This window comes from Quercus lobata, chromosome 8 (genome assembly GCF_001633185.2).
Source record: "Quercus lobata isolate SW786 chromosome 8, ValleyOak3.0 Primary Assembly, whole genome shotgun sequence".
In the NCBI taxonomy this organism is placed as follows: domain Eukaryota; kingdom Viridiplantae; phylum Streptophyta; class Magnoliopsida; order Fagales; family Fagaceae; genus Quercus; species Quercus lobata.
The window spans coordinates 59,555,512-59,626,110 of NC_044911.1; the positions used below are offsets into that span (position 1 = coordinate 59,555,512).

The 70,599-nt window shown below is 34.3% G+C and overlaps 6 protein-coding genes, 1 long non-coding RNA gene and 1 other non-coding gene across 18 annotated transcripts in view; 3 read left to right on the forward strand and 5 right to left on the reverse strand.

Moving 5' to 3' along the window:
* Positions 1-13,506: 13,506 nt before the first annotated feature.
* Positions 13,507-16,214, forward strand: LOC115958511 (expansin-A4-like). The gene is made up of 3 exons (XM_031076924.1): positions 13,507-13,779; positions 14,137-14,455; positions 15,591-16,214. Exons 1-3 carry the CDS (start codon positions 13,629-13,631, stop codon positions 15,898-15,900), a joined length of 780 nt encoding a protein of 259 aa, XP_030932784.1. The 5' UTR covers positions 13,507-13,628; the 3' UTR covers positions 15,901-16,214.
* Positions 16,215-24,782: 8,568 nt separating this feature from the next.
* On the reverse strand, positions 24,783-24,929 carry LOC115958716. Its single transcript, XR_004084638.1, has one exon. It is a non-coding gene; the product is annotated as a small nucleolar RNA snoR143 (small nucleolar RNA).
* A 2,467-nt stretch (positions 24,930-27,396) lies between these two features.
* On the reverse strand, positions 27,397-30,795 carry LOC115955036 (factor of DNA methylation 1-like). Of its 2 annotated transcripts, none has more exons than XM_031073066.1 (4): positions 30,573-30,795; positions 30,186-30,398; positions 28,169-28,428; positions 27,397-27,752 (listed from the first exon to the last, which is right to left on the reverse strand). In XM_031073066.1, exons 1-3 carry the CDS (start codon positions 30,771-30,773, stop codon positions 28,192-28,194), a joined length of 651 nt encoding a protein of 216 aa, XP_030928926.1. In that variant the 5' UTR covers positions 30,774-30,795; the 3' UTR covers positions 27,397-27,752; positions 28,169-28,191. The 2 variants fall into 2 exon arrangements, with proteins under 2 accessions (XP_030928926.1, XP_030928925.1); XM_031073065.1 differs by having other exon boundaries at positions 28,177-28,428; positions 30,573-30,794.
* A 773-nt stretch (positions 30,796-31,568) lies between these two features.
* On the reverse strand, positions 31,569-33,324 carry LOC115955037. 2 transcript variants are annotated; one of them, XR_004084012.1, is made up of 2 exons: positions 32,999-33,324; positions 31,569-31,859 (listed from the first exon to the last, which is right to left on the reverse strand). It is a non-coding gene; the product is annotated as an uncharacterized LOC115955037 (long non-coding RNA). The 2 variants fall into 2 exon arrangements; XR_004084011.1 differs by having other exon boundaries at positions 32,490-33,324.
* Positions 33,325-36,177: 2,853 nt separating this feature from the next.
* LOC115955034 (factor of DNA methylation 1-like) lies at positions 36,178-41,334 on the reverse strand. Of its 4 annotated transcripts, none has more exons than XM_031073062.1 (6): positions 41,160-41,334; positions 39,334-39,520; positions 38,396-38,555; positions 37,738-37,920; positions 37,352-37,561; positions 36,178-36,828 (listed from the first exon to the last, which is right to left on the reverse strand). In XM_031073062.1, the coding sequence occupies exons 3-6, from the start codon at positions 38,534-38,536 to the stop codon at positions 36,493-36,495; spliced, it is 870 nt and encodes a 289-aa protein (XP_030928922.1). In that variant the 5' UTR covers positions 38,537-38,555; positions 39,334-39,520; positions 41,160-41,334; the 3' UTR covers positions 36,178-36,492. The 4 variants fall into 4 exon arrangements, with proteins under 4 accessions (XP_030928922.1, XP_030928921.1, XP_030928924.1 ...); XM_031073061.1 differs by having other exon boundaries at positions 41,040-41,334; XM_031073064.1 differs by having other exon boundaries at positions 38,292-38,498; positions 41,040-41,333.
* A 1,663-nt stretch (positions 41,335-42,997) lies between these two features.
* Positions 42,998-49,454, reverse strand: LOC115955033 (protein INVOLVED IN DE NOVO 2). Of its 2 annotated transcripts, none has more exons than XM_031073059.1 (8): positions 49,118-49,453; positions 47,261-48,189; positions 46,881-47,062; positions 46,262-46,351; positions 45,871-46,158; positions 45,421-45,630; positions 44,105-44,343; positions 42,998-43,416 (listed from the first exon to the last, which is right to left on the reverse strand). In XM_031073059.1, the coding sequence occupies exons 2-7, from the start codon at positions 48,159-48,161 to the stop codon at positions 44,107-44,109; spliced, it is 1,908 nt and encodes a 635-aa protein (XP_030928919.1). In that variant the 5' UTR covers positions 48,162-48,189; positions 49,118-49,453; the 3' UTR covers positions 42,998-43,416; positions 44,105-44,106. The 2 variants fall into 2 exon arrangements, with proteins under 2 accessions (XP_030928919.1, XP_030928920.1); XM_031073060.1 differs by having other exon boundaries at positions 43,097-43,416; positions 44,099-44,343; positions 49,118-49,454.
* A 15,619-nt stretch (positions 49,455-65,073) lies between these two features.
* On the forward strand, positions 65,074-66,940 carry LOC115957935. Of its 4 annotated transcripts, none has more exons than XM_031076286.1 (3): positions 65,074-65,246; positions 65,468-65,572; positions 65,830-66,940. In XM_031076286.1, the coding sequence occupies exon 3, from the start codon at positions 65,885-65,887 to the stop codon at positions 66,638-66,640; it is 756 nt and encodes a 251-aa protein (XP_030932146.1). In that variant the 5' UTR covers positions 65,074-65,246; positions 65,468-65,572; positions 65,830-65,884; the 3' UTR covers positions 66,641-66,940. The 4 variants fall into 4 exon arrangements, with proteins under 4 accessions (XP_030932146.1, XP_030932145.1, XP_030932144.1 ...); XM_031076285.1 differs by having other exon boundaries at positions 65,474-65,572; XM_031076284.1 differs by lacking the exon at positions 65,074-65,246 and adding an exon at positions 65,251-65,329 and having other exon boundaries at positions 65,474-65,572.
* Positions 66,941-69,552: 2,612 nt separating this feature from the next.
* Positions 69,553-70,599, forward strand: part of LOC115955337 (AP3-complex subunit beta-A) — a 9,441-nt gene continuing 8,394 nt past the window's right edge. The window contains exons 1-4 of one of the 2 annotated variants that reach the window (XM_031073434.1): positions 69,553-69,812; positions 69,897-69,973; positions 70,061-70,310; positions 70,499-70,599. The exon at positions 70,499-70,599 is cut by the window's right edge and continues 562 nt beyond it. In XM_031073434.1, the coding sequence (XP_030929294.1) occupies positions 69,597-69,812; positions 69,897-69,973; positions 70,061-70,310; positions 70,499-70,599 (644 nt within the window). In that variant the 5' untranslated portion in view covers positions 69,553-69,596. The remainder of the gene's footprint in view (positions 69,813-69,896; positions 69,974-70,060; positions 70,311-70,498) is intronic. The other variant, XM_031073435.1, reaches the window with a different exon arrangement.

Below are 70,599 nucleotides of genomic sequence, written 5' to 3' on the forward strand. Positions count from 1 at the left end.
TGATAGACCTATCTATTGCAACAAAATAAGTAATAAGTTTTTTTTTTTTTTTTTTTTTTTTTTTAATAATCCAATCCCTTACACATTAATTGGCTGACAGAAGAATCACGTCATGGGAGTCATAGACATGGTCCTCTTGTGCTACGAAATTGTGCAACATGTGCCTAAGAACTAAGAAGTAAGATTTAAACTATGGTAGACCTACATTGAGTGCAATTATTATCATTTGGACAGGACCCATCTCATAAAAAATTATTTGGTCACATGGGGTCACCAAGCTTTTGGGCCTTCATTAATTGCAGTCTTTAACTTAAAAAACGAATATAAAATATTCATGAAGAAGAATAGTTTTTTAGGTAGAGGTTCAACTCATCGGTTTGTAATTCTCCTTTTGACCTCATATATTATATTTCCAAACAAATGGAGTTTAATGAAAGTAACTGCATCATCCAAAGCAGACCTGACTTGCTCACTATCTGATCCAATTAGCAGAACCATTAAATTATTAATGGCTCAAAGAGGATAAGTAGAAATCTCATTTCAAAAATGATCCTTTTGATTTTTCTTGCAATGGGGGTGTCCATTTCATAATTTAGAATTTATTTTCTGGATCAAATAATGTAGAGTTTTACATACTTAAAATTTTAAATGATGTGATAATATAGAGATCGAGAATATATCATTTTCCCATTTAATTACTATTACTCGAGAAAATGCTTTCATGAAGTGTACCTACATGTTAATATTATTCCCCCAACCAACCTCTTCAGTAACAAAAGAACCCTGTCTCCTTTAATTTTGATCACATAAATGATTTCATTGGTCCCTTATTTATTCATTATACGGGTTGGTAGTTAAATTGGTTGATGTGGTAGTTAGTCTTCATCAAGCTTAAAGTAACTGAAGCAGTGAGAATCAACAAGCTATTGTGAAGCACATGGGGACCCTTTGAATTTAAATGGGTCATACAAAGAAAAACTTGTTCTTTGTTGAACAAAATGAAAGGAAAAGTTGAGCAATAGAGGCACTATTTGTGGTTTGAATGTTAAGAGGAAGAGAGTTCAAGATTTGATTCTAGATTCTAAATTTGCTTGCTTGAGAAACTTGGAACCTTTTCTTTTTGGCATGGGGATCGCGTAAAACTCAATAGAAACTATAAACAGACAAAGGGTTTCACGTAAAGAGAGGACATAAATGTAGGAAATGGTCCCTAGGTCTAGAAAAGAAGAGGCAAGTTTTCAATGGAAGCGTGCATGAAGGAATATATTAACTAGTAATTCAATCAATTTTTCTCTTCTAATTATAATAATATCATAATTTAGGGATGCTTTTATGTGCCCATTGTGGCTAGTTTAGTGATTAATTTGTTTGGCTTATATTCCTTAAATTCTCGATTTTGTGGGAAGTGTAATTTACTCTCGAATGAAAGCATGCATGAGGAATTGTTTTTTCGGAATAAATGACAACAAATTCTCTCTCCTATCGATCTTTCTTTTGATTATCATAATGTTCTAAGTGCCCTTTGTGGCACATTGATTGATTTTTAAGTTTGTTTGCCATGAGTTTCATAAAGTCCAAACATTTGGAGGGATATAATAGACCAAGCATTTTTGGATGTCCCATGAAAATCCAAAGTAAATTCCATTTCTTTTATATATTTTTTGATTAACGGTAAAAATTTTATAACCCCCCAAAAAAAAAAAAAAAAAAAATGCAAACATCCTAAGGAGTAAGGACCAACATCCATTTCTCTTAAATAAGACTTCAATATTAAGAGAATTGCATTTTGATGGCTTCCAATCACAAAACAAATTTTCAGATTTGGATTTATTTTTGAGGTGCTATTCCTATTGAATCCAAAATAAGCTCCATCCTCTTCCAAATGTTTGAAATTTAATCAAAATAGAAAGATTAATAGAGGAGCAGGCTGAGGAAGTTGTTAATCGTACTAATATACTAGTTCAATGAGATGGAAAAAATTGTTGTATGCAATTATATCATATATATATATATATATATGTATGGAATTCTTCCTAATTTACAATTAATTCATACTTTTCTTATTGAAAAAAAAAAGGCATACTTATCTTGAAAATCTAGCTAGTAATCTATACTTGTCTTAATTATCACTTAAAAAAGAGAGTTATTCTCTATTAATTTATCTTAAGCTTATTCGGTACAGCAAAATTTGCACATATATTAATATATATTCTTCTTTCTCCCTAAGACGAAAGGAAATGTTCTTTTTTCTTCTTTTTAATGTATTAAGTTTCTCCTCATTCAAAGTTTTATTTATAGTGTATTAAGGTTTTCGTCATTCAAGTTTTCTTTTTAGTGACATTAATTGTCATAATATAATGTGGAGGTCCTATATTTTTTTGAGTTTTTAAAGTTTTTTAAATATATGATTATTCTCTTAGATATGGTACACTACCCTTTTTATCACATATGCAGAATTATCACAAAAATTAAAGAATCCCTTGAGAATGATTTTAAGGCGTGGATTTGAGGTTTAGGAACCCATGATATCCCTTATGGATATCATGAGACTTTAAATTCAAGTTGTTCAAGGCTTCAACATTTTGTTTTTCTCCTCTTTTAAACATTCAAGGGCTAAAGGTGATATTCATTAGTAAAAATAATCATCATCAGTGGCTCAGTTACACTAACAAGCTTTTCAGCCTCTGAATTGTACACTTGAACCCAGCCTAGTGTGGCAAAACCCTCGATTATTGACGTAAAAACTTAAAATTTTTTTTTTCCCGAAAAATATGAACTCGAAAATGACCATTTTTCTAGACTCAGTGACATCTACTATCGATCCCAAATTGCATTTGCCTACAGACCCTACACCCTCGAGCATATAGGGATGCACATACCTACGTGCATGATAGAGATAACTAATCAAATATAATTACATTTCTCATTCAGCTTTACTCAACAATTGAGAATATAAGTGGCAGGTGAAATAGAAAGCTTCCACAGTTATATAAAGTAAATAATGTTGACAGCCCAACTTTAAAGAATATCAATCATGTTATTCTGCATGCTAGTAACTACCAACTACAAGGTACAAGGTTAATTTCCTCTTATGATTTTCTTTTCTTTAAAGAATTCTAAATTGGCAATCTTTCTTGGCTTTGATTTTTGGGAAAAAATTAACATACGTTCTAAGGGTATTAATTTAAAAAATATTTTTAGAAAATTTTTATAGAAAAATAAAAACCCAATTGAATTTTTTTTACAACTTTTTATATTTCTCAATTCCCATGAAAGTGGTATTATAAGTTTCTTAAAATTGTCTATTAATAAATTTCTTAAGGACACCCATTAATAGTGTGGGGCCCAATAATTTAAGGGCCAGGCCCAGTTGCTCCTGGAAAATTCGAAAACCCAATTTGAGGAGAGCTGTGGCCCAAGCTCTACAATACAGAGCACAAAACAGTTTTGGGAGGCAGCCGAGGACAGTTCAGTCCTCGGCAGATCCAGAATCCCATCGGAATAAATGGGTAAAACTGGTATAGGGACGAATTTGTAAGGAGATCCAAAATATCTCGGGGAAGTTATCCTTACTACCCTTCCAGATAAGACCCAGCACCTGATAGAGCCGTACTCTGCAGCCTTATCAATCATCCCCAACAATTCTGGGATTAGACTAATGGGACAAATATCAGTCTTGTAAAGATTGACCCTACATGTGGACGAAGGACAATTAATGCAGACGAGTATAAAGGAAGAAAGTAAGTAAATCTAAAAGAGGAGTCTCATCCCACCTCCGAAAAAGAAAGACTACATGGGGGAGAACATCTCAACAACACCGGACTTCATTGAAGAAAGTCCGTCGTTGGGTAACCGGGATAAGGCCTCAATGGTCCTCGGATCAACTCCGAGGAATCCCATCCCATAGGGTGCGACGCCTTAGGGCTTAAATGTTCAAGCCCAACTCCTTTTTTCTACATGAATTCCTCTAAAACCATGATCGGGTATCGCCCCTTGACCAGCGGCTAGTTTTTTAAGCCCACTCTCTACAAATCATATTGTGAGGGATCTTTCGTGTGTGAGCCCAAAAATGTTAATGGGCCGCAAATGAATCGTGTCCTTACAATTGGCGCCATCTGTGGGAAAGCTTGCGCGCTGGCGCAGGTGGCGGTGGAATCAACTCATTAGGCAAGCAAAAATTTCTGGGATCTCCTCCGTTTCCGGCAACATATAGTTGTTGCTCCGACGTAAACTTCTGCTAGGAGTTACGCCTCGCAGTGCTAAGGGCGCGGGCGTCTCTAGGGGCTTCCAGCCTCAGGCCAACTTTCCCCGCCCTGGTGTAGGGGCTCGTGGTCGAAAAATAAAACAAAAAAAAATCTTATAAGTTTTGGACAGAACCAAGGCCTTGCATGGTCCACGGACTCAAGCCTATGGGGAAACCAAGTACATAAAAAGATCATAAGTTTTGGACAGAACCAAGGCCTTGCATGGTCCTCGGACTCAAGCCTATGGGGAAACCAAGTACATAAAAAGATCATAAGTTTTGGACAGAACCAAGGCCTTGCATGGTCCTCGGACTCAAGCCTATGGGGCCCAAGTACATAAAGTCATACTCAAGTTTTCATAAGACTGCCCAAGGATCATAAGTTTTGGACTTGCATGGTCCTCGGACTCAAGCCTATGGGGAAACCAAGTACATAAAAAGATCATAAGTTTTGGACAGAACCAAGGCCTTGCATGGTCCTCGGACTCAAGCCTATGGGGAAACCAAGTACATAAAAGATCATAAGTTTTGGACAGAACCAAGGCCTTGCATGGTCCTCGGACTCAAGCCTATGGGGAAACCAAGTACATAAAAAGATCATAAGTTTTGGACAGAACCAAGGCCTTGCATGGTCCTCGGACTCAAGCCTATGGGGAAACCAAGTACATAAAAAATCATAAGTTTTGGACAGAACCAAGGCCTTGCATGGTCCTCGGACTCAAGCCTATGGGGAAACCAAGTACATAAAAAGATCATAAGTTTTGGACAGAACCAAGGCCTTGCATGGTCCTCGGACTCAAGCCTATGGGGAAACCAAGTACATAAAAAGATCATAAGTTTTGGACAGAACCAAGGCCTTGCATGGTCCTCGGACTCAAGCCTATGGGGAAACCAAGTACATAAAAAGAAGTACTATGACACATAAACCTCAAGATCCATCCGAAGAGAACTCCTCGTTAACAGTTGGGTCAATCCCTTAATTGCACGGGTCCCCCGGTCTACCCTCGGATCCCCCGTGCCAAAGGGAATGATGCGATACGGTACAGCATATTACCCGAAAGCACAAAGTCCTTCGCTACTCGACTATCATCTCGGACGAATTGTTTAGAGTTTATCGTTCTCGGGAATTGGTCTAGCGTGCATCGCGCAGCACTCAACAGCTATCCCGGTTAGTTCCATGAATTTAATCTATTGAGGATTACCATTGTTATACTTGATAATATTTGCGAGTTTAAACTAATAAGGATTTGTGTTAAAGTATTCTTCTGCCCAGAATATTGTTAAAGGCAGGCTTAGACTTAATATTCAGGCCCAAAGTGGTTGTTGCAAAAAAAAAAAGTATGTATAAAGAAATAAACACATCTTTTATTAAGACAAAAGAACAGTACAGTGTACAATAAAAAGCTGAAACAAGCTTACATTAGAGTTAACTGCGTAAGCAAAAGAAAAGTACAAAAGAGTGAAGATGATGCCGAGGAGATAGCTCAGAGGAGAGATTGGCTACTGTTCCAAGATGTCGTCTAAGGAAACTATTCCTCGACGCTTCTACATGCCCATAACTCAGGCAGCCAAAGAACCTGACCTCAGGCTAACACCATCTACAGAAAAGGTGCAGGGAGCCGGAAGTTGGGAAGCCCCCGCAAAAATTTGCCTGCTACAAGGCAGACGGCGCTGATGGCGGAAATTCCTTCTTCGAACATACCAAAAATCTGGCATGACCAGAACCTGCTTCGGATTTTGACTAAAAGAGGGAGGAACCCCATTTTCCTCCTGTCAAAACGGAGGACTGGCTCGAATCTGTGCCATCCTTGTCCATACCGTATCACCTTGAGGATTCGGTGCCTCTGAAGCGCGCGGAGACCTTTCACCCCCATCCACGCCTCAAACATCTTGCTTTAAGGCAGTGGCACTAGAAAGAGAGATCGCGGATATGGAAGAAATATGGTTCTGAGGAGAACAGGAGAATTCATGTGCAAGTGAAGTGATCCCCTATCCTATTTATACCCAGAAGTGAACCAGTGGCATTTGATTCGTGCAAGTTTCCAAGGAACGCTACGGACGAAGCAGACTTGGCTCAATTTCCAACTTCATCCTCAGCCGTAGGATTTGAAGATCCTCGAGAAGGCGCACCTCAAACACTGGGACGCCAAAAAGTACCGCGTGACCAAAGACTACGGAAATGCCTCTTAATTTGGGGGGCCTGGTAAATTCGCGGCCTAGGCCCGTTCTGCATGGAAACCCACGGACTATGGCCCACACCAAGGAATAATCGTTGCCGAGGACAACTTCCTGCTCGGCAGCTTATGAGACACCTGAGGAAAGACCAAGTGCATAAAAAAAAAAGAGAGAGCATAAAGTTATTATTATTACAAGTTTTGGATAGAACCAAGGCCTTGTATGGTCCTCGGACTCAAGCCTATGGGGAAACCAAGTACAAAAATTATTATTATTACAAGTTTTGGACAGAACCAAGGCCTTGTATGGTCCTCGGACTCAAGCCTATGGGGAAACCAAGTACAAAAATTATTATTATTACAAGTTTTGGACAGAACCAAGCCTTGTATGGTCCTCGGACTCAAGCCTATGGGGAAACCAAGTACAAAAAATTATTATTATTACAAGTTTTGGACAGAACTAAGGCCTTGTATGGTCCTCGGACTCAAGCCTATGGGGAAACCAAGTACAAAAATTATTATTATTACAAGTTTTGGACAGAACCAAGGCCTTGTATGGTCCTCGGACTCAAGCCTATGGGGAAACCAAGTACAAAAATTATTATTATTACGAGTTCTGGACAGAACCAAGGCCTTGCATGGTCCTCGGACCCAAGCCAAGGGGGAAATCAGCTACTTGGATAAGAAAAGGTTTGGATTTCATAAGGTGGGCTACTTGATAAAAATGTCAGATCACTTGACCCACGGCTTAAACACCATAAAAGGTTAAGGACAACAAATTGTAAGGAAGGTGGTGGAACGCCCCAGTATTCAATGGCCTAAGAGGGCTGTTCATTTAGCGGGTGGTATGTTTTCAAATGGTTATTCCTCACACGGCATCAAGCCTTCGTTTCTCTCCTCGGCTAGCAGGGGGTAAGTATTACTTTTTACTGGTCTGCCTTATTGTGCCAAGCACTTCTATTAAAGTTATGACAACATCTTTTTATTATTAAGTGTTTTGGTCTTAGTCGTCATTGATTTAGATGCGATATTATTGAGCCGAGCAGCACTTGCAAATTTACAAAAACAAAGACACAGAATATGCGAAATGAAATAACAACAATTTTTTATTAATACGAAAAATTATTACAACGTACAAAGAGGGGCTCAAACAAGCCTATATAAAATGTGAACTGCCTAAGCAACAATAACATCCGTAGTACAGATATGTAAACAGTCAGGCGTCTTTTAAACTCGTCTTCAAAGTCTCTCCAATCTCTGTCTCAATACTGCTCATATTACGATAAGAACCTTCTTTGGGAAAAAACGAAGAAGGAAATAGTAAGGAAGAAATCAATGAAGAAGATGGAGGAGATGAATGAAGAAGATGGAGGACATGAGTAAGGAAGGAGGAGAAGAAGAGAGAAGAGATGAAAAGAAAGAAAATGAGCAAAAGAGGGAGAAGAGAAAGCACCAGAATGGATCTGGTGCTGGGAAGACTAGGAAAGGAAGGCGGAGAGGGCCACCAGTGAACGAAGAAAGGAAGAAGCAGAGACACTTAATCCCTGCCTCGGTCCTGACTCCTGACACGCTGGGGCCATATTAGGTGAGCTCATAAGAGAGCGGTTGGTTATGATGATGGGAGTTCTCGACTCAATCACGCCGAAAGTTGGACGTGATAAGTCCCTGCTTCGGATTTTGGCTGAAGGGAAGGTGAGACGAATCTTAAGTCTTCGCCAGCCTTGCCCTGACCGAGCCATTTCGAGCTTTATTAGAACACGGTGCTTTGAGGAGGGGTATGGTTCCTTCATCACTCGTTGTGGTAAACGCATTCTGATTGGGTGTATGGCAATGGGGCTAAGTGAACGCTAAAGGAGGCTAGGGGTTTCAGATCTCAGAATGATGGAAGGGAGTCTGCATGAAAGTGATGGCCCCCTGCTTGCCTTCTTATAGGAAGGGCAAAACGAAGGGAATTAATTTCATTCAAGTTTCCAAAAGGAATCTGAAGAATGAAGGTGTGTCCGTTCCACTTCCCCACCTCATCAGATGAGCCGCCGAACGCAAATTAGCCTCGTAAAGGGAAGTCATTAAAGGCGCATCTTGGACAGCCAAACGGCAGGAGTAGATTACGAACGGATTAAAGGGAATACCTGGTAAACCGGCGAGTTTCCTGGACAAGTGGAAAATCGCCCACATTAAATGCAGGGCTGAATTAATAAAGCCATACTGAAGGCCCGGGTTTACCAAAACCCTCCTTTCCAACCAAGAAGTCGGGTAGCAGGGTTTTGAGGGGCTATTGTGGGGCCCAATAATTTAAGGGCCAGGCCCAGTTGCTCCTGGAAAATCCGAAAGCCCAATCCAAGGAGAGCTGTGGCCCAAGCTCTACAATACAGACCACAAAACAGTTTTGGGAGGCAGCCGAGGACAGTTCAGTCCTCGGCAGATCCAGAATCCCACCGGAATAAATGGGTAAAACTGGTATAGGGACGAATTTGTAAGGAGATCCAAAATATCTTGGGGAAGTTATCCTTACTACCCTTCCAGATAAGACCCAGCACCTGACAGAGCCGTACTCTGCAGCCTTATCAATCATCCCCAACAATTCTTGGATTAGACTGATGGGACAAATATCAGTCTTGTAAAGATTGACCCTACACGTGGACGAAGGACAATTAACGCAGACGAGTATAAAGGAAGAAAGTAAGTAAATCTAAAAGGGGAGTCCCATCCCACCTCCGAAAAAGAAAGACTACATGGGGGAGAACATCTCAACAACACCGGACTTCACTGAAGAAAGTCCGTCGTTAGGTAACCGGGATAAGGCCTCAATGGTCCTCGGATCAACTCCGAGGAGTCCCATCCCATAGGGTGCGACGCCTTAGGGCTTAAATGTTCAAGCCCAACTCCTTTTTTTCTACATGAATTCCTCTAAAACCATGACCGGGCATCGCCCCTTGACCAGCGGCTAGCTTTTCAAGCCCACTCTCTACAAATCATATTATGAGGGATCTTTCGTGTGTGAGCCCAAAAATGTTAATGGGCCGCAAAGGAATCGTGTCCTTACAAATAGGATTCTTGTTTTCTTTTTTAAATGATTATTATAAATGGAAAAAATTAACGGACGTCCTAACGGTATTGGTTTAAGATGTATTTTTTAAAAAATTTTATGAGAAAAGAAAAAAGATTTTGACACAATTTTCATGAGAAATATATAAAGTTGGCAACAAAATTAATTGTTTTATCATTTTCCCATAAAATGCTTTTAAAAATAGTTCATAAACCAATACTTTTAATCTGGCCAACTCTACTCTTCCCCTTTTTCCTCTCTCTCAATCCAAACAGACTCTTATGACATTTGTTAACATTTCTTTTAATTTTTTTAATGACTTTTTATATTTTTCATAAAAATGATGTCAAAATTTTCTTAAAATAACTTATTAACAATTACTCTGAAGGCATCAATTTACAGACTTCATTATAAATTAAGTTCTTATTATATAGTAATTTTTTTTGAGTTATTTATTATATAGTATTTGATCATTCACAATTCCATAGTCCTATTATATAGGACCTATAAACAAATAAATGAAGAGGGATAGGGGGGTGATAAATTGTTGGGCTGGTTCACAATCACATGTATTGAAACGTTTCATGGAGCTATAATATGAGGGAGTGGGTACGTGTTGTTGAACTACAGCTTAATTATTTTGATTACGTGTGCGATCTTAGTAGATTTGGTTGATAGCTGGAATGGGACACTGGCCTTGTCACCCCCAAAAGCCTTAATGCAATATACCAGGAAAAAAGGGGCACCGTCCTAACCCTTTGAGGCAATCATAATCTATTATTGGCTGTCGGTACAATCGGCTTTGTTTACTAGAAAGTTATACATATTGTACCAAGCCGTAAGGAATAGTAACATTAGTTGTTAAAATATTTTTGTCATAGGCTCATAGTTGTTAATATATTATGACTTTAAATATGTGGTCGTAAGAAATAAGAGCATTATCAACAACATATAATGATAAATTAATTTCTTAATTATTTATGAGAAAAGTTTTGCTGCATCTAAGGTTATGTGGCAATAAAAAGAAAGTAACGTGTATCAAAGGGTCATGTGCAATGCACATAATCAGGTGATCCGTTAGACACTTGTCCCTTTGTTTTTGCTGCCACATAACCCTATATGTAGCAATTACTGCATACAAATATGTAGAAAACCTTTTTCCTTTTTCCTTATTTTTTATTTAATATTTATAAATTGACATATTAATTTGTAAAATTTATGTAATAGAATTTATAATATCCTTAATGTCACTCAACTTGTTTACTCATTATTTATAAATTATAAGTATAATTATACTTAAACCGTTAGAAACTCATTTTCAACAACTAAATAATAATAAATAAAAAAAAAGAGAAATGATATGTTCATAATATTTTCACAACAAATCTTAAGTGGCAGGTTGTTACTGATTATTATTGTTAGAGCAAAAAAGTAATCTTAGTGTTAGGTTCAAATTTGAACCAATAACAACTAGCCACCCATGATTTGTTGTAAAAATATTATGAAAATGTTGTGAATATAATATCTCTCTAAAAAAAAATAGACAAGTGAACCAATCTCAAAGGCACTCACGATAAGGATGACTTTGTCGATTAACAAAAATGTCAAAAAATACGAAAGTAGATAGAATTTACATGTGTTAATATCAATCAATCCTAAAAAAGATGACTCTAAACTCACTAGTAGGTACGACTTGTGTGATGGTATATTTTTTTTTTTTTGCTAAACTTCAATGACATTTCAAACACTTGCCTTACAAGCGATGGCAAGCACCAACGACAGACTGTCCAAAGAGAAACAACAAGACACTGGGGATTGGAGTGCAAACGTGGCAGCTTCGTGGGCTGCCGCGTTGCAAACTCTTTTGACCCAAACAAAAGAAACAAAATTAAACAACACACTAGCAGAAAAAACATCACTAACAATATTACTAATACTCCAAGGTGGAGATATAATATATATATTTGGATAAATTTGATAACGAACCACCTTTCCTAGTTTCATTTCATATTGAGCCTTGACTTTAATATGGTTTCTAGAGTAGAAAATACTATAAAGATAATAGGAAAAAAAAAGTGCACTGTTTCATAGAATGAAGACCAATGCCGTAACATGAGACCCCATGGTCTGCGCTAAACAGGATAGTCTATTTGCATGTACGGCTAATGCATGGCGTGATATACGTGCTCCGTTAAATGCGGATATAAGTGGGTCCATCTCGTCCGCACAATCTTTTTGCCCGTTGAAAATTTTTTTTGCCTTTGAGATTAGTTGGCGGGTAATTTGTTACGGCGCGCATGGCTTTTCCCTATTCCTTTTTGATTTTTCTCACTTTGAAAATAATAAAATAAAATAAGTTTATGTTAACAAGTGCTCTTAAATGTTTGACATTGAAATATTGGTAGATTTTGCGCACATTGAAAGGTTATAAAAATATAAAAATTAATTAACATATGATTTTTTTTTCCTAAAATATAATTGGACTGCATCGAATCTTCTATTTTTAACTTTAGGATATTAGTTAATTGGACCCGTAACTTATTAGCCTAACTACTAAGGATTGGACTCATTGTCTCCGTTAGACAAGTACCATTGTACCAACCACCAACGGCCTAACATGGGTCACTGATTTTGAATTTTGACTAAGAGCTTTTTTGCTTGCAATTACGTAAAGGATTTTTGTTTAGAAAAATTGAGGTACGGGTTGTCCGTTAAAGATAATGAATAGGCAATTTAGAGAATTTGTTTTATATATATGCGAATATATGTGTATGGCTTTCTTGTTTCAACAGGATTTTGTCGGAGACAAGCAAAATTGTAGGTTAGGACTGAGTTAGTTCATAATAACATTTTTATGTGAAAAAACAAAAGAAGTTTTAAGGTATCCAATGTTAGGAATAAATTTAGAAAATCCAATTAGGTGGAGTAGAGTATAAATTATAATCAATGTATAATATTAAGTACTTAATGTGTATTACAATAATACCAAATTATTGAGAGGTGTCCAACGTAGGAAGCAAGTATATTTTCATTTTGTCCGTACTATGAGTACTGAGTACATCCTTGAGGGAAACAAAAGCAAGAAATTTGGGTCACCAAGCCATAAATTCAATTCAAAGGAAACAAAATTTTAAAGAGAAAAAAAGAAACAAAGCAAGAAAATCTTCCTCACAGGGCCGTAGTTGACGGCACAACTTGCAAATCAAGCAAAGTGGTTTCATATCAGCCTTGAGAACCAGGCCTCTTTTGTCCCACACTCATCATTCCACTCGTGTCCCTCCCTGCTTTTTATTATTATTATTTTTTTTTCGAATGACCTAACAGGGGGTTGAGTGATATTTTACCGCCAAATCAAGAAAATGAGGGTTAAAAATTTAGGAGAAATTACATAAAAATACATAGAATATATAATTTTTTTAATAAAAAAACTAGAATTTATACATTGTTTCATATTAGGTCAACGTTTAAATTGAATCAGGTATGGGCTCAACCTACAACCGACCCAACCAAATCAGGTAGAGCAAAAATACACTTGTTGTTGACCGACACTAGCCACTAGTTGAATTGGTTTCAGCTTAGGTGAATGATGGTTTGTTTCGTGTGAAATCGACGAAGTAGCAATGGTGGGATTGTCGCCAGATCCCACGAGTTTGGATTTGGTTGATTCGATTTCCATTGAGTATCAAAACCCAAAACCGTCACTCGACCCACACCTTTCGGTTTCTAATGTCAAAGACCTGCCATTGACCGCTAGCTACTCCCAGATCGAGTCGATTTCGATTTGGATGGCACCAAGTTAATCAGCTTTGTTGGGAGCCAAGTTGGTCTGAACAACCCTAATTCATGGTATAAACTTTGGATATTTAGGTAATTTTTAAAATAAAATTTTAAAAAGAAGCAAAACATAAGGCCCATAAAAAAAATAAAAAATAAAAAATAAAAAAATAAAAAACAAAAAACAGAACAAAAACAAAAAGGCGTGATTGAACCATTAATTAAGGCCTTAAGCGCGATAATTTTCTAACGTAAACTCCACTTTTTTTGACAATTGTACACTCTGCCTCAATAAATAGCAGTCCACCCTCTTCTTTCAGCTCACACCTTCAAACTTCCTAGACAGCTAACACCTTCTTTCTCTGCGCCTCTAACAGCGTTGTTGAAAGCTATGGCTACTTTGACTGTAACCTGCATTGTTTCTCTGCTGGCTTTTTTGACTCTACAGGCTGATGCTAGACTCCCAGGCGTTTACACCGGCGGAGCATGGCAGAGCGCCCATGCTACCTTCTACGGTGGCAGTGACGCCTCTGGAACTATGGGTATTGTAAACTAAACCCCAATTCTGTTTTGTCACTCTGTTTTTTCAGAAAAAAAGGAAAAAGAATAAGTCCATTCCTTTACTTAGCTTTATCAACCTCAAAGGACTGAAAACTAAAAACCCACTTGCTTTTAGTATTTTCCCACAAAATTTCAATCATTTCAAGCACTAAATGTCCAATCTTGGAAGCCCATTGCTAAAAATATGAACTTTATCTCACATGTACTAAAAATCCACTTGACATAAGTCTTTTTCCACAGAATTTCACTCATTTCAAGCACTAAATCTCTAATCTTGGAAAGCCCATTGCTAAAAATATGAACTTTATCTCACATGTACTATTTTTTGTCTTCCCCAGGTGGAGCTTGTGGGTACGGAAACTTGTATAGCCAAGGCTACGGAGTAAACACCGCTGCACTGAGCACTGCATTGTTCAACAGCGGGCTTAGCTGTGGGGCTTGCTTTGAGATCAAGTGCGCTAATCAACCACAGTGGTGTCATTCTGGTAGCCCTTCGATTTTGATCACAGCCACAAACTTTTGCCCTCCTAACTATGCGCTTCCAAGTGACAATGGCGGGTGGTGCAACCCTCCTAGAGCTCACTTTGACCTTGCTATGCCTATGTTCCTCAAGATCGCTGAGTACCGTGCCGGCATTGTTCCTGTCTCTTACCGCCGGTGAGCCTCTCTGTTTTTTTCTAGCTGAACTCTGTTTTCGCTTTCACGGTTTTGAGGGGTTAGACTTCAGAGATTATGGGGTTCTGTTTTTTTCTAAGACAATACAACACTCACTCTGAATCTCTGATAATTAATTTAAGTTTATCAAAGTAATATTTTTCATGCCTTCGATCTTTCTTTTTTAGGTAGGTCACCTTTTCTTGTTTTTGCTGAATAAGTAGGTAAAAACACCTTGTAGTAACTTGTTACACTTATACTTTTCTTTGGGATTTTTTTAGTTTTCCTTAATGTCAAAAAGTTGAAGATGAACATATAATCTGCCTCAAACTTTTATATTTTCAGACAAATAAATAATCATTTCTTAATATGATTGCCATCGAGAGCAAAAGTGAAGTGAAAAGAAAAAAAAGAGAAGAGCTAATCATTTGCCTAGTCTTATCTTATATCAAACCTAATTTGACTCCCAAGTTTTGGTGTTGTTTTACTCATTTTACTGGTAATTCTTAGGACGTGTTTGGTGAATGAATTTAAAAATTGAAAATTATTGTTTGAAAATATATATAAAATTACGTGTAAATAAAAAAATATATAAATATAAATATAATATTATTTAAAAATTAAAAATTATTATTTGAAAACACAGATCCAAAATATTCTTTTAAGTATCTACCTATTTTCAGTGTTTTACCCCGTGAGTCAATCAAGTACACTTTTTGTAAAACATTTTTCTTCCATGTACAACTAGTACAGTCTTTCTGACTCTCTGAACTGCAGCAGCAAGATTCCGAAATTGATTTCTTGCGTGATTTTAGTTGTACTGTTGCACTTAATTTTTAGTCCGTAAAATCAGCACCGTCCACCACTGCTCACATCATAGAATCATCTCCAATTTTGTCCCACATGCTTGTAACGTTCCCATCAAACCGTGTAAAGCAAAAACAAAAGTCCCAAAATCAAGTGGGGCCCTCTACCCTCTCTGCCATTAAAAATAATCTCGTCCATCAATCAATCTGAAAATGGTTCAGGATTTAGATTTGACCGGACCTACAAAAAACCGCGTAACACGCTAACATAACTTCCTTTTGTGTGAAATTACATTAACACCCTTCGTGTAATTTTTTGTTTGTTTGTACAGTGTGCCGTGTAGAAAGCAAGGTGGAATTAGATTCACAATCAACGGTTTCCGTTACTTCAACTTGGTTTTGGTCACCAACGTCGCGGGTGCAGGGGATATCGTGAAGGTGAGCTTGAAAGGGTCAAAGACTGGTTGGATGACCATGAGTCGTAACTGGGGTCAGAACTGGCAGTCAAACTCTGTCCTGGTTGGTCAGTCACTCTCTTTCAGAGTCACAGCCAGTGACCGTAGGACTTCCACTTCATGGAACATTGCGCCATCTAATTGGCAATTTGGCCAAACTTTCACCGGGAAGAATTTCAGGGTGTGAGCTCAAAAGTTTCCCACAAAATATGTCATCCTGTTTCTCTTGGTTTTTAATTTTTATAATTTAATTTTTTTTGTTTTTAATTTTCTGGGAAAGTTTTTATATGTGGGAAAGAGTAAGAAAATGCGGGAAAAGTGTGCTGGTGGTGGGGAAACTTTTTGACTTTGAGGTCATGTTTTTATGACCAGTTTGTATTGGAAAAAAAAAGGGGGGTAAAGCAAAAGGTGAAATTGTAAGGGGCTGAAGTGGCTGCTAGTTTATATTAAGCCCGCAGCTTTTCTTACTTTATATATACAATGATTAAGTGTTTTAATTTACTTTGGTGTTGTTATACTTTGTTACTTTAAAGATTAACAAATGTCATTCTAATTTGATGTATGTAATAACAATATAATTGAAGAGGTTGGTAACGAACTTATAATTTCAAGTTTGGCAAGTTTGTAGTTGAGTTTCAAGTTCAGCATAATTAGAAAGGCCAATTTGAAGTTGAAGATGTATGTACCATTAGTACAATATCTGTACTGGTTTAAAAACAAAAACCAAATCTTTAAATTAATGAGTGCCTTTTCTTTGTTACCCGAGCACAAAATACAATGGGAGAGAACACAAGGGAATAGAGATGAATTGAATGCTACAAAATGAAGCTTAACTAACAAGGTTGTGAGTTGTAAAACTAAAAATAACACTTCTTAGAAACGATTTATTATGTTGTCAAGCTGTTGCATCTTTTAAATAGGGTGTGGATCCTACTCCTACAAATGAAAAACTCATTTTTATGTAAGAGGGATTTTGTATGCGTTTGTTACAAATAAATGCTAGCTTGTGATGATGAGTAGCAAATCAAATAGTACTGAATCTATTGATAAGTGCCTTCCTCGAACTGAAGCCATGTTGCCTCTAAAACCATCATGAGAGCTGTTTTTGCTTCAAAATAGTAGGGTCTAAAGACTGAGTTTGTTTTAGTCCAAGCATTAGAAAAAGAGCATCACAACAAAACACAGCAAGAACTGCACAGAAGCTGAAATACCATCCCAAGCTAAATTGTGTGCCTCTATTGACTTCCTTGGACAATTGGGAAGTGTCGATGCTAGTCTGTAATGAGCTACACTAATTGTACACCAAGTGCATGCATATTACAAAGAAAGAAGGAAAGAGCCTGTGTTAGACTTATAATTTGGTCTGAATTGGATTGAGAATGACTTTAATCCAGTCAATTATATTGGGGTGTGAAAGCAAAGTAGATTGAGATGACATTAAGGACGAGTTGGTCTAAAGTCTCGTCTCCAGTCTTACACTACCATAAAGAGAACAAAGGAGATCAGATCAGTGACAACCAACTCAGCATTAGATTTGAGTGCCATTGATTTGACAGGAATAATGTGCCAAACAACTCCCTATCTTACTATATTTGCAATTTGAGTATTTCAAGAATTCTTTACTTTCATAGAGTTGAATAAATCGATAAAGTGCCATTTTTATTAGGCAGCCAATCCAGGTAATCATCCATTGTTTCTTAGGGACAGTGAGGATTAAAAAAACTTGAAATTGAATTCTGTTTATTGGAACCATGCAATGAAATGTGCAACAGAGAGACAGGGAGACAGGTTTTCTTAAGCATCCTGTTATGTAAGAATTTTTTTTTTTTTTTTTTTTGGGTTTCTACAGTGTTTCTTCAAAACTTTCAATCAGAGATTAATCATTGTTCATGACAGGTGGGCCCATAACCCGGTAAATTACTGGCCCAAGAAATTTTTTCAAAGTATTAGTGCCCGAACTTGAATTAGGGAGCTCATAATCAAACTCAAGACAGCTATTTTAAGACCAAGTGCCCAACCACTTGGCCAATCCCTTTGGGTTATTTTGTAAGAAATTTACACTACCTTTTGTAATCCTAATTAACAATCTGTGTTTGGAAATATTGTATGAAATTTACACTACTTTAGGTAATCATAGTTTGGTTGAAGGCTTGAAAAGGCTTTATCCTAGCTCACCTGTCATTGTTTGGTGTGGTCTACATAGCTTTGTAGTAATGTAAGTGTCATAAGACTCATAACAAGAATGTTGAAGATTTGTTTTGATGCCATCAATTCACTGAATCAATCTTATCATTGGTGCATTCGGACCCAGCTTCTCAATACTGTTACTTTGACTGATTGTTTTCTTTCTTGTTCTTTTCATCTTTTGTTTGGGTTAGTAGGAACTGTAATGGTGTTGCACACCAAGTAGCTAATTTTTCTTTGCGTTCCAAGCTTGCTTTTGTGTTTTTGCTTGATAATCTGCCTCCTGCCTTGTTGGCTGTTTGTAAGGCAGATTATCCTTTTTGAGTTCCGTTTCTCCAATAAAACATTGCAGATTATCAAAAAAAAAAAAGAATATTGGGCCATATAACACCATAAAAGGATCATAATTGAGGTATTTTCAGCAAAGCATCATATAGGTATTCACTGTCATTTGAATTAACTTCCACAGTCCTCAAGTATGAACCATAGATGCTAGTTCGGTTTATTTGATTTGTTTACAGGAGAATCAGTCCCGGGAAACCCAAGACAAGCAGCTGCTGCCAACCTAGAAATATCATGACAGTGAAGTTATGGGGGGATTCAGAGACAGACTGAATGTTGCTGTTATATTCTATATATTGTCGAAATAGAAGCAAAAAAAAAAAAATGATCTTTTAAAAGCTCATTCCAACACCAATAATGCATGCTAGTGCATAGCACTGCATACTACTTCATTTTGTTTAAGCATTTTTAGTTAATTTTGGCATCCCAAAAAAATGTTTAATATATAAGATTAACTTTAAAACTTTTGTAATTATTAGGTTTAATATGAAACCACCTCTAAACAATGGACTTTAAAAAGTAATAATACTCTTTTTGAGGTGAAACCACCAACAATTAACTCCTCATCATTTAGGCAACCACAAGGTGGAGACCCTACTCATTTGAATTTACATTTGTTGCTTTAATATGAGCAATATGCCAGTTGAGTTTGAGGCCATTACAACTAATATTTGTTGCTTTGTATTTCAAATAAAGGTAAATTAGTGCTATTCTTACATTATAGAATTAAAACATAGAACAAAAAAAGGGTAGGGCAACGACCAACGTGGCAGTCCTATTTGAATGTGACTATAGTAGCACCCTATCTATTGGGTCTAGGGCCCTACTAGGTGCAAAGGGACTATAGTGAGCCATAACTTTCCAGACCTATGAGGGACACTAGTAAACTTTGAGCTGCTGAGAAAGGTAACCTAAGTGAGTTCATATTTGGACTCGAACCTTGGACTATACACTCAACGCATTTTATGCATTACCCAAGACCACTAGACCACACCCTTGTATTAAACAAAAAAGCCCTCTTTTTTAATTTTTTATGCAACATAGAAAGATAGATACCAAGCTTTATGTTCTCTCTTTATCTTTCTCCTTTGATAATTGATAATAAGTTTGTGTTTGCTATCTTAGAGCATTAGCATTGAAGAATGCTAATGCCATATTTAAGGCCTTTTTGGCATTTCATGGCTCAAAAACACTTGCATCAAACAATTATAAACCCCACTATTGCAAAATTTACTGTAGCAGTATTCTAAAAATAAAATATATATATATATATATATATCTTTTATTCCACCCCCGATTTCTCTCTCCAACTTTAATTCTTTTCTCTCTCTTCCTTCTCTGTTTCTCCATCTCTGCTCGCTCCTCTCTACAAACCCAAACACCATCTCTTCTCTTTCTTCCTTCTCTGTTGGGTCCGATGTTTGAGTCGTGGTTGGGTTGTGGGTCCGGTGTTTGGGTCGTGGGTTAGTGGTGGTTGTGGTTTTTGGCTGTGACCGATGCTTAAAGGGGTTGTGGGTCGTGGTTGGGTTGTGGGTGATGGCGTGGGTCAGTGGTGGTTGTGTTTTTTGGCGTGGGTCACATTGGGTTTTTTTTTTTTTTTTTTTTTTTTTTTTTTTTTTTTTTTTTTTTTTTTTTTTCCTGGCTGTGACCGGTGCTTAAAGGGGTTGTGGGTCGTGGTTGGGTCCGATGTTTGGGTCGTTGGTCGTGGTTGAGTCTGGTGTTTGGGTCGTGGTTGGGTTGTGGCTGAAGTGGGTTGTTGGTCGTGGATCGATGAGCTGGGTTTGGATTGGTGGGCTGGGATCGGTTGATGGTGGGTTTGAAACGGTAAATCTGTTGATCGATGGGTGGATCGGTTGGGTTGATCATCGGTAGCTCCAATGGTGGCTCCGGTGATGATTTTTTTTTAATGGGTTTGCTCCGGTGGGTTTCAAATAGGCGGCATGGGTTTCTGATCGGTGGCTTGGGTGGTGGGTGTGGTGGCCGTTGTTGGCTCTGGTTTGATGGTTTGTGTGTGTGTGGCTCTGTTGATGGGTCTGTGTGTGTGGTTCTGTGTGATGAACCGGTGCTAGAGGTTGAGGGAGGCTGAGGAAAAAAAAAAAAACTATTGGAAAGCCTAGGAAAATGGAACTGAAAAAAAGAATCGGTTAGAAAGAAATAATAAAGAAAGATTAAAGAATAATATTTTAATAAAAATAGAGTTTTAGGATGTGGGAGGTATTGTAAAATGGGATGGTATAAGTAATAAAGTGACCTTTTGAGATGGTAAAATAAAATAGGATAGCATTCTTTGATGCTGATGCTCTTATTTGTCAAAATAATAAAGTTCGCATTTGTTTTGTTCACAAGGCATACGCTTTATTTTTTATTTTTTAATCACCACAAAGGATAAGTTTAAGATAGAACAATCGCCAGTCCTCGTTTTGAGGAAAGATGCATTGTTTGGAATAATCTTAGGATGCTAGCTAACATGCATGATTTGCCTTGGGCCCTTATGGGAGACTTTAATGAAGTTTTGTCTGAGGATGAGAAGTATGAGGGGAATCCAATCTGTCAGAGAAGGGTTAGGGCTATTAAGGAATGTATGGATGACTGTAACATGATGGACCTTGGGTTTTCAGGCCTAAAATATACTTGGACAAATAAAAGGGAATTGGGTAACTTAATTCAATGCAGACTTGACAGATGTTGGGTAAATCCGGGTTGGAAAGAATTATATCTGGAAGCTAACGTCACCCACTTAGCCAGGGTAAATTCCGATCATTGCCCTTTACTGCTTAATTTGAATCCAATTTTGGGGTCCACTGCCGACAGGCCTTTTAGATTTCAGACAATTTGGCTGAGCCACAGTGACTTTCCAACTGTTGTGAGGGATGCTTGGGCTGGTAGGGAAGAGAATTTAGCTGAGGCAATTACTAATTTCATGACCAAAGCTCAAAGATGGAACAGAGAAGTGTTTGGGAATGTTTTTGTAAGAAAAAAGAAAATTTTGGCCAGGCTATTAGGTACTCAAAAAGCCTTAGCTATCTGTCCAAATCATTTTTTGATTAATTTACAAGAGCAATTGACTGAAGAGTACAACTCAATCATCCAGTTAGAAAAGGAGCTGTGGGCTATGAAGTCCAGAACTAATTGGATCATTTTGGAGGAGAGGAATACTTCTTATTTTCACATATCCACGCTCCACAAAAGAAGTAAGAATAAAATTACCAGTGTTCAAAATAATGAGGGTGAATGGTGCCATAATATTGAGGAAGTTAAGGAAATTTTCAGTACAAGTTTTAAGAAGCTGTATAAATCCGAACAAGTGTTTTGTCCTATTGCCCCTCAATGGAGATCGGATTAGTGTGCCAAGCTCAGTCATGAGGATGCTGTTAGTATGGAAAATATACCTTTGGATGGGGAAATTTGGAATGCTCTCAAATCAATGAAGCCTTACAAAGCTCCAGGTGTTGACGGGCTTCATGCTAGTTTTTTCCAGAGGTTCTGGTTAGTGGTGGGGGCATCGGTCAAAAGGGAAATCAAAGAGGTGTTTATGAAGCATAAAGTTCTTGAGTACCTTAATCAGACCCTAATTGCTCTGATTCCTAAACAACCTAGTCCTGAGACTGTCAGCCAATATAGACCCATAAGCTTTTGCAACACGATTTACAAGGTTATTTCAAAAATTATTGTTTTGAGGATTCGTCATTTGCTACCTTCTTTGATCTCCCCAATGCAGATAGCTTTTATTGAAGGAAGAAGGGGTACAGATAATGTCATAATTGCCCAAGAATTAATTTACTCTCTTAGGAAGAGGAAGGGGAGGACAGGGTTCATGGTTGTGAAAATTGATCTTGAAAAGGCCTATGACCGCCTAGAGTGGTCGTTCATTAAAATGGTGCTTGAGCATTTTGGGTTTTTGGAGAATATGAGGTTGATAATGAGCTGTGTGTCTTCTACTACCACAGCTCTATTGTTCAATGGAAGCAAGCTAGAGTCTTTTCAACCATCAAGAGGAATTAGGCAGGGAGACCCCATCTCTCCCTACCTATTTTTGTTTTGTATGGAATTTCATGGAGCCCAAATCACTGGTATGTGTGAGGATAGAAGGTGGGATAAAGTGAGGGCTTCTAGAAGTGGTCCGAGCTTTTCTCACGTATTTTCGCTGATGACTTGATGCTCTTTGCTAAGGCAGACTACAAAAACTGCAAAGCTATCATTGAAGTTCTTGACAATTTCTGCCACCTTGCTGGGCAGAAAGTTAATTATACCAAATCAAAGATCCTTTTTTCTTCCAATGTAACTAAAGGAAGGGCGAGAGGCATTTGTAGGAGATTGGGCATTGCTGCAAGCACCAACTTAGGTAAATACCTTGGTTTTTCCATCATTCACCAAGGAAGAGTGGGGAATGCCTTTAATTTTGTGGTTAATAAAATGCAAAGTAAGCTGGCTGGCTGGAGATCAAAACTGTTATCAAAGGCTGATAAGTTGGTTCTTGTTAAATCATTCGCGGCTCCTGTGGCAGAATATTATATGCAATGCCAATCGCTGCCTGTTAAAGTTTGCGATCAAATTGACAAACTAATAAGAAACTTCCTATGGGGTTCAACTGAAGAAAAAAGGAGGTTGCATCTGGTTAGGTGGGAGATTGTGACACTTCCCAAAGAGCTTAGGGGCTTGGGGCTGCATAATATGAGGGATAGAAATAGTGCATTATTAGCTAAGCTTTGTTGGAGATTAGCTTGTGAACAGGAAGCTCCTTGGGCAAAGATGCTTGTGGCTAAATATCTCTCACCCAGCAGATTGTCTGAGGAAGGTAATAAACAACCATGCTCTTCTATTTGGGCAGCTTGTAAGAAGGGTGGCCCAGTCTATGTCAAGGGGCTGAAATGGTCAGTGAGAAATGGGGAGAAAGTAAAGATCTGGAATGATTTTTGGTTTCCTTTGGGTCCTTTGAAAACTCTAATTGAAGGGCCTTTAAACCGGGATGAAAATCTCATTACTGTGAAGCAATGTTTTGATCAAAATCATGAATGGCAAGCTCAATGCCTTTCCTTTGATTTGCCTGAACATATTCTCAGTGTCATCAAAGCTACTCCGCTGTCATGCAATCCAGAAGCAGAGGATTCACTTCAATGGGCCTTTTCCAAAAATGGTTTTTTCTCTTTGAAATCTGCTTACTTATTGGCAAGGGGTTTAAACCCTTTGAACCTTGATACTATTACAGTGGATTAGGTATGGAAAGCTGAAACTTATCCTAAAATTCAATTTTTTCTATGGCTTTGTCTTCACAATAGCATGCCCACCAGGGAAGTTTTGGGTTCAAGGGGTTTAAGTCTTGATCCCATTTGTAACTTATGTCATCAAAGCATGGAAACAATTGATCATCTCTTAAGGGGCTGTTGGTTTGCTCGAGATTTTTGGCAGCAAATTCAGTTCCCAATTTGCATGAGGGAAACTTTTAATTTACCAGTTAGTAAATGGCTTGAAGTCAACTGTAAGGCAGATATCAACTACGGTAGAATGGGCATTCCTTGGAAGATTTTGTTTCCCATGGGAGTGTGGCAGCTATGGTTGCATAGAAACAACTTTATTTTCAAAACTGGCAAGGTGAATTGGTCATGTTTCAGGAGAAGTATTAAGGATAGTGCTGAGTTGTTCTCTATTGGGTTGAATGCTAAACTGCCTAAAGCCAAAACTGTTGTTGCTATGGGGTGGGAGAAACCTTCATTGGGTTGGATGAAGCTTAACTCAGATGGTTCTGCTCTAAGCAGCCTTGGACATGCAGGTGGGGGTGGTGTGATCAGAGACCATGATGGGAAATGGTTGAAAGGTTATGCTCAGCCACTTGGTAGCACCAAGAACTGAATGGCTGAACTATGAGCTCTTAGGGATGGTCTTTTATTAGCTAAGGAAATGGGGCTACATAACCTCATTATAGAGTTGGATGCTTTAAGTGTTGTTTTACTCTTGAACAATAATACCACCAACTTGACTTTGGAACCATTGCTAAATGATTGCAGGAACCTGGTGAAAGAGATTCCCAACATGCAGATAAAGCACATCTTTAGGGAGGCCAACTAATGTGCTGATGCAATAGCCAAACTAGGTGCAAGCAGTGTAACTTCTTTTGTTGTATTTTTGCATCCACCGCCTATTGTGGAAAGAATTCTAGCTAATGATAAAGCTAGATTGTGTTGTAACAAACTTGTTAATTCCTAGTTTAATACTATTTCCTTATTGACCACAAAAAAAAAAAAAAAAACATAGAACAATCTCTTTTTCTTTAATTCTTTGCAACCATAATATTAAGGCAAGGTATAAATGCCTCAAACTCATTGAACGAATCTCTAAGTTCCCATTAATCAGAGCTTCAAATATATGTCCTGCAACTATGCCAAAATCCAGTTTGTCCTCAAAGTTATAGCATACAGAGGCAACTCACCCAACCAAACCCTTTTCAAGCTTTCACTGGCATTTATCATTGGTTACAAAAGAATATTCACATCAATTGGAACCCAATATTTAACAATAGATAAAATTGAACAGAGACAAATGTTATAAAAATGTGAGATGTTTTTAGTAGACAAAAACGGGAAAGTAAGGCCCGTCATCTGTGGAATCATCTCTACGGTTGTCTGGCCGCTGCCCAATCACACAAACTACATTTTTCCAAAGAACAGATTTTTGTTACAAAACCTGTTTCCGAAAAAACAAGTATAGTAATCAGGCTTTCAATGTACGCACTGTTGCTTCAATGAGAACACAATAACAAAGTGTTTTCTCATATCAAACACAACAAATGCACAAACAAAATGTTAATAAAAAAACAAAATTAAATCCAAGGGGCTTAGGGGGCTCATATCAAGTGTAAAAGATTTGGATCTGTCATTGTGGGAACAAAAAAGACCCAAATCGAGAAAAAGAAAAGAGAGAATAGAGACACGAAAGTTTCAGATGCCAAAGCCTATTAGGCGGCACCTTTGGCTCTTTTCAATCTTTTCTCCTCCAAATCGAATTGGGTTTTTCGTTTTTTCCTTGTTTGGTGGAAAATAGAATCCCACTCGAGCCCTCTCTCTTTGTAATCATAGCCCTAAACCCATGAAAAGAAGTGACTGTGTTTAGGAATATATGGATTATGAAAAGCTTGTATGAGGGTTTTGGTTTTGGGCACAGAGAAGAGAGAAGACCGAGGAGATTGAGATTGAGATGGAGAGGAAAGACATTGTAAGTAAAGTTAGTATTTATAGGATCGTTTTCTAGGGTTTTACGTGGTTACCAAACTCGACAACCTGCGGCGGGCTTAAAAGGCCAATCCTGGTCAGGTCGAGTTTTAAGCTCAGCTCAATCTGGGCATAAGGGCCCATTGGGTTTGAGAGGGTATCTCATAATTTATAGACCGATGGCATGCAATCATCCTGTCACAAAAATCAGCCTGAATTTCAAGTCCAACCCAATTTGGGTATGAAGCGGACCGGTTACCGGGTTTCACAATTGAACCGGCAGTTAGTGGCTTCCCTGCTCTCTTATTTGGATTGAAAGAAAGACAAAAACAAAAACAAAAAAACAAAACTTCCCTTTCTTTCTCTTCTTTCTTTTTTATCCCTTTCACGAATTGCGTTTTGCTAGAGATATTTTTTTTAGAAAGATTCTCCATTGGATAAAAAATGAAAAAATAGAAAGAATCTAAATAAAAACGCATACATGGGAAATGGTCTCCACTACTTTTTCATTCAGGGGAGGGATCAGTCTCATTACGGCGAGAGGTGCACCTAACCCACCTACCCACTCGTCAATCACGGTGTTTAGCTGACTTGCACTAATGGATCCCTATTGTATTGGAATTAGGCGCCCACCTTTTTCATGTTGTCAACTAATCTTTTTAATGTTCGATTCTACTTTATGTTAGAACATTTTTGTGAATGCTATTCTGATTTAAATGGCCCAGTGTCCTGTGTTAGGAAAGGCCTTCGCATTCCTAATCCGGTAGGGGGCCGGACGACTTTGTTTGCCCTAGCTTGGCGAATCGCACCCCCACGCAATGACATTGTTTCTACGCCCCTTATCGTGTAAAAAGAGGAGGTACTTCATTCAGTTCATTGATAATTAATTCAAATTCTTAGCCTAATATTGGTAGATTCTTGATAATATTACTTTTTTTTTAAAGTTATTAAAGTCTTAAATTTTTTATAATATGAGTGATGAATTTATTTATATTTGCTTCCTCTTTAGGTAATTAAATATGTATAGAGGATGGACCGTTTGTAAAGAGCACTAGAAACAAATTCGAATTATGCATTACATTATTTACAAAATATCTCACATTATATAATAATTGAATGTAAAATGCTTTATGTTTCCTTTAAAAAAAATTTAAAATATTTTTTTATAAGAAATTTAAAATACTTTTAAATAATAAATATAGATAGCTTAATTCTAAAAATATAATATATTGTATCAACCATGGTTTTAAAAACTGGACCTGACCAACCGGTTTAATCGGGAATTTGGCATTAATTCGGTTTGATCATTCACAAAAATCGAAAATTAGCGAAAAAGTAACCTCTCCACCCAAATCAACATCAAAGTGGACTAAAATGGACCAAACTAAATGAAATGGATGGAATGGATAAAGTGGACTAAAATGGACCAAACTACGGAATGGAACGAAATAAACCAAAGTGAACTGAAATGGAATGAGTGAAATTAGTGAATGGAATGGACCAAGGGGACCAAAATGGACCTAGTGGACAGAAGATTGAAATAGACCAAGTGGACCAAATGGACCCAACTAGAAACTTGATTGAATGGACCGAATGGTCCAAACTACTATATTAATATAGCTCAATATGAGCATGATAACAATAATGTCAATAAATACTACGCGTCATCTTTTAGATATTATATAGATATGTAATTCAAGTCTTCTTTTAGATACTATATAGATATGTAATTCAAGTGTTACTTAAACAACATTCAGTCCTATAGGCTATATCTTCTTCGTCCTAAATTGTAAAAATTTTCAAAAATCTGAACTGAAGACAGCAGCAAGTGTGGGAAATTAGCTACTGGGAAAGACGTGTTCAGCTACCACCAAAAGTGTAGGCTTTAATCATGTTATCTTTTGTATAGTTAAGATAACATATCATTTGCACTTTTTTTTTTTTTTTTTGGGTGTTAATACGGCAGATAATTTTATCGAAAAGAAGTTATAGTTGTTGTACATCATTTGCTACAATTTGCTCAATGCTTGGACGGGTATTCACCATCCAAACTAAAGCCTGATAAACCCTAGCAAACTGTGCCAACTCAAGTACAATCCTATTACATTTTCTCTGTGCAGCACCAAATCAACAGCTTTTAAAGCAATGTAAAGTTAAATACAGTCAAGTATTGGGAAATTCATCACTAGGCTAAATGTATCTACTCTTTTTAGACATTAATGTCTGTTTCAGCTCTGTTAACTGTGGCGTCAATTTGTCTTCTATCATATAGTCAACCAGTGAATGATGCTTCTGCTACCTCTACTTGTACCTACAGGGCAATCAAACAACATTTGTAAGAAAATTTACAATCTTTTAATATAAAGTCATGTAAAGGAGGGCACAAGAAGATGAGCAAGATAAAAGCTCAAAAAATGGAGGTCATGAAAATAAAACAAGATGTGTGGAAGTGAGTGGATGACCATAAAGAAATCATCTTAAAGCAAAAAGATCATAATACGTGAAAATGATTATAAGAAATAGCAACTTAGAGACCAGTCCACAGCGAGAGAGAGAGATACATTAATATCTAGGGGCATGAAGATATCATGCAAGATTAAAACGCTTTCTTTTAAGAACTAGGTGGAGGGTGAGGTCTGGCTTCAAGACACGGTAAGTGTGCGTGTGATTACTTATTAGTTATTACAAATAAAATAAAAGCAAATGTCAACTCAGAAAGGAACTTACAGACTTACAGTGTACAACCGACATTAGCGGCGTTTTCTTTTACGCTTATGAGTCTTCAATTGCTTGATTAAGTATTGAATGATTTCTTTCATGCTGGATCTCCTTTCCTCTTTTAAGTTCCAAATTTCTGGTACCGCATACCTTCCACTGGCATTGACTTCATTTATTTCCAGCAGTGCTTTGGTTACAGCCTTGTATACATCCTCACCCCATTCATTCCTCAACTCTCGCAAGTTTTGGTCATCTTCATCTATTTGTTCCTGCATTTCTTCGCAATTAGTGTCAACAGTTCCGTACATAACATACATGAATTATTAAGAAGGCATCAATAGATACCATGTAAAGAAAAAAATTCACTTTTATTCTAAGCATTTGAAAGGAATGATAAGGGTGTCTAGATGTCTCAGAAATTAAATTGATCCTTAATTTGGTTCATGTCCTTATTCTGTACATTGACAGCTCCATAACAGAAAATGGTAGCCATAACAAAATTGATAATAACAAATTTAAACAGTGGAGACCAGTCATCATGATGGCTACTTATTTCCACATTGACCCATTGTGGAATTCCTACTTTTATTACAATTTGAGCAGGCTATAGGAATTTTTTCAAAGGGGGTCATTAAGAAACTTAAATTAAACAAAATTTAATAAAAAAAGAACTTGAATATATATAGTTATCGAAGAAAAAAAAAAAACACACAAATACATGAAGTTTTACAAATTCCTTCTATGAGTTTTCATATTTTGAAATCGTTTCATGATAATTTATTATTAGTTATCATTATCTATAGTCAATATAAGTATGACCATTTTATTTTGTTAAGTATGTTTTTTTTTTTTTGAATGTAATTGTGGTTATATATTTGTCATTGTTTTTATAAAAATATTTTAAACTAAATGACAAAACTCAACCCCACTTGCAATGTATAATTATTAACCCATATAACCACACTCATCCATACATAAAAAATACACTAAGTTGCCGTTTGATTGTGAAATAAGCTAAAATGTGATCAGGGTGTGCAAAATTATTTTTCAGAGTAAATTAAATTAGTAAAGCAATATTTTATATACATAAATATATTTTTTTTTCAAGTCAGAGGTTGATTAGAACCCCCTGAAGTGTATGTGCAGCCACCCCTGAATTTGGGGTACAAAAGGACCATTGAATTTCCATGGGACATACAGAAGGTGCTCTCATTCTTTAAACCCTTATAAAAAGCCATATATTTAAGTGCAATAATGATTTAGTCATTTACTTCCATATGTAAGTATGATTTAATGGAAACATCAATTATTTTGCATATGATTTTTGCCCAGAGTTGCCTATTTTTTGATATTATCAAGCCGCAATTAATTGAAAGGTCATTAGGAAAGTTAAGGTTCCTAAAAGAGTGGCATTTTTTATGTGGACAGCAGCTCATGGTCAAATTCTAACTTTGGATAATCTTATGTTTCGTGGTTGTCCTTTGGTGAATCGTTGTTGTATGTGCTATTGTAATGAGGAATCTGTGGATCACCTGTTATTTTTTTGTCCTATAACTCATTCTTTGTGGACGTATATGCTTCGGTTGTTTGGGATTGATTGGGTCATGCCAAGTTTAGTTGTGGACTTATTATTTTGTTGGTATCATTGGCTTGGGAAGCATAATTCTAATATTTGGAATTTGGTTCCAGACTGTTTAATGTGGATTATTTGGATTGAACGGAGTCGGCGTTCTTTTGAGGATACTGGGAAATCTGTGATTTAGTTATTAGATTTATGCCAACGGACCCTCTTTGATTGGTCTCGGTGTTGGGGTCTCTCGGATTGTTCTACTCTTATGGATTTTCTTGTCTATTAGAATAGCTTAGTGGCTGCTTGTGTCTTTTTGTTTCTTTTTACTCTTTGTTCACTACCGTGAACTCTTTGTATTTTTCTTGCTTTTCCTTTTTCAATAATATTTTCTTCTTACTTATTGAAAAAACAACTAATTGAAAGGTCACAAAGGCTTGAAAAGGTGAATGAACATACTTGTGGTTCACCATTTAGCATAACAATCTTGAAGGGCTGCCATTGTGGATTTCTTAATCTTTCTTGCCATTTTGAACATAACTCAGCAGATATCTTCTTCCAGTCCATACCAGGGAATTTTTGTGAGCACATATGTTGAAAAGGTTTCCAGTCAATCTCGCCCATTCTTTTTATTCCCAGATGTGATCTCCCATTCAACATATCTTGCAAGCTCTGCATGGTGGAACAGACAGGAGATCAAGCTATTAAGCATCTGTATTTTTTTTTTAATCATGTTTTGAAGGTGGAACTAGCAAAAAGTCAGAGGTAGTTGCCAAAAATAACAAAGGCAAATTGGTTGCATTTTTTTGTCAACAGTATGCAAAAGATGAATGAATAGAACCATACCTCCACTGTTTCTTTGCGAGCCTCTTGTAGCTCTTGGTTAGTCGTACGCTCTTTAACCGTCAGAACACAGTTAAGACTTTCTAAATCTTGCATTGCATCTGTCTTTTCATCTAATTCCTTTCTCAAAGTGTTGATCTGAGCATGTAAATTATTATCACATTCTACAGTATTTTGAGCTAGCAATTTTCCTTCCAACTGCATGAGTTATAATCAAATTTTGATGTTAGCTTACCAAAAATCATCATCAAGTTAATTATAAAAGGAATTCAAGAAAATACCGTGATTAATATTTAGTTATTTACACAAAAAGAAATTGCATAAAATTAATGAAAAGGCTGTTGAAAGTGAAAAACAAGAATTTTCACTGGCACACATGCAACTCTTCCAGATCAGCATGGATATAAGGCTGCAGATATATTTTACATGCCATTACAGTCATCCAGCACCCCAAAGATATTGACAACCATGAGTAAAGCAGAGGACATTACAGATTCAAGTAGATAACAACATCCCATGTATCATCGAGCGCATCAACCAACCAATTCACATCATAAAATATTATTAAGAAGAATGAAAAATTTGAAGAAGAAAGATTCTGTGAAGCATACACTTGGACCTATTTTGTTAGAGACAGTGTTTCCCACGTTTCATGAGACAGTGTATGGTTGAGACATCAATATGTTAAAAGAATTCCTTCTAGTTAGCCAATGTTTATAGATACGGAGTAGAATTGTGGAGCAGTTACAACTATCTGTTAAGATTAATAAAGAATGCTTTAGCTTCTTCTAGCTGAATGCTAATATTTATAGCACAGTTCATGCACATTCTTTGACTTTTCTGTAATAACATAGATAGAATGTAGGTTCCAAGCAGATGCTGGGACTAATCTGGCTATTTCAACCCAAATTTTAACCACACTGCTTTTGACATGACAACAATAAATAAGGAATAGTACAGTAAGCTTCTCCAACGACATGTTTCAGAAAAATAAGATACCTGCATGCAACTTATCTATTTCATTCACCAGTAGTTTAACATATGCAGAGGACTCAGAGTACTTGTGCTCCATTTCCAGCAAACTTTTCTGTTTGGAATCAATCTCCTTCGTAAGCCCCACAACAAGTTGGCGGACAGTAGCCGTTGTCTCATTATACTTATGCTCCATCTCCAACAACCTTTGGTTCTTGTAGTCAATCTCATTTGAAAGACTCACAGCAAGTCTGCGCACTTGATTTAGTTCCTCTTCGTTCTTGTCGTCTGACATTTGGACATAAATTTTGAAGTTGCCTGCAACATCAGTCAAAAACAGGATTAAGCAAATAGAATCATCAGGTGAACTAAAAGTGTCAGATTTAGTACTTTATCCATCCAGAAAATTAATAATTTTTGCATATATACAACAACAATGACCAAGCTTTAATCCCAAAATTTTGGGTTCAACTATAGATATTCAACAAAGTAGTCAAGATTGGCCACACGTATGTTCTATTCTATCCAAAGTCATATAATTTGTGGGTATATGTATCCTAAAAAATAATATCAACCATGAACTAAAATTATATGGCTTTTACAACCAATTTATACATGTGGAAATCAGAAACTCACCCTCCACCCATTTTGGTGGGAAACAAAGCTGCTTGCCATTTGAGCTAGAGCTCATTTACAAGTTTTAATTTCCCAAACACCATAACCAACATCCTTTATAAATTGATGGAACTTATGGAACAGTCATTCAGTATATCTTAATTGTTTGTGTATTTCACAAATGAGAACGTCCAACTTAGCTGAGAGAGTCCAAATATTTCAGCTTGAAAAGAGACATAACTAAGGTGATTTAGGTTCATGAATAAAGAAATCTAAATTAGCAAATCATTTTGGCTAAATAACTAATCGTAAATTTCTTTAATAAAGACATACCAAAACAAATACATCCAAACTATTACCAAATCGTAATCGTAGAAATCATGATCATCATCATATACAACAAATCAAACCACATTCACTTTAACCCAGTCAAATAAAATGTGAAAGCAAAGATTCCGAAGACCCAAATCTTCCAAAATCCCCAAGAAAAATGAAAGCACTAAAAAACCCCACTTAAAAAACCCATAGTAGTAAAACATATATACACTTCCAAATCACACATTTTTTGCTTAACAAAACACAAACTTTTTCTTTCTTTATGGGTAGGTGGTCCATGCATACACTCACTTTTCTTGTGCTTAAGTTATTATAAACATGAAAACCCACAAAAACTAGACAGACTAATCAGAATGTACATAAATCACAACAATAATTGGAAACACAAACAACAATCATGGATTGCCATTGGACCCAGATCTCAAAACACAATTTTTAACATAACACAAGCCAATTACACCACACCCAAGTAAAGGAAAAGAAAGACAAGAGACAATAAAAAATACCAAATCTGATTGGCAATTATGGAGAGTGAAAAATCAGGAGCTTTGCAATGTGAGAGATTCGTTAGGATCAGAGTTGCAGTGAAGACTTGCGGTGCAAGGAAGAGGTGGTAGGGAAAAGGTGGCAGTGGCACCTAACATTGGTGGTGGTACCGAAATGCAAAGTGGCAATGAATCAGAAATGTAAGGTCTTTCCGTTGGAAAGCACTTTGTGAAAATAGATATGCGGGGACCACTACACTGATATGGTGGATTTTGTTTACAGTTTCGATAAATGGTATTATTTGTAAGTTTACGTGAAAGGGATTACCCACTAAACTAACTTTCATATGATTAATTTTACCCTTAAGAAACAATAAAATTTTGAAAATAAGTAGTATTATTCGTAAGTTTAAATGAAAGTGATTATTGGCCATTCACCCCTTGACCTCTTTAATGATAAATAGTATTAAGGTGTGTTTAGATACCGCTTATTTTGTTGAAAATGAAAAATTATTGTTGAAAATATTATAGATAAAAGTAAAAGTTAGTTGAAATAAAACAATGAAGTTTATGAATAATGCCAAAAAGTGCAGTGTGGCTCATGAATAATAGTAAAAATAAGATGAATAATTAAATAATTTTAATTTTTCATTTCAATCCAAACGCACAGTTATTGTTTTTTTATTTTCCATCAAAAACAATTTGCAAAATAAGTTATATTTGTAAGTTCAATCATAACGATAGAGATGTAAGGTTAGTGATCACTTCCCTCGAATCATCTAATTCTCTCCATGTTTTAGTTAGATGTGGAACACAAAAGATAGCATTGATTTACTTGTATGAAAATTTAAGTTTTTCAAATATATGATTGTATTTCAGATTAGGATTCTTTTCATTTGATTCAATCTATTAATTCTCTCGTTATCATAGTTAAATAAGAGATTTGAGATTCAATCTTCCCTGCACCAAAACATATTGGTGTCTTGATCTGATAATTAATATCATAAACATCATAATTGGATACCATAGATTAAAACTCTATATATATATATATATTTTTTTTTTTTTTTTTAAAATCTCGCATTATCATTAAGTACCATTTTTAAATGGGGTGGCACACCTTAAGTTTAACCATAGATTCCGATAAATAAACTCTCTCCAGATCTAAGTATTTCATTGATCATATAGTCGTATCTTTAAATTTAGAAATCTAAAGGCAGCTAATTTATACTCATTTTAAAATTATCTTTCGTATTTGTTTTTGGTATTTAGTAGTATAGAAATGTAAAGATACCGAAATATATAAGACTTTCTTTTCTTTTTTTTGAAAAAAAAAAAAAAAATGAGACTTCTGCAACAGAAAATTTGACATTTTCAACGGGCAATGTTTTTTGCTTTAGGTTGATGGGCGAGTATTTTCTTATAAAAGTAACATTAAGACTAGGGCATTTTAGTAAAAATAAAATTAGTTTTAAATAATTTATTTTAATTAATTATAAATTTATTATAGATATTATAAATTTTATTACATAAACCTCACAAACTGATGTGTTCACTTTTAAATACAATACAAAAATAATTAAAAATTTTAGGGTTATTGATTTAAAAACAATTACATCTATTATCATGATAATTTTCAAACTTTGAAGTTTTAACATCTCACTAGTCGGAAACACATGTAATGCGTGATAAATGTTATACAATTATTTTATAAGAATCTAATGTAAAATTTGTAGGTTAAAAAGTGTTTATAAGTATTTTCTATTTTTTTTAAGTTTTATGTAATGGAACATATAATGTATATTGCTTTCAACAACAATACATAGTGATTGTGGGTGTGACAAACCAGGGAGCCCATACCAATATATATGTTGGGCCAGGTGCCCAATCCAAAGAAGAACTCCTCCTCTGCTAGGCAAGGCCGAGGACAAAGGGGACAGTTTGTTATTAAGAGTGATACTCTGGACCATTCCATGGAAGAGGATAAGTATTAAGAAGGAAAAGAACAAAGGGAGGCCTGAAAATATCTAAGAGAAAGCTGCTACTATTACATTAAGTGCTCTGCAACTAACTGAACCCTGCTTTTCAGCCTTTACAACCACTCCCAACGACTTTGGGAAGGGGCTAATGGAATAAATATCATCACTATCAACCTAAATCTACACGTGGACGGTGGAAATGGGAGGAAGATATTATAAAAGAGGGGGGAAGGACTGGTAAGGGGGGAGATAGATGAAGAACGAGTCTCCTCGGATTTTATCCGAGGACGTCTCTTCCTAGTAAATTTATGTCATCTTTCTTTCTTTATCACCCAAATTTATTGGTTATTCGTCTGATCCGCTAAGGTCCAAGTTTCCAATCCATTCTCTACAAATTCATTGTATTTGGCTCATTAAACCAAGACTCCATACAATTTGGGCTTGGGTTCCAAAATAGAGACCCTACAGTGATATATGTGTACGTGTAAAAAACATAATTTAATAAAAAAATTTAAATTACATAACTATAACATTGTTTTATATAAATGGAGAAAATGTTATTAAAATGATTTTTTTTTCCAAAATATATCATAATTGATTGACAAATTTGAACATATCAAAGAATATTAACCAAAAATGTACACTCACATTCCATGGAACACATACATTAACTATTAAATTATTATATAAATTTAGAATTGTAATTTTTTTTTTTCATTTCAAATATAAGTATAATGCCTATATTATTGAAGCCTGGATTTTAAAGTAATCTTTTGAGTATTTATCATTTTTATTGCTTTTTTAGGGTTCATATCTCTAATTTCTAATGTCTATTTTGTATTTACTTTTTAGTCCAAAACTAAAAAGTTTGGCCCAAATAGAATAAAATTTTCACACTTTTCAACCCAAAATTTAAGGGGGAAAAAAAGAAAAGAAAATTTGAGTCCAAAATTAAAAAGGCAACCTACCAAAAAAAATCAATTAAAGGCTCAATTAGTTCAAAATTGACCGAATTAATCTAAAGTGGGACCGAAATGATACGGTAATGTGCATGACATTGTTAAAAAATCTTTTTTCCAGCTTAACTTAGGTGGTATAGTTTTTCCTATGACTAATATATTAATTTATAAATACAAAACAAAAAATTAATTTATTTTGTAGTTTATAAGACACCAATCAAATTCATTATCACGTTAGTTTGTAAATTTTCATAGTAAAATTAGTAATAGATTTAGCATTGTCCTTTTCTAGCACTAGTATGATTTGGAAGACCATATGACTACAGCATAAGTTACAAGCAAAATATCATACATATTCAAGCCTCAAAAGCATATTTTGTGATGTAATGGGACTTGATCAGATACATTAGTTGCAAAAATCCATCTTGTCGATGCTTTACAGAGTAGTGCTCAATCTTCTAGTTAGATCAAACAATTTGTGGGGTTACTAAGAGCTCTCAAAGTTTCTATCTTTGTAGAACTTGCACTTTGAGTAGAGTGAGTAGTACTACCACTGCTAGACTAGATATCATTGTCATTATCTTCTACGCTTAAGAGGCTTGAGTGTCTTCAACTCTTCAATCATGTTCTTAATTACCTCTTTCAAACTGGCTTTTCTTCCCTCATTGAAGTTCCAAAGTTCTGGAGGTACATAAGACTTGAGTGTCTTCAACTCTTCGATCATGTACTTAATTACCTCTTTCAAACTAGCTTTTCTTCTCTCATTGAAGTTCCAAAGTTCTGGAACTACATATCTCCCGCTTGAGTTGTAGTCATTCAATTCCATCAATGCATCAGCTACAGCCTTGTACACTTCCTCGCCCCATACACTCCTCAACTCCTTCAGCTTACTATCACCTTTATCTATTACTTCCTGCATTTCAAAGAGTTATAAGTCACAAAGTGAATGCAAATACGATTCAGCAAGTAATATTAAAATATCTAACATGAGTTCAACCAATTCATTTTGTTATAATGGCAAAGACTGCTTTGTCCATCAAGCCATTGGGACAGTCACAATGCTAATTCATCGCTGTATAGAATGTTCCGTTTTCAATTTTATAACTATAAGATTGCTGATGAATTGGTTATAAAACATCACTTGTGTTACAATGCTTTGGAATTTAAAACTGACTTTATTCATTTTTCATGATTTGAAGAATTGGGCACCCTATAATAAGAGAAAAAACATATAATAATTCCATTTATTGAAGTTGGCCTTTATTCTGCAAGGAAAAATCATCATACTGTTTATTGTAATAGACAAAACCAATGTCCCTTACTACTTCCTTGACAACAATGCCCTGAGATATTTTTATACAAGAAACATCTCAGGTATCCATATTGAACTTTAAACTATATGAAAGAAGAAATAAAAAGAAGGTAAAGAAAAGTACCTGCAATTTTCCATCAAGAAATTCTGTTTTGAAAGGATGCCAAATTGGATTACTAACATTGGCTTGCCACAGTAAAATTAGTTCTTCTGCATTTACCTCCCAACCATTAGGGAATTTTTTTAAGCACACATCTTTAAACAGTTTCTCATCAACCTCACCCATTCTTTTGATTCCAAAAAGGTCTTGGTCATTCCAAATATCTTGCAAACCCTGTATGGCAAACACAAAGACATCACTTCTTTTTGTTTTTTTTTTTTTTTTTTTTTTTTTTTTTTTGGAGAGGGCAGATATTAGCAAAACAAAATGGTAGTTGATAATATACATAAAAAGTTGAGCATTTTCAGTAAACATTAACCATGTGCAAAAGAAAATAAGAAAAATCTTACATTTATCAATTCTTTGTGAGCATCTTTCAGCTCAAGGTTACTCATATGCTCCTTAATTATCAGAGTTTGGTTAAGGGTGTCCATGGATTGCAACTCATCCACTTTTTCCTCCAGTTCTTTTCTCAGGGCATCAATTTGGATGGTTGATATGTAGTCGTGTTTTGTAGAGCTTTTAGCTTTCAACTATAGCAGTTAAGATGTTAGCTTAATGTAAAAGTATTGTTGGAGTTGGCTCACAACAACTATCAAGTAAATGGCAGACAAAGTTCTGGCAAGAACCATATGGAATTCAATCTAAACAAGTTCCAGCTAGAACTGCATGGATTCTTGGAATTGAATCCAAATTCTAAACTGGGCAACAAATAATGGCAAAATATGCACATACAACTGTAATTTGAATACATTTAAATTGTTCCATAGCAAATGAAGGAAACAATACTTGCAGATGACAAACAATGCATATGAATTATACAAAAGGTTGATATGTTGTTCAAGTAATCCTATAGGCTTAACAAAACAAGAGGACTAGCTTTACACCGTAAAAAACAACCAACCTTGGATAATATTACCAGGACCTTATGTTTGGCATTGCAAATGGATAGAGCCCATATATGGCTACAGTCATTCATAAGGGATCATTTACAAAGTTTCATGTCACCTTTTCCCTCTGAATGAGTAAACTTTTTCGCTCCAGATCAATCTGGGCCTCTCGCTTCTCCAATTCTTTAACTCTTCGGCGACAAACTGTGTCTTCTTCATTTCTAAAGAATTTATTATTAAGTATGAGATAAGCACACATGTTCTAGCATTTCAAAGTGCTGCAAAAGATCATGCTAATTCAGATTAGTCAGATCTCATAAAATAGAATTAAAAGATGCAGAAGAATTGTAGAAGACAGAATCTAACAAAGTTTCAATGCAAGATATACAACTGAAGCAAAGGTAGTGCTAAATTGACTGAATTTCACAAGGGAGTGAGAAACAAAGCCACAGATTAAAAGTGTAAATACCAACCATGAGGGTAAAGAGGCAATGCGAATCATAAGGTTGCAATTCTCTCAAGTATTCAAATGGAGTTTACATGCTGGACTAGTTGATATTCAAACATGATTTATTCTCCCATTTCACATTTAAGTTCATTGCAATTATTATAATACTAGCAAAGAATGCATTCACAAGCTTAATTAAAACTAGACTGCCATTATATACCAATCAACCAATCCTTCTGCAGATTCAGCAATTTTTTATAACATAGACACCATTAAGCTCACTCTTTCTAGACAAATTTTCACAGGTATAGTTTGTGGGGGTATAGCTTGGTTGCTTGAGTCTTGCTAGAGTTGCAAAGTTGTTTTTTTTATCCAGAGACAGGATTCCCATTTTGAACATATTAAAAGCTTTAGTCCCATCCCAATGTGTGAACGATAATATGAATATGTCATAAGTGATATAACACAGGCATGCAGCAAACAAGAAAGCATGGATTCAACCCATTCAATTTTTGGATTGCATATGCATAATGAGGTAAGATAAGAATAAATAACTTTGAAGCAGGTGGAATTTGAAACGAATTTGCTATTAATGAAGTGTAACATACCTTGAGAGTAAGCTCGCTGCACTTGCTGCAGCTTAGCTTTCTCCTCCATCATCATGTGAAAGGTCTCATCTAACTTGCTCTCCATTCTAAACAATTTTTCATTCTTGACATCAACTTCCTTGGCAAGGCTCACAACAAGTCTGCGTGCTTTTTGCAACTCTTCAAGAATATAGTCATCCATTTAAACCTAAAATATAACGTGCCCTCAACATCAGTGATACAAATACAACAAGATACATCAAAATTCTAGAAATATAAATAAACTACTTCGTAATCAGCAAATACAAGGAACAAAGGTCACTTATCCAAAGTGAAATTCCCTTTTAGATTTACATCTCTAATGGCCTGTTTGGATGGAGGGGAGTAGAGTAGTGTTAGCTAAAAATAAACTAATTTTGTACTAAATCTAATCTACTCTACTCTACTCTCCCTCCCTCCCTCTTAATTCAAACAGACTATAAATGACCCAGATAATAGTTCCAGCAACTGAAGACAAACAACTATAAGACAACTAGACAAGTCCATGAGACCTTCATGCAAGCTCACCAGATCATATGCATAGCACAAAACATTCAAAGTAGAATTCTGATATATTAAAACCCTTTAGCATAAAACATTTAAAGTAGAATTCTAATTCATCAAAACCCTTCAGCATAAAATATTCAAAGTAGAATTCTGAAATTTTAAAACCCGATCCCATAACTCTTGCATTTTTTCTCTATTTTATAAATTCAATTCCTTTTTCTTGTGCTCTGTTAAACAAAGCAAATATTTTCATTTCAAACTCATCTGTTCAAATACCTGCCCATTGTTTTATTATGATTATTATTTCCCAACTTATATAATCAACATTATATTCTAGCACTAATCACAACTAGGAAGTACGAACACAGGTACAGATACAATATGGTGACACAAGCAAATTTTGAAAAATTATAACATGACACAGGCGGTACACAAGTACAGCACCCCAAATGAAGCATCCGTGCTTCCTAGGATCACAGTGGCCATAATTATAAATAAATAAAAATAATAGTGTTGATCCCTTTAAATTCAACTATTCAAGAGGCTAGAATCTCCAAGAAGCAAATTAAGCTTATTATCTCCTAAAATGAGAATAAATGTATAGTATTATGTTATAAAAACAATACAAATGTACAATTCACAATTTGTTTTTTTTTTTTTAATAATTAAAATTTAGGTCTAAAGAATTCAAAATTGTATGAGAATGTTTCATTAAGCTTAGTAAAATCTTACAACAAAGTATGATATTTAATTAAAATTTACATAATGTACAACAAGTCGAAATGAGACATTGAATTAAATTAAGAGAGAACCATATAGTTCCTTAACTTTTAACACTTTCTTAACACACACACACACACAAATGCATGCTTCTACATCCCGCATATTAAAGTTTTTTATGGTTGAATAAGAGATTTGAGATTCAATCACTGTTTATACCAAAAACTGATTAATATTTTAGTCTGATGATATGATAAAGAGCTATCATCACCATGGGTTGAAACTCTCTAAAAAGATGCGTGCTTGAACATAGGTATATATAAATGTGTATCTATGTTGAGCAAAGGTATATACACTAAAGTCCACACACTTTCTAAAGCGTCTTTCACTTGAAGAGTATTCCAAAAAAGAAAAAAAAAAATTAAATGCAAATGTTTATCCAAGGCCATGGATTTACTTACATGATCAAGCAACAAAAACTGAATAGCGGTTAAAAACAAATAAACACTCATTTTATAAAATAATAATAATAAGTAGAAAGTAGAGTAACTGGAGAAGGAAGTGAAGAAAGTTTCACTCACAGTCACAGATAAAAAGAAAAGAGAGTAATGGCGGTAGCTAAGCCCTATATGTAGCCATTAGCCAGGCCCATTAATATTCATCACCTTTTTTTCTCTCCGAACATGTAAAAATGATCCACGTATCATGCAATGTATCACGAAACTGAATGAAAGATTTTTATGCATTCATGATTCAGCAAAGAAATGAAACAAAATCTCTTCTCAATAAAAATTAAAAAAAAGCAAAGAAATGAGACATGTTTTTTTTTTTTTTTTTTTAATTATTATTATCGTTTATATGATACATAATCATACATTCTTCGTGATCGTCTTTTTTTTTTTTTTTTGGGTGCACATGGTCCATGGACTGGACTTTTCAACGTTTTTCATCATGGTAACAAAATTTTAATGGAGGGAGGTGAAAACTAAGGTGAGTCCCAATAAATACTATAAGCATTTGAGGTTAGGAATATCATTAATTATATAACATCTCTCTCGCATTTTCCCAATTAATAAAATAAGTTCTTACTGATAAGCAAAAAAGGTAATTTTAATGGTGAGTCTAGATTAAAATTAATAACAACTTGTTACATAGGATTTATTGTGAAATTATTGTGGATGTAAGATTACTCATATGTCTGCACTTTTCAATTGGCTTGATAAATAAATTTTTTACTCTAATTAATGGGTGTCTTTAAGCATTTGTTAATGAACAATTTTTAAAAAGTTTTAATATCATTTTTATTAAAAAAAATATAAAACAATTTTTTTTTTGAGTAGTGCTACGGATACAAACTATTTTACAAAATTTTTACAAATTGCTGATGTGGCGAATTCTTACTAATCCTAATATGAGCTCATCACTAACATCACATTTATACTTATAATAACTATTTGGAAAATATTAAAATCACATCAGCAGTTTGTAAAAATGTAGTAAAATAGTTGTTCCCTAAATTTTTGTATTTCGTATTTGCCAAGAGTTTTATAATTTTAATCTAATTCTTGTTGTAACTATCCAATTAAAAAAAAAAAAAAAATTTAGGGAAAGTAACACAATTTCTATCTTTCGTTTTTCATTACTGCACTCGATTTTCATGGCTTAAACGGTTAGATAGTCTTCATAGCTTATATGTTACCAATATTATTCGGTAATTATTAAACGAGTTGTGACTTTCCATGACTCGGAAACTGACACCAAAAATTCAAAACCCACGAAGAATTGTTCACAAAATTGCAAAGCAGCAATGTTCACCATTAGGAATTGCACTTGCATCACCTTAAGCAATGAAAAGAAACAACACCCATAGCTCCGCAGTGACATCAATAATAATAGGAATTTGAACAATCTGTTTCTAAACTATCTTCAGAGATAAAGAAACAACTCTCTCCAACATTGCAATTGATCCCTGAATTGGGATACCAGTGTACACCAAGGAACAATGGACGTGGAACAAAGTAGAAAAGGCTTGCAGTTCAGCTGAAGCCAATACATGCCCACATGCAGCACTATAAGCAAGAGACCTAAGCCTATTCCATCTTTGTGCGGCTAACTATTTATGAAGCAAGATCCAAGCTAGGGAATGTGGATAGTAGCAGTCACAAGTTTGGTATTTCATTATTCATCAAGATGACTATGACTCCAAAACTAGACCTTGGAGTTAAATATTTTCTAGTAATACACTATAGACACGATAGTTTCCAGAACTGCTGAGTTGAAAAAGTTATTATTGATTCTCATATATGCCTACCATTGACGCCACTTTATTGCTTACCATTAACAACTTGCCACCTAAACAGTTGTGAGGAAGTTGTCCCTTTAAACTTATAACATATTTCCATCAGAAATGAATAGAAGCTTTGTTCTAACCCAATTATATTTGATGTTTCTATACCTCAATCACATATGGTTATGTTTGGTAGATATGGGACTACAATGGTAACTCAAATGCTCAAGGAACGGGGGAAGAAAATAAGTTTATTTTAAAACACAAGTTTTAGATTGAAGGCTACACTGCATTTTCAAATAGATTTTCCATCAAGTTTCCCATCCATTGAACAAGAAGAATGCTAAATATGCAGTTGCTTTCAACAAGTTGTTCAATGGAGACTTGGAGAGAGAACGTCCCTCCGATATGAAACACAATAAATTACAGAGAACACATGCCTTGAACACCCGCCACCATCATGTAAGCGGGCAGCTTATTCCATCTCTCAGTGACATGTCTTCCAAATTCCACTACATTGTTCCGTTAAGAGGACTCAGATATATTATTTCCTGCAAACAAAGCAACAATGTTTTAATGTGAGAGAAGTATTGAATATGGCTTTCCTTACAAGATACTGAAATCATGGGTACATTAAAGCTACTGAATAAAGAATTTAATGTCATTTACTCATTTATACTAACATAATCATGGGAATGACTATAACAAAGGCTAACGACTAAAGAATTTAACATCATTTATGACTAACACAATCATGGGTAAAGACTATAACATGGGCTGACCCGGACTAGTCTGTTGAGGATCCATGGTCCACCCCAAAATTTTGGGAGTAAGCCTTGGTTGTTGTTGTATGACTATGACATAACAGCTGGATTATTTTTGTAAACACAAACTGAGCTGAATACAAATGCAATATTTGCAGAACACTGCTTTAAAAAAATGAAGTAACATGGTCTGTGTATCCTCATGCTTCATTCACTGTTGAATTTATATCTAATTGTCAATTGTCTTCCAGGAAAAGATGCCATCTATCCTAGGTAGTAAAAGCTTGGTCTACTACCAAAGCAACAGTACCTATCATAGGCAGCAAAAAAAATTTCAGTAAAGGTGGCAAAGGCTACATTCAAGACTCATTACATGCTAGTCTGCCAAAATTTAATATTATTAATGAGTGCCTCGCATAGTTGTTCATTCGTCTCACTTAATTTTTATAATAAACTAAATGAAACTTACACCAACCTTCAACTCATTCCCCTTTTGCGTTTAGCTACTTTCCATTGCTTCAATATAAACATGACCCCCTCTTCAAGTGTAGCTCTTCTTCCCTCTGGATAGTTCCACAATTCTGATATTATATACCGCCCACTAGGATTGTATTCATTTATCTCCATTAAAGCTGCTGTCACAGCCTTGTAAACTTCATCACCCAATTCTTTCCTCAGATCATTCAATTTCTCATCTTCTTCATCTATAACTTGCTGAAACAGTGACATTCATCTTAAGTAAACCATATCATGTTAAAAAGTCAAGCAAAGTAACAAGAAGTGATGAATAAGGACTTCACAACCAAAAGCATACAGGCTATGGAAATATTTGAATACCATTGCAAGCTCATAACTACTTCATTTAAAATTTGAATAGTAATTTGGGGCAACAGAATCCTTGAACATTACATAGATGTAATACTTAAAAAAATTCATATCTAAGCTGATGAACAAAAAAATTAAGCAAATGTAGATGCTCGCATACATATTAGACAGCAGAAAGCATGTTCCTGACAAGTTACATAAAAGACAATAAAAAACCACAAACAGACATGCAAACCGTTTGTTTGTTCAAACATCACACTGGCAAGGGACTTTCCCATCATAATTCACAAATTCAGAGCATCTAATTACATAAGCAACACAAGCACAGCCAAACTAAACCAGACTAGAAATCTAATCCTTTAATTTAGATCAGGAAACTTTGATAACTGACAATAAATTAAGCCCAGCTAGCTTGGAAGAGTAAAATAAAAGGGAAAGGTAAAGATACAGAGTAGCTCCTCTTTAGGAACAATGACATCATTTCAAAAGAATACAGTACACATGTTGATGTGGCCATCTACGTATGACAATAGCAAGTACACTTGTGTCAGAAGTCACAACAATGTGGAAGTGTCTAGTAGCTTCAGTTTTAAAGAATTTAGTATTTCAAAATAAAGTGTGAAATTTCAAAGAATTTTATCTTATTTTTTAATTTTTTTTAAAGACTGCTTCAAAGTTTCTGTACTCTTTTGAGCCCTTTTTTTTTCTTGATTTGCTCTATTAAAAAAAGAGGGGGGGGGGGGGGGGGGGGGGTGGGGGCAGCATTTACTTCTGTCACTTACAATCACATTCCTCTTTTCATCCTTACAAATGATTATGTTAAACTAGCATTATAAAGACATGGAATGTTTACAACATCATGAAAAAGAACATGCATTTGACAGCATTATTTGCCTTGGAACGGATTTAAACTAGAACTAAGAGTAATCTAATCAAACCAGATTTTAAGCAATCTAAGAAAAACACCTGATGGTTCCCATCAACCGCAATAACTTTCAAAGGATGCCAGTCAGGGTCCTTCAGATATTCCTCCCACAATGAGCATAGTTCTGAAGCTCTGTCTTCTGCTTCTTCCTCATTATACTTTCTTTTCATTGCTTCATGGAATGGTTTACTGTCAAGTTCTCCCATTCTCTTAACGCCAATATGAGCACGGCTAGCTAAGTCTTTCAGGTCCTACAAAGAAAGAAAATTAGTACTTTTGCACAAGCTATGGGAACTTGTATTAAGTTTGGGATTGAAAAATTGGACACGTTAACACTTGAATTAGTCTCCAGGGGTTCCTAGTCTTAATAAATAATAAATCAAAACTTAAGTCATGTATATGATTACAGCATCTTTGTATTAACTTATGATAAAAACATATGCAATTTTTGAGCTTCTTGCTGCTCATCATTGAAGGGGCAAAACACTTACATTAACTAATTCTTTTCGAGCTTCTTGCAGCTCATCATTGCTCTTGCGCTCCTTCACTATTAATGTTTGGTTCAAAGCTTCTAAATCTTCAAGTTCTCCTTCTTTTTCTCGCAACTGTTTGAGTATTGTATCCACTTTTTCCAGAATTTCCACATCTCCATCGTCTCCCATGTGCTTCATGACATTTAATGACCCTCTCAATCTCTCAATTTCCAATTCCAGTGCTTGTTTTGCATCCAGTTGCTTTTCTAATTGAATTATTCTCTTATGGAGTTCCTCCTTTTGCCTCTGTGTATGAAACCAATTGTAAAGTATAACTAATCTATCTTTATCCAAAATGACAAGGAAATGTTTAGGTTATCCTTTAAGCACTTAGAAACAACTCACAAACCTTCTGATCTTCAGCCAGTTTCAATACATTCACATCAGCCTTTTCTTGCTCCAATGAGGCCAATTGCAAAGAACTATTTCTTATAGCATTCTGAAAGAATAACAAAAACAGCTCTGTCAAACAGTCTTGCAAACATGAAAGCATAATCATAAAAAGAACACTTCAACTGATGCTGCAACTAGTTGAATAATTTTTTTCATTTCTTTATTTAGATAAGTAATGACTAGTTGAATAAATTAAAGCAGATAATAGGAGTTAATTTGACAATGTCAAGTTTAACAGTTTTCTAATCAATCATTCTGGGGATTATCAGATTTGATGAGTACGAAGGGAAAAAAGATCACTCTGTTCTTCCCCTTTTAGAGCAACTTGATCATTTCTCTCAAATTCAAAATTTTTTTTTAACCAAAGACAATTTACCTCTTCAATAAGATTTATTATCTTGTTTAACGGTTGCATACAATACCCCTCTCGCATGGGCGTGGAGCCCACAAGCATGGGAACCACCCTTGACCCTTATGTCCAGGGATGTTGTATAACACCTCCTTCAGTAATTATAGCATGTGAATTGTGAATCTAAGAGAAACTATGACAGCAATGAAGCCCAAAGTAACAATACCTTTTCAATCTCTTCAGCGAGCTTTTTGCTTTCGCTCTCGTTCCGTGCCTCACGCTTTTCCAATTCTACCCCACGGTGCTCAAGCTCAGTTTTCTGAGATTCCACTAGCAACTTGAGCTTTTCGTGGTCTTTAAAAATCCTCTGAAAGTGATCCCTCGCACTCAGTTGTATCTTTTTAATCTCTATCAAGCGAAAAAACATGGGATAGATTAATGTCATGACAACAGCCTGACACTAGATAGTAAAATATCCAATATGCCGAAATCTACACTACAACTCACCAACTATGCAGGAATTCCACAGCTGTAAAAAGCTGAAAACATATTATACTTTAGGTTACTAAAGAAAAGTAAACATTGGATCTCTATAACAGAACAAACCTTCATTATAGGCTTGCAGGAGCTTATCTTTCTCTTCTATTATGTTGCTAAGGGATACTGTAGTTTGAGTACATCTTTCCTCCATTTCTTTCAAACACTTGTTCTTGACCTCAATGAGGTTTTTCAGATTAGACACAAGTTTACCCTGCTTCCGTGCTTCTTCCTCCATAATGTCAGAAATTGTCCTAACATCTCCAATCTTTTGTAGGTGGTCCCCAATAATTCCAGTTGAATTATAGTCATCTGCACGGGCAACCCAAGCATAAAGACCAGATTTTTGGTCATTATTAGCTAACCAGTCCTTTTTCCCATGATGATCTGCCTCATAAGCCCTCTCAAATGACATGGCATTATGTAACCCCGGCCAATCTTTGCAGAATTCCACAACAGCACTTCCTGAGTGACCCCGAAAATTCCATAGAGGGTGGACCCTTGTGGGATTAAACCCTCTACTTTTCAATTCATCCCTCAGCTTGGATCCACTTTCTCCTACATATCTCCCTTCCTCTGTTCGTTTAGTTGGAATGTTAACCACAATTCCTGTCCAAGGCCACACTAATTTCTCATCGTGGTCACAGCCAACAGGAGGATCATTCTCGTTCACAGGTTTTGATGGACTTGCTAAATCCTTTTCCAAATATTTCACCAAAGCAAGGTGATTAGCCTTCTCTTTTGCACTTCTTTTATCTGAACTACTGTTGCCCACCCCAGAAGCATGCTGAAGAAGTTCCTTATATAGATAATCTCGTTTTTTCTTCTTCGGGCAGTAGGGGCAAGTGAATGTCTCATTTGAGTTTTTGACATTGTGATTCCCATTCTTCAATTTTTCATAAGTTTTATCTTCATACTCATCCATTTCAGATTCACTAATATCTGAATCCTCTCCTGAGCTGAAATCCATCACGATTCCCCTTAAAGATAAATAGTACCTGGAAATTTGAAAAATGAACCAAAAAAAAAAAATATACAAACTTAATATATTTCTTGCACAGGTAATTTCCATTATTTATTGGTCAATATTTTATATATGATTATACAACCGTCCAGAAGTGAACAAGTGTAACCAGAGCTCAACGAGAAAAGATAGGCATGATTGACAGTTTAACACAGAACCGCTACAATTCATCTAAAATCTTACTTCTTTGAATCTTTTTTGAATCCAAAATGCATTTCCTCCCTTTTCTGGTAAGCCATCGATGATAAATAGAGTATAAACCCTTAAATCACACAATCCAGCAGATCAAACAGAAACATAATTGGATATTTGGGCTTCACCAGGGTGGCATTTACACAACTGTCTTATTCTCTTATTTCATTATTTTTTTTCCCTTTTCTGGCAGAATCTATGAGAAAATTTCAGACCAAAGGTACATTGTATCTAAATACCAATAACTAGCAAGAACTACATTCTAAAAATTTTCTATTTAATTAGTAAGCATATCAACCACACTAAATTAAAGCATAGTTCAGCTCTAAAGAAACCCAGATACAATCTTGCATTTGGCAACCAAAAAAAAAAAGAAGAAAAAATCAAAACACACAGACAAACAGTAACAGAACAATTATTGTTAAACTCCCAAATCAGCCCAACCAAACCTTAATCCAACAACATTATCTTACATGCCTAAAACCCATCATTAAAGTTAACTAAAAAAATACAATAAAGCCCGATCTGTGAAAATTAACCAAGAAGGAACTGACTTTTACAGAGCAATCTAGAACCTTAAAAACTCCAAAACTGAGACACAGAGAGAAAAATCAACCCCACAAGATGAGAGTGTAGACAAATTATCTTAAACAGTGCATGCATGCAAAGAAATTTGAAGCAGAGCAACAGAGAGAAGTGGATAAGATTACCAGTGAGAAAATTAGTTGACTGGGAACTCCTGGGGGTCACTATAAAAAATCAGTTAGTGAAAATTTTGACACTGTGAGTTTCTATTTTAGAAGAATTGGGAATCTGGGTCTTGATCAGAAATGGAATTGTCTTGATCAAAATTGGGAATTTGGAGAAATTGGAGATGGTAGTGAGTGGTTAGTGACTAGGGTTAGGTGCTGTGTGGCTGTGGCTGTGCGTGTGAAATGTGAATGTGAGTGCGAGTGTGCGTGGGACACTGTGAGAAATGAGAGATGAAGTAGCTGCACGCGCCATTGGAGCGCGTCCGGTCGTATAAAGTGATGGAATCCAAGCTCTAGACTGTAGCAGATTCGCTATATAGCCATTGTCTGAGCATCTCGAACAGTATTTTTCGTATTTTTGTTTCACAGAAAAGTTTGGAGGCCCCCCCCACCCAAAAACCCAAAAAAAAAAAAAAAAAGAGGTTTGGAGAGTTAAATTTGGACCGTTTGGTATTGTATTTTGAATAATAATTTTTAGTATTTAAATAATATTATATATATTTTTACATATTTTTTTATTCATATATATTTTTAAAAAATATAAACAATATTACTAGAATAACTTTATTAAAAAACATCTTGAATATCTTAAATAGTATTTTTGTGTTTTTGTTTCGCTGAAAAGTTTGGAGGATAGTATTTGACTAAATTCTCAATAAGTTGAATTACAAGTGTTTCGACTATTTTGAGAAAGCATCTTGAATCAGTATTTTCTTATTTTTTCTTCACAGAAAAGTTTATTTATTTATTTATTTTATTTTTTTGAGAAGCTAGATCAAAGACCTGGGAACTTTGTTAGGCTATTTTGAGAGAGATGTAGAATTATAAGACTTTCTGCTATTTTGAGAAAGGTGTAAACTTTGTTAGGCTATTTTGAGAGAGATGTAAACTTTGGTCAGCGTGTGTTTAGAGTCAACTTATTAGTGTTTTTGTTGTTATTTTTTTCTCTAGAAAGTGCAATAAAATATATTTGTAATTTAAAAAGTGGGGAAAAAAAATGAAGTTCTTAAAAAAAAGTACTTTAAAGCTAGAAATTCAATAAATAAAAAAGGCCAAATAGACACGTGTCCATTTGGAAATAAATTATCTTATTTTTTTTATAAAAACTTTTTATTAAAAGTGTGCTAAAGTATACTTATATCTTAAAAAAATTGAAAAATTGTACATAAAAGCTAAAAAGCTAAAAACTAAGTTTATAAATTGATGTCAAACACATTCATATCAAAGCTTTGTCTCTATCTCACACCAAAAATATTTGAGATGTTGCCCCCATTTTTTTAAGACATTGAGATTTTTTTTTTTTTTAAAGGAAATAAGAGACATTTAAATTGAGCGTTAACCGTGAGCATTTTTAAAAAAAAATGGCAAAGCTTAGCTGTAATACTTTAAACAAGGGTATTAAATTTAAATACTTTGTTGCATTGACAACAAAATAATGTTATAAATTTTAAAAATAATTAAATTCAATGCAATTATGTGTTTAATTTTATCCTAATATTCTGCCCCATGAAAAACATAAACAATTGGTTTGAAAGTATGAGCATTGTACATATAGAGTCATTTGTTATTTTTGTTTACATCAAAAAGTATGATTATTGCGTACAACAAAAAGCGTAAAACAAGAATTTCTCAAAATCAGTTTAACTTTTGGTTGTTTTAATGTGTAAATTTAATTCCTAAAGAAAAATGATCAAATTGTTATTTTTGTTAGAATTTGATTAGTTAAGTGGCTGGGAAATGTTACCATGCACACTGAACGTCATAGAATTTCCATAAAAATATTTTTATAGTATATCATTTTTTTTTTAAAAATATGACCATATAAACTGATTATAAACTATTTAAAAAATAATAACAATTATAAACTTTTTATGAATTGAGTCATCCATGGTTAAGTTTGCATTCTACTTTTTCTTTTTCTTCTTTCGTTTATTTATTTATTTCTCTACTAGAGGTTCGTTGAGGCAGGGATTGCAAAATATTAGGTACCAGACTACCAGTACCACTTCTAGTCCTTAAGAACTACCCACTCCTAAACAAGACGATGCATGAATGTGAAGACAGTTCTAGTTTAGTTTATTTTTATTCAATTTTTTTTTTTTTTAAATCAATTGTATTTTTAACTATTCTAGGCTAAATCATTTTGGAGATAAGAGTGATATATGTGTGGTTTAGAGCTTGGGGAAGGGTGGTTGAATTAAGGTAAGAGAGGACACATTGAGTAACATCACTTCCAACTAATTGTCAAATGCAACTAGAAATAGACACAAAATAAATAAACATTTGTATCGCTAAATCAAACCTTGTCTACCATCCCAAGATTGCCCTCTTTCACTTTTTCTAAGGCTGACAATACTTAAACCTTAAAAAGGGCTTAACTCTTGAAGGCTTAAACAAAACTTTTAAACTCACACACAATTAAAATTAAACGATGTGGACAAAAGCCCCATGATTTGTCGCTATAACTGTTTCATACTATTGTCCAAACTCCTATAAAATTTAATGAAAGGATTACATTGAATAAAAGTAAAAATTATATGCCCAAAATGAGTAAATCAAAAATTACAAAATTGAATTAAATTCTAGAAAAAATTTGCTTCCAAGACAAATAAAAAATTACAGATCTTATTTATATTTCAAACTATAATTTAATTATTTCAGAATGTTTACTTAATATTTCAAAAAGATCAATTCTTATGAAAAATTGAAAAAATTATATAAAAAAATTAATCACTTTTTTATATAAAAAGTTTTCTAATATAATGACTAATATATATTTTTACGCCATTAGTAAAATCTGTTTTTTAATATTATCTAAACAGTAAACATGAAGCTCATTGGAATTTGAACTTGGATGGATGGCCACATGTCACAAATCATCAACTTCCAATCAAAATCGACTCAAATGCCATGTTTAAGAAAGCTGATGATGAGTAATGTCGAACTTTCCAGGCTTCCAAACAAAGAAAGCCACGCGCTATCATTGTCGTGGCTGGAAATGTGTCAGTCTGGTAATCTGTGATCCCATTTGACCCTTTGACTGCATTGGGGAATGATTTTTTTTTTCCCAAAAAAAGAAGAAAAAGAAAAAAAAGAAAAAAAAAGAAAGAAGCATTTCTAGAGCTAAATTCAAAATAAGTGAAATAACAACTTATCTGTTTATGATTTGACTTGAATTTAAGTTGTTTATTTATAATTTGAAATTTAGTATTTTATCCATCTGATTTATACTCCATTAGAGTTGCGTAACTCACCTCTCCATTTTATATTTAAAAAACACATTTAAACATAAAAATATAACATAAAACAGATAAAAAAAAACTAGGGTTTAAAATTTTGCAGAAAATGGATGAACATCGCATTAATTTTTTTTTTTTAAATACAAATTAAATATCAGAACTTCTCTGAAAAAAATTTCTAACAGCAAACACTAAAGCCTTTTGTGACAAACCCATCAAAATGAAGCAAACTTCTGATGTTACCCTAAAAGAGAAACCAAAAAATATAAATAAAATTGAAAACATAGCATGAATCTAGGCTGGATTTTTGAGAGAGAGAGAACTTGAACTTCAATGAAGGCATGATAAGGCACTAGGGACAAGATGATATTTGGGTAAGATGGGAACAATGAAGAAGTCAATATATTTTCTACACTTTTGGCTAATCTTGATTAGGATTAGGATTTGGAAATTGTGATCTTGATTGCTGGGGTGTGGAGTCCTTTCCAGAGGATTATTTAATTTTAATGCCCACAACTCTTGCCCATCTTCTCATCTTAGGATTTGGAAATTTGAGAATGTTGGACAAAAGGGGATTCAACACCTTACTTCTACATTGCTCACATCCCCTTCATAGATATCAATGAAGAAATCAATCAATATTTGAGCCAAAAGTGTAGACAAGATCCAACCCATATGATATTTGGGTAAGATGATATAGTGTGAAATTTAAAATTTTTTTATTCAAACCCTAAGCTTTTGATTTGTTTTATGCTATGTTTTTGTAATAAAATGTGTTTTTAAACTGAAAATGGAGAGGTGGGTTACAGAAGTCTAATGGAGTATAATTCAGGTGGGTAAAATGTCAAATTTCAAAAGAGAGTACGATGAAATTTGTAATATGAATTATGAGTTTTCTTATAAATAAGAATTTGAGCAACTTCTACCAAACATTCTCTTTGTCAAGAAAAGTCAAAAGAACGTCCATATGCATATATGTAAGACTTTTTTAAATAAAGGAAAAACAATTTATCATCCTTAATTTAGTCATTACCTTTTTCTCAAAAAAAAAAAATAAAAAAATAAAAAATATCAGTCATCACCTCCAACATGTTATAATTTTTTTTTTTTATATATTCTATAAATCAACTAATGTAATAATATAAATTGAAAAATTACTATGTACAAATTTAATGGCGAAAAAACTATTTATAAATTTCTAAAATGTAGTTAAGATACCCGTTAACTTTTTTCTACATTTGCTGATATCATCAAGATGATTACTCATATGACAGCCAATACAATAAATAAAACTTACCAAATTTTGACCAACATATCATTCGAGAAAACTTTTTTTTTGAACTGTTCAAGAAAACTTATCAATTGGGCAACTGACAATGACAAAAGAGATCACAATGAAATTAATAACTTGATTTATGAGCCTTCGTAGAAATCAATAATTGAGAAAGATTCTTCCATAATTTTTTTTTTTAATTTCAAAAATTCTTTTTTGTTTCAGTTTGTGAAATGAGACTTATATAAAGCCTTGTAAGAGCAATTATTTTTCATTCCTTACAAGTTACAACCAACAAAAGCCTGGTGAGTTTATATATATGCTTTGTATTTTTTTCATAAATATTTATTTATATTTTTTTTCTTTGGATACAAAATTTTGTTAATTACTCTTTTTTTATTGAATTAATTGAAAATCATGTAAATTACCCTAGCAGCAATCTAAGCTATTCTTAACCATTTTATTATTATTATTATTATTATCAAACTCCAAATTCATGTTTTAATTTTTTTTTTTCACTTAAATTGTCAGGCAAGGATATTAAGTCAATCTTCTAAGAAGATATGTCTGGAATTGCTGAGATACAACACTATAGCCATGGTCCCATGGACATCAGCTTAAACTGGTGTGTAACCAAAGCCGTTTTAAGTGCAATGGATGCAAAGAGCTAGGAATTGGTTCATGTTACCAGTGCAAACATTAACTGTGACTTTCATCTTCACGAGGAATGCGCTTTATTAGCTTCTGGCTGCATCACTCACCCATTCTTCAAGAACTGCCACTTCATTTTTCAAGATGCTGCGTGTCAATCTGCTGCCAGTACTACTAGATTAGTTTGCGTTGCATGTGGCAAGAATGTTCAAGGCTTCATGTATCGGTCTTCAACAAACAAACCGCACACATAATAGGGCTAATAATCATGGGGCTACTGTAAATCTTCGTGAAATGTTGTCACACACATCAAAGAAGTGCCAATTTTGCCGAAGTAGGACAGTTTCAAAAGAAACTAAGGGCTGGGTTTATGTCTCCAACTGTGGCAAATACCGTTACCATGTGGCTTGTGCGCAGGACATGATTTTCCGTCATAGTTGGAATTGGAATAATGTTTGTGACTTACAAATAACCGGTGGTGGAACGGGAAACAAGTTAAGCGAGATAGCCCAGAATCTTGGCTTAACGAACATCCGTAGGTATAGCTGGAAAATAATAAAACTGATTATTAAGGTCATTTTTGGTTATCTCTCAGGAAATCCATTTTCTATCCATCAAGCTCTTGCAGAGGCATTCTTCGGAAATTAATATATACTAGTATATAACTCATGGTACAATTAAAAAAAATTACAATTACATACATACATACATACATATAAGTTCAAATTATAAATGGTGTAAGAGTTATACATTTCTTAAAGCCATAAATGAGTTTTATTTTTTATTTTATTTTTTTTCTCTCTCTTTTTAAATTTTTTTTTTTTGTGGATATGTGGTGCAAAATTAGACAACAATTGAAATCCAATTAGATTTTCTTATATATGTGTGTGTGTTCCTTATTGCCTTGATGGAAGAGAAGACTCTAAGAAGAAGCGTAACTTGATAGTTTTTTTTTTTTTTTTTTTGGGATCGAATGGTTGCTCATGATAAGAACTATTTAAGAGAGGTTGTATGTTCCTTATTAAGTATAGTGGATTTGATATCACTCTCCATAAGTTACTAAACCGTGTAAATTCTTGTGCTTTCTATGATTTATTTGCTTTTACTACTCTTTGTTTAAATTTGAGTGTTATTGCACAACAAATGGTAACAAAACTTCCGCTAAATAGCACTAAATTTATTTAATGCTTTTGTTAAAAAAACCAGTCTTGTATTATAATAAGTTTTAATAGTAGTTCTTAAGGTTTCATAATATTTATGAGGTATTGGGTTTGAAATCTCTAACTAGCATTTTTGGGTCACCCTAAGGGATCTTTCCATGTAATAACCTAGTGTTTGTATACTGCAGAAAAGTGGCTTAACTGGAAAGAATGCCCGTAAGTATAGCTTGGAAATTATGAAAGTGATTGTGGAGGTCATTATTGCTGCCCTCTTCGGAGATGCAACACCTATCTTTCTTACTCTTTCGGAATTTTTTCACTAATTTAATATGTTTTCTTAAGGTTTCCTCCATGAACATGTATAATAGCTAACAGAGAGGTGAAGTCTTGGTATGATAACAAGTACCTTTTAGCAAAAGTGACAAATTGTAGGTTCAAGTTTATAATTTTCTTTTTCAAACAAAAAAAGAATTGTAAACTTTTTCTTTGTATATTCAAGCACTTTGTAAACTTGAATTGGCAATTTTTCTTGTGGGACAATTTGCACTCAAGACCATGAAGGTTTCATTATTGTAATGATTTTTCTTTTACTTATTGAGTTTTGTTTGATCAATTTCGAACCAATAATCTTTGTTTCATGATATTGATATTACAATCTTTAATCAATTATTGTATGCTTATGTGATGTACATAAACAACAACAACAACCAAATTTTCGTCTCAACTTTTTTTTTGGGAGTCATTTATGGATCTTCAACAAATTAATCATAGTTAACCACATTTATTTTTTTTCACCATTATATTTTAGCCAAATTCATACTCTCAATTACTTAATAATTTTCTTATTTATTTGATATGCCATTTTTTTTTTTTTTTGGTTACTTCTAGGTTATTGACGAGCTGGAAAACCCGCGGATCGATACACATACCTTGCAAGAAAAGTTCAGCTTAGGTTTGTGAGGAAAGTTTCATCAATTCCACATTTACTGTGCAGAAGTCATATATATACCCTTAACTCAATCAACTCAAACAATTGGGACAGCTACCTAGGGGGAAACCTTATGTATATTTAACCAAATCTAGATTACATCTAAGAAAATGTTTAAAGAAATGTTATGTTCACAATATTTTCATAACAAATTTTAAGTGCCAGGTTTTTATTAACTATTATTGATAGACAAAAAAATGATTTCAATGGTAAGTTTAGATTTTAATGATAGGTTTAAATTATAATTACTAACGACTTACTACTTATGATTTGTTATAAAACTATTGTGAAAATGTTATAGATATTACCAATTCAATATTTTATATGCACAAGTCATATGTACGTATGATGTATCCTAACTGCAAGTAACTCAAACTGGGGAATGCTACATGGGGCGGAACCTTGTGTAAGTTCAATATTAAATTGACTTATGCTCTGGAAAGAAAATAAAGAAAGAAGATAAAGGACAAAAAATGTTATAAACGTGGGTTGACTACCCTGCTTCAGTGCTTGGATGTAATGTAAGACTAGTATTCCACGTTTGTGGACAACTTTGTTTTTTTTTTTTTTTTTTTTATATGGGTGGACTCAACCTTTTGTATTAGGCCTGACCTAAGGCACTCCGTAACCAATGATGCAATACACATATGAATTATCAATAAAACTACAACTACTACCGCATCGACTTCCAAAAATAAATAAAATTGAACAAGGTACTTCCCATTAATTATGAGCTTTCTTAACAATCAAGATTAATTGAACCCTTCTGTAAGGTTGAATTTTATCAACCATTCTGTTAGCTTTATTTCATACCAAATTTGCTTGTATTTTAGCAATTAGTAACCCTGTATTTAGGTGAGAATTATGTAAGGGTAGTGAGTGAGAGAGTGTGAAGAAATGCTCAAGATTTTCTAAGGATGCAGAGACTCTCGACTGGACTCGCGGGTGACTCGCGACTGGCAAGCCGCCAAAGTTGGCACACGTGCAGAGCATGCAAGGGAGCTAAAGAGTCACGCAAGCTGTTGCACTATAGGACAAAAGTCTCAGGCTGGCCAGGCCGTTAACTCGCAGCTTGAACTCGCGACTCAGCCCAGTCGCGAGGTCAAGTCGCCAGACCACCCTGTTTGGGAAAAACTGACTTTTCACATTCCTTCTCATCCTACTATATATATACCCTTATACCCACAATATTCAGAGAGCTTCCAGGGAGAATTTTGAGAGAGAAACCCTAGAGAAAAACAAGATTGATTTATCCACAATTTTCATATAGAGACTCTTCAAATTCCTCTACTCTCTTCCTCTCCATTGTCAAATCCTTGAGACGTACATTACCAAAACATTTTTTTACCATACCTATATCTGTGAGGATGCCATTTGGTGTTTAGGAAGCAATTAAGAAGGGACCAATTTCATATTAGTTGATGCTATGGTCAAGTAGTGGAATCCGGCAAGGTAAAAAAGAAATAGATTCGGCGTAACTTCGTTGGAGTAGGAGCTTGGAGGGTTTAGGTACATTGGGTAGATTAGGCTTGGAGGGTCTTCTACTGTTCATGTATCTCAACTACATTCTTTAGTGGATTGTTTACAGCTTGGAGGGCGGCGGAGAGGTTTTACGCCGAGAGCTTCAGTTTCCTCTTTAATAACACATCGAGTATTGTCCTTGTATTTGCATCTCTCTTGATAGTTTTTAGACCCCTTAAAAACACAATTGGATTAACTTAGGTAATTAGCCAAGTTTTTACTTAGTCCAAATTCCAAATCTAGGTTATCACAATCAAACAATCATATCATGCAAAGTAGCGGAAAGATAAATAACACAATGATATGATCACCCAAGAAACCAAACCGGTAAAAACCTGGGGAGGATTCTGAATCCCCTATGAAAGAATTGAAATTGTTTAACAGAACTTAGACCACTAACCCTTAAATACAGGGTTACTAAATGCTGAAATACAAGCAAATTTGACACGGAATAAAGCCAACAAGACGGTTGATTAAATTCAATCTTACAGTGGGCTTCTTCCATCCGTATTCAACGGAGTTCTAGACTCTCTCATCAATTGATTTCAGGAATGCTTTCATCCTTATTTTCCAATAAGCATAGTTATTCCCATCAAAGTGGGGAGGAATAACAAGAGAATGTCTGTGTTCCATGATAACAGGGGTCAAGGATCAGCTCAGTAATCAAAAGATCAACAACAAGAGAGTAACCTACTCTGATACCACTTGATAGTTTTTAGACCCCTTAAAAACACAATTGGATTAACCTAGGTAATTAGCCAAGTTGTTACTTAGTCCAAATTCCAAATCTAGGTTATCACAATCAAACAATCATATTATGTAAAGCAGTGGAAAGATAAATAACACAATGATATGAACACCCAGGAAACCAAACCAGTAAAAACCTGTGGAGGATTTAACCTAATTATCCTCAAGGTAAACCTGAATCCACTATGAAAGAATCGAAATTGTTCAACAGGATTTAAACCACTAACATCATATTGCTACCCACCAGTAGAAACTTACTGACACGACCACATGCAAGCTCTGAAACCATGGACTCCTTCTTTCTTGAATTCTCCAGCAAGTACAAGCACACCTGCTTGTGTTTCTTTAAGTTCTTATGATAGCAACTGAACGATCATCAAACTCTTGAAGAAATCTCCTTCTTGATAATCCTAAGCTTGTATAAAGGAAAGCTCCTCACAGATCTCACAAGAGATTTATACAAACAGCAATATGAGCGACACTAAAATGTGGCTAGGGTTTGCCTTTTATACCTAGGGCAAATTAGAAAACCTTAAATGTTTTAAAACAAACTATGGCTGAATTGGAATTTTGCAGAAAACGCCTATGACCCAATTTTCGATTGATCAAGCCTAAGTTTCGATCGATCGAACCAGGCCGAGAAGCTTAAATGGTTCCTGCATCAACTTATTCCAACTTTACATAAATGAACCAACTTTGAGCAAGTCTAAACACGACTAAACATCTTGTTTTGATCATGGTTTGCCAACAATACACATTAGAGTTCTAAATACATAAAATCCTAAGTCTTTAGAACCTAACATCTCTTCCCTTAATCTTTTCCATATAATTTCTGCTGTGGATGTGATTTTATTTGATTTAGATTGTTTATCAATTCTGAATTAAGCTTATGTTCATATTCCGCACATTAATTGTTTGATATTAAGCTTGAATTGGTAATTTGTAAATTGAGGGTCTAAACGTTCTAGGTGTTTTATATACTTATTGAACTTTCACCTTCTATACAATTTACTTCTACTGATGGTGACAGTATTTGACAATGACAGAGGTGAGCACAATCAAATTCATAAAGTGATTTATAACCTTCCTAGAAATAGCAAGTCTTCCATAATTTTTTAAATTTTTTCTTGAAATGAGACTTGTATAAACTATGTCTTGTAGTTGTAAGGGTAAATAGTTTTGCATTCCTTTACAACCAGCAAAAGAGAGAAGAAAATGGAGTTTCTTACATAGTTTTCACATAATCCTGGTGAGAGTAAATATATATGCTTGTATTTTTACAATTAATATTTGTTTACATTTTTTTCTTTGGATACACAAATTTTGTTAATTAGCAACTCGTTTTGTGCCACTTAATGAATTGAAAATCATGTTATTACTTATTACCCTAGCAGCAATGGCAATCACCAGTATCTTCTTCTTCTTGTATGCAATCTCTTTTTTCGGTAATCATGTATATTTTAAGATTCTCTGAAGTGTTAACCATCATTTTTTTTTTTTTTTTTTTTTTTGTGGGGATAAAACTCCAAATTCATGTTTATTTTCACTTAAATTGTCCAGGAAATTTGAGATCAACAAGAAACACGAAAGGCCATATGCAAGTCAAGTCAATCTTCTGAGAAGATATATATGTCGAAAATTACTGAGATACAACACTCTAGCCACAAACATCAGCTTAAGCTGATATGTGTCAAAAAATCTAATTATCAGTGTGCTGGATGTAAAGAGCCAGGACTTGGATCATGTTACCAGTGCAACAAAAAGAAGTGTGGCTTTCATCCTCATGAGGAGTGCGCTTTAGCTTCTGGTTCTGGCTCCATTACTCACCCATTCTTCAAGAACTGCCACTTCATATTTCATGATGATGAGCCTCAATCTGATACTACATTAATTTGTGCTGCATGTGGCAAGAATGTTCAAGGGTTCATGTACAAGTCTTCAAGTAACAAAGCACATGTACTTCACCCTTGTTGTTTGAAGCTCCCACATAATAAGACTAATGATGAAAGGGTGAATGTAAATCTTCGTAAAAATTTGTCACTGACATCGAAGTGTCAAATATGCCAAAAGTTGGAAAATCTCAAAAGAGATTAAGGGCTGGGCCTATGTTTCCAATTGTGGCAAACACCATTATCATGTGGCATGTGTGAAGGAGATGATTTTCAACAATTTGAACAATGTTCAAGCCCTTGAGTCAACTGATGGTGGAGAAAGCAACAACAGTAAACTGACCTTGCAAGTATTGCGGCAAAGTGGCTTAACTGGAAAGAATGTCCGTGAGTTTAGCTTGCCAATTTTGACATTAATTCTTAAGGTCATTATTTCTGCCATCTCTGGAAATGTGTCATCTATCATTCTTAATATTGCAGATTATTTACACTTAGACTAGTATGTTTTCTTAGAAGAAGAGTGTGTTAGGTGGTTTCTTCTTACATGAAGGTGGTATCTTGTGTAAATAATAAATCTCTCATGTGAGAGAGGCCGATTTCTCCCAAAAGAAGATGATGAAGAAGTGTATGCGCGGTTAAGTAGCTGCTTGTTTTTCTTTTTGTAGAAATTTTCTACATAATTAGCCACTTTCAAATCAAAATTGGCCTTTTGCCTATGTTATAATCTTCTTGTTATACATGTGGCATATACTTGTATAAACTCTCGATATCTTGATTGTATGGTGTTGCTGAATTAATTTTTTTTTTTTTATATCAATTATATGTTTGGCTATTTTATTAATTTGCAATACCCATTGAATTTAGCCAAGAGGGGAAAATGATAGCTAGAAATCCACTATGTCTTGATAATTAAAGGGAGAAGACTCCGAGAAGAAGTTTAATTTGATAATTCTTTTGGAAGTGAAAGAAAATTCATGATAAGAGCTACGCAAGAGAGATTAAACGTTATAATCCTTATTGAGTAAAATGGATTTGATAATCATTCTTGCGCTCTCTGTATGAGTTCTTGTTGATTTATTTTCCATTACTGTTATTTGTTAAAATCTTTTGAGTGTTATTGCACAACAAATAGTAACAAAACTTCCGCTACATAGATTGGATGACAAATCTCTTTATCTTTTTTTTCTTTTTCTTTTTTTCATTGAAAAAAAAAACTTGAGACTTGTACTATAATAAATCTCAATAGTGGCCTAAGACCTCTGAGTTTGAAATCTTTAGGCATTGAATGCATTTTCTTTTTGTAGCTGCTTGTTTTTCTTTTTGTAGAAATTTTCTACATAATTAGCCACTTTCAAATCAAAATTGGCCTTTTGCCTATGTTATAATCTTCTTGTTATACATGTGGTATATACTTGTATAAACTCTTGATATCTTGATTGTGTGGTGTTGCTGAATGTTTTGTTTATATTAATTATATGTTTGGCTATTTTATTAATCTGCAATACCTATTGAATTTAGCCAAGAGGGGAAAATGATAGAAATCCATTGTGTCTTGATAAAGGGAGAAGACTCCCAGAAGAAGTTTAATTTGATAATTCTTTTGGGAGTGAAAGAAAATTCATGATGATAAGAGCTACGCAAGAGAGGTTAATCGTTGTAATCCTTATTGAGTAAAGTGAATTTTATAATCATTCTTGCATTTTCTATATGAGTTCTTGTTGATTTATTTTCCATTACTGTTATTTGTTTAAATTTTTGAGTGTTATTGCACAACAGAGGGTAACAAAACTTCCGCTACATTGATTAGATAACAAATCTCTTTATTTTTTTTCTTTTTCTTTTTTTCATTAAAAAAAAAAATTGAGACTTGTACTATAATAAATCTCAATAGTGGCCTAAGACCTCTGAGTTTGAAATCTTTAGGCATTGAATGCATTTTCTTTTTAATGAAAAATGGAGAAAAAAAATGAGGCTGTTTTTTTTTTTTTTTCCCCATCCTGCATTATATGTCCTATTAAGGATTCATTTATTTATTTTTTAATTATTAAGAAAAGAAAAGAAAATAGTTTAAATATTTTTTTGGGATTCATGTTAATATATTATTTCAGGATATAATTCAAATGTTTATACAACTTTTGATACAACTTTTCATGAGGTAAATGATAATATATATATATATATATATATAATCTTTATATTATTAATTTGATATGGCGAACCGAGGAAGATGCTTAGCTTATATTGCTTGAATTTGTACAAATTATATGTTTTTATTCCTTATATTATGATTGTGTTATATAATTTCTTATATGGATGAAGATAAAGCTTTAATTTGATCAAATTGTTACATCATGCTTGTATATTAAAGAAAAAACAATTAAAGCTCTTTCCAGCCAATATTTATAATTTCTAAATCTTGATCAAGTTTTTCAGTCATGTATCAGGCGTTTTTAAATGGATTTTTTTCAAGTTTGATTTTGTTGAATATAAGTTAGGCAACAAATTATTTGGGCTCTACAATAATTTACTCTTGAGGAGCTTCTCTTGAGGTTGATTTGTTTTTTTTTTTTTTTATAATTTTAATATTTTATGAAATTTAGGGCTAGAAAACTAGTTATAACTAATTGAGCTTTAAAACTCTTGACACTTATAACTTATAAGTATCAAAAGTCTTAAAGCTCAATTAGTTAACTAATTATAAATGACAAACAATTAAAAATAGAGGACAAGTGATTAATTACCCTCGATTTTTTTTTAAAATTTATTTTGGGTAAAGGGGAATTTTTTTTTTTTTTTTTGGTTTTGAGAAAGGGGTAAAGGGGAATCTGATACTTATAAGCTCAATTATAATCATAAAGAAAAAGCAAATTGATCTCCATGAGAATCATAAATCAGAAAATCTTACTGTAAGGAGCTCTCTTCTTTGCCAAGTAGGATCAGCAGACTCAGCACATTGATTACCCTCGATTCAATCATTACTTGTTTCACTGCAACATGAAGATTTTGGTTTTGGATTATAATAAAGGCCTGTGAAAATAAATTATATATTTTACATTGATGATTCAAAAAACACAAATAAAAAGTAGACTTATTTAATCAGATTAAGATCTTCTATAACTTTTTTGATAACTCTATCCAGGAAAAAAATTTGACCAAGGGAAACACAAAGAAATTCATAATATGATTATGTATAACTTTATGAGCTTTCTTGGCGATGAAGATTGAACAAGACAACATGTGTTCCAAGGTTTTCAGTGACCAAAATGTACAAAAGAGAGTGCGATGAAATTTGTAACATGAATTATGAGCTTTCTCAAAAATCAAAGAATTTGAGCAACTTCTGCCAAACATTTTCTTTACCAAGAAAAGTCAAAAGAACGTCCATATGCATATATGTAAGACTTTTTATAAATAAAGGAAAAACAATTTATCATCCTTAATTCAGTCATTACCTTTTTCTCCAAAAAAAAAAAATCAGTCATTACCTCCAACATGTTATAAATTTTTTTTTTATATTCTATAAATCAATTAATGTAATAATATAAATTGAAAAAATTATGTATAAATTTAATTGGGAAAAACTATGTATAAATTTCTAAAATGTAGTGAAGATACCCGTTAATTTTTTTCTACAGTTGCTGATATCATCAAGGTGATTAATTACTCATATGACATCCAATACAATGAAGAAAACTTACCAAATTTGACCAACATATTATTCAAGAAAACTTTTTTTTTTTTTTTGTGGAACTGTTCAAGAAAACTTATCAATTGGGCAACTGAAGATTGAACAAGACAATACGGTTTTCGGTGACCAAAATGTACAAAAGAGAGTGCGATGAAATTTGTAACATGAATTATGAGCTTTCTCAGAAATCAAAGAATTTGAGCAACTTCTCCCAAACATTCTTTTTATCAAGAAAAGTCAAAAGAACGTCCATATGCATATATGTAAGACTTTTTATAAATAAAGGAAAAACTAATGTTATGAATATCGTTTCGGTGTCCGTTCTGGTTTGTCTATTGAAACGGAATATTTTGGTATCGGCCTATTCCGGCGTACCGTTTTAAACCGTTTCGAAATTATCACTTTTTATATATATATATTATAGTAATTAATAAAAAAATGTTACTACTCATTGCCATTCTTTAGCCAAATTTTGTAAATATAATATCATCATTTAATGAATGTAAAATAGTGTTTTAAAAGAAATATTACTATAATAATAAAGTGATTAGATTGATTATTTTAAAATTCAAATTTGGGTATTTTTGTAAATAAATATGTTAATATTTATAAACTAGGAAGCTTCTAGGAAGCCCCCTTTCACCTTTTCACCAAAATGTAACTTGTAAGGAATGAAAAATAATTGCTCTTACAAGGCTTTATATAAGTCTCATTTCACAAACTGAAACAAAAAAGAATTTTTGAAATTAAAACAAAATTATGGAAGACTCTTTCTCAATTATTGATTTCTAGGAAGGCTCATAAGTCATAAATCAAGCTATTAATTTCATTGTGATCTCTTTTGTCATTGTCAGTTGCCCAATTGATAAGTTTTCTTGAACAGTTCCAAAAAAAAAAAAAGTTTTCTCAAATGATATGTTGGTCAAATTTGGTAAGTTTTCTTCATTGTATTGGATGTCAAATGAGTAATTAATCACCTTGATGATATAAGCAAATGTAGAAAAAAGTTAACAGGTATCTTAACTACATTTTAGAAATTTATACATAGTTTTTTCAATTTATATTATTACATTAATTGATTTATAGAATATTAAAAAAAAAATTATAACATGTTGGAGGTAATGACTGAGTTTTTTTTTTTTTTTTTTTGAGAAAAAGGTAATGACTGAATTAAGGATGATAAATTGTTTTCCTTACAACCAACAAAAGCTGGGGAGAAGAAAATAAAGTTTCTTACATAGCGTTCGAATAATTCTGGTGAGTATATATATATGCTTTGTATTTCTTTCATAATTTTTTTTTTCTTTGGATACAAAATTTTGTTAACAACTCGTTTTGCGCCACTTATTGAATTGAAAACCATGTATCATCACCACCATTTTTTTTCTTCTTCTGTGCAATCTCTTTTCTCCATGTATAATCATAATATATTTTTAAAATATTATTATGAACCATTTTTTTTTTTTTTTTTATCAAACTCCAAATTCATGTTTATTTTCACTTAAATTGTCCAGGAATTTGGAGATCCACAAGAAACAGGCCCTTGTGAAGTCAATCTTCTGAGAAGATATGTTGAGAATTACTGAGATAAAACATCCCAGCCACAGACATCGGCTTACACTGTTCACAAGTATCCAAACTTCTTTCCAGTGTGATGGATGTAAAGAGCAAGGGCTTGAGTCATGTTACAAGTGTAACAAAAGGAATTGTAACTTTCATCTTCATGAAGATTGCGCCTTAGCTTCTGGTTATGGTCCCATCACTCACCAATTCTTCAATAATTGCAGCTTCACATTTCATGGTGAGTATCAAGCTGACAATAGAAACTGTGTTGCATGTGGGAAGAATGTCAGAGGGTTCATGTACGAGTCTTCAAGCAACGAAGCACTTGTACTTCACCCTCGCTGTTTGAAGCTCCCACATAGCAAGACTACTTCTGATCATAGGGTGAAAGTAACTCTTCGTAAACAGGTCGGCGTCTCATTCACGGGATCAAAGTGTCAGATATGCAACAGGAGGAAACTTTCAGAAAAGATTAAGGGCTGGGCCTATGTTTCTGATTGTGGCAAACACCGATATCATGTGGCATGTGTGAAGGACATGATTTTCAACAATTTGAACAATGTTCAAGTCCTTGAACCAACTGAAGGAAGCAACACAAGTATCTTGAGCTTGCAAGTGCAGCAAAGTGTCTTCAATGGGAAGAATTTTCGCAAGTATGGCGGAAAAATAATAAAATTGATTGTTGAGGTCATTATTTCTGCCATCTTCGGAGATGCATTCTCTACCATTCTTACTCTTGTAGATGTTATACAACCAAACTAGTATGCTTTCTTCAAAGAAGAATGTTAGGCGGTTCCTCCTTGTGCGGTTAAGTAAGTAGCTGTTTGTTTTTCCTTTTGGAGAAATTTTCTTCAAAAGTGGAATAAGATCGTTTCAATTTCAATATGTTGTTCTGGACGAAGATAGCTTCATGTTGACTGGTGTTGTTGGTTTAATCTGCTTTTCATTTGCTCGAATGTCAAGACTCACTTGGTGACTTCTTGTTTTTTCTTTTGTAACCTCTAGCATTTGTTCTACTTGTGATCCCATTATTTTATAGTGAAAGTTTTTAATAAACTAGGAACCGTGGCTTTTTCTTTCTTCATTGGAGAATTTTCCATGTGAGAATTCAATATCTTGATTGACTGAATTTTTTGTTTATATTTATCTTTGTTTGGCTAGTTTATTTGGAACACCCGCCATTGCATTTGCACAAAGAGGGGAAAATGATATAATTCCGTTGTGTGTTGTATTACTTAATTGGCTATTTTCCCAACAAAGAGTTTCATTTGATAGAGGAGAAAACTCTAAAAAGAAGAGTAATTTGATTGTTCTCATGGGGTTAAAATAAGAGTTGTGCAAGAGGGTTTGAGCATTGTTATCCTTATTGATTATAGTTGATTTAACAAATTTGTTAAACCACCCAAATTCTTCTATTCTTTATATGTGTACTTGTTTAATTGTTTGTTGTTATTGTTATTTCATTATTAGTTTAAATTCTTGAGTTTTATTGCACAAGTGGAAAGAAAAATTCCACCAAATTGAACGAGTCAATATTGTCAAAAAAGATTTATTGGCCAAAAAAGGAAATTAAAGGAAACCTACCGGTTTATTCACTGATCCAAGACTAGGATTAAGAATTTAATTAAGATGATTAATTTTTTTTAATGTTCTCAGGATAATTTAATCTTAGCATCCTAACTATCCCATTTGAAATAAGTAGATTGACATAAAAAAAATAAATAGATTGGATTTTATTACATTATCAATAATTTAAATATTTATTACAATGATGATAGTTAATACAGTATTTTTTTAAATGTTGGTAATTTGAAAAGAGAATATATGTATTAAAAGAAGTAACTGCTTGTTTTTCTTTTTGTAGAAATTTTCTACGTAATTAGACACTTTCAAATAAAAATTGGCTTTTTGCCTATGTTGTAACCTTTTTGTTATACGTGTGGTATATACTATATAGTACTATATACTTGTATAAAGTACATATAAACTGCACAATCTTTGTCTTCGGAATAAAAATGACTATTGTATTTTAAAAAATAAGAAGAATTAACTGCATAATTGGCCCATTTCAAATCAAAATTAGAAGATCACTTTAATTCTGATTTTGATGAAAGTTTTTAGTATGTTGTTACCAACAAAGATAGCTTAATATTGACCGGCTGGTGTTGTTGGTGGAAATTTCTCTCAGTTTGCTTGGTTACCAACAAAGATAGCTTAACATTGTGCAAATGTTTGACTATTTTATTAGCAATATCCATTGAATATGTACCAGAAGAGGGAACAAAATGATAGAATTTTGATGTGTCTTGATAGAGGAAAAGACTCCCAAAAGGAGTGTGATTTGATAATTCTTTTGGAATTGGAATGATACTTGTGATTGAAAGGATACTCATAACAAGAGCTTATAATATATAAGAGAGGTTGAATATTATAATTCTTATTGAGTATTGTTAATTTGATACCCCTTTTCACAGAGATATTCATCTCCATAGGTTGTTTATCAAATCATATAAATTCTTGTGCTCTTTATATGCATGCATGCTTGATGATTTATTTGCCTTTACTATTATTTGTTTAAATCTAGGTTTGAAACATTTATCTAGTATCTTGGGACCACTCCTAAGAGATTTTCTCTTATGATAACCTGATGTGTGTGCGATAATATGACTACACATACTCGAGAAAATAGTCAGGTGCTTAAAAAGCTATGAATATCATTGTTTCTTAAAAAAAAGTTTCAATAGTCAATATTATCACAATCAATTTAAGAGAGAGAGAGAGAGAAAAGGAAAAGAAAGAGAAAAAGAAGACTAGCATTAAAACGATTTGGAATTTCAAGAGTTTTTATGATAACTTCAAGATAGAGTTTTAAGATTCATCCATTCTTAAATAAATTGATTGGATTTTATTACAACATCAATGATCCAAATATGAATCAAAATGATAATACACAATGTTTGTATCTTATAAATATGCATCAAATTCCTTGCACCATTGTAATTACCAAAAAATATATTAATAATAAGAAAAAATTAATCTCATATATTTTATGGATAAAAAGTAATAATTCTAGGACCATTCTAAGTAGACCATGAACTGTTCTTTCACGTCACTTCTTCCTTAAAACTAATAGTGTAGTGGATGGTATGTTCAAAAGAGAAGTATATAAAAGAAGCAATTTTGAAGAATTTGCAGAATATTCACCGTTTGTATCTAATCCCTACCTATGGGATCTTTTAAGGTGCACTCAAGAGAGTGCTTTGGAAAATTGACACTTGTTATATAACTTAATCTAATTAAATCTGTGAGTTCCAGTTAGTTTAACTAGTAAAGTCTCTGATAATTGTATAAGAGATCTGAGGTTCAATCATCGCCTACATAAAAAACTAATTGGTATCTTGGTCTAATAATAAAAAAGCTATCATCAGGAGTAGACGTCATCGATTGAAACACTCTAAAAAATCTAATTAAATCTAATGCATCCGCTACCCCTCTCTTTATCTTATCCCCAAAAAATAAAAGTCCCATAAAAAAGAAGAAAAAAGTAATAACTCTAGAGGGGTACCCAAACACGTGCAAGTCCTAATCGACAATCAGAATACGCATCTTCTGCATCCAAACATACACAGTACACTCTCTCTCCAGCTGCAATTTACAATCGGAAACAGAGAGAAAGATCTCAAAAATTCTGATTCCGAAACCCGAAACCAAAAAAAAAATGTTCCCTCAGTTCGGAGCCACGGCGGAGACTCTAAGCAAAGCGTCGTCTATGGTGTTCCGAATCGGCACCGACGCTCATCTCTACGACGATCCCGAAGACGTCAACATCGCTCCTCTCCTCGACAGCAAGTTCGACTCCGAGAAATGCGAAGCTCTGAAGCGATTGCTCGCTCTCATTGCTCAAGGCTTCGACGTCTCCAATTTCTTCCCTCAGGTTTTTCCACTCTCAAAATCACAACTGCATCACACAATTTGCCTAAATCTCACTAAATTTATTGCTCAATTAATCGAATTTCAGGTCGTTAAGAACGTGGCAACTCAGTCGCTGGAAGTGAAAAAGCTGGTTTACTTGTATCTACTACATTACGCTGAAAAGTAGGTAACCTAGGGATTTTGACTTTTATGTATGTATATATGCTTTGTTTGGCTAGTGTGTAATTATATAATTTGATGAAAAATTAGGCGTCCGAATGAAGCGTTGCTATCTATTAATTGTTTCCAGAAGGATTTGGGGGATCCGAACGCGTTGGTGAGGGCGTGGGCGCTTCGTGCCATGGCCGGAATTCGTCTCCATGTAATTTCATCTCTTGTTTTGGTAGCTGTGGGGAAATGTGCTAGAGATCCTTCTGTTTACGTTAGAAAATCCGCGGCCAATGCGCTTCCTAAGCTGTATGATCTGCGCTTAGAGGAACATACCTCTGCAATCGAAGAGGTCCGGTAACTTAACAAGTGTTTTTTAATCGAATGATATGTTTGTTATAACAGTTATACCAAGTTATGAGTGAATTCAATGCGGGAATTTGGTAAATTTAATCATTTAACCACGTACTGCATACTGCAGGGATAGCATGAATTGAAAAGGGTTTGTTTTTGTTGGTTTTTTTTTTATGACTTGTGCAGATTGTTGGAATATTGTTAAATGACCAATCACCTGGAGTGGTTGGAGCTGCAGCTGCTGCATTTGCTTCTATTTGTCCGAGTAATTTTTCACTCATTGAGCG

Excerpts from the sequence above, each read along its gene's own strand:
- LOC115955036 (XM_031073066.1), bottom strand. The coding sequence starts at position 30,773 with ATGCAGTTGGAAGGAAAATTGCTAGCTCAAAATACTGTAGAATGTGAT. Across the intron at positions 30,399-30,572 it reads CTCGCAAAGAAACAGTGGAG|AGCTTGCAAGATATGTTGAA; the intron begins GTATGGTTCTAT and ends TCCACCATGCAG. Across the intron at positions 28,429-30,185 it reads TGCTAAATGGTGAACCACAA|GAACAAATAGATGAAGATGA; the intron begins GTATGTTCATTC and ends GAAGAAATGCAG.
- LOC115958511 (XM_031076924.1), top strand. The coding sequence starts at position 13,629 with ATGGCTACTTTGACTGTAACCTGCATTGTTTCTCTGCTGGCTTTTTTG. Across the intron at positions 13,780-14,136 it reads TGACGCCTCTGGAACTATGG|GTGGAGCTTGTGGGTACGGA; the intron begins GTATTGTAAACT and ends TGTCTTCCCCAG. Across the intron at positions 14,456-15,590 it reads GTTCCTGTCTCTTACCGCCG|TGTGCCGTGTAGAAAGCAAG; the intron begins GTGAGCCTCTCT and ends TTGTTTGTACAG.
- LOC115957935 (XM_031076286.1), top strand. The coding sequence starts at position 65,885 with ATGTTGAGAATTACTGAGATAAAACATCCCAGCCACAGACATCGGCTT.
- LOC115955033 (XM_031073059.1), bottom strand. The coding sequence starts at position 48,161 with ATGGATTTCAGCTCAGGAGAGGATTCAGATATTAGTGAATCTGAAATG. Across the intron at positions 46,159-46,261 it reads AACTGGCTGAAGATCAGAAG|AGGCAAAAGGAGGAACTCCA; the intron begins GTTTGTGAGTTG and ends TTTCATACACAG. Across the intron at positions 44,344-45,420 it reads CGGTTGATGGGAACCATCAG|CAAGTTATAGATGAAGAAGA; the intron begins GTGTTTTTCTTA and ends TCACTGTTTCAG.
- LOC115955034 (XM_031073062.1), bottom strand. The coding sequence starts at position 38,536 with ATGTGTGCTTATCTCATACTTAATAATAAATTCTTTAGAAATGAAGAA. Across the intron at positions 37,921-38,395 it reads TACTCATTCAGAGGGAAAAG|TTGAAAGCTAAAAGCTCTAC; the intron begins GTGACATGAAAC and ends TAACTGCTATAG. Across the intron at positions 37,562-37,737 it reads CTCACAAAGAATTGATAAAT|GGTTTGCAAGATATTTGGAA; the intron begins GTAAGATTTTTC and ends TTTGCCATACAG.